Raw genomic sequence first — 72,089 nt, forward strand, 5'->3', positions numbered from 1 at the left:
ATTTCTACAACTCCAGACTGCTACAAAAAGAAAATATGGATAAAAAACCGACTATCCAATGGTAGAGTGTGTGCCATAAAATGCAGGCAAAATGAGGATTACTAGGATCCCAAATCTAAAGCCGACAACAAAGAAATAAGTGAATGAATCTCACTGACACAGTAGCAACTGATCAAGTGAAACATAAATATAAATTAGTAAGAATATATGCTTGGCTATTGACAAAAAACATCTTTAAAAAACCTTTGACACATTAGATGGCACCTTAAAATGTAATTGATTGTCGAAAGGATGAAAAATAAAGAGTTGTGAGATAGACAGTGGCGTATTCAGGAACAGATGGAGCCCAGGGCAAGTGTGAGTCTGCCCACCTTCTGACATAGACGATCCTTGAAATCATGCCCCTTACCAAGTTTGTCGCCGGATCAAGTGCTGATATTGCAACCTTTCCCACACTAGTGGGTTCTTCAGTTGCTTGTCAGATAAAAATTTTGAAGGGCCATTTTGTTTAAGTCTTTCCTCATTTCTTCAATTTACTTTTTGCACCCTCCATAAGTGGGGCTCAAGGCCCCCATTCCTAAATACACCACTGGGTAGAGAGACACACAAAAAAATTATTCAAAAGAATGCACTGATCATGATACTTGCAGCTTAAGAAAAGAAAAGTATTACACTTTAAACTTCAGCCTCTTTCACAAAACACAGGAGGCAGTCCAAAAATCTGAGAAATTGTGATTTTAAATATTACTTTAAGTGTTGGGTGAAATAGACAATATTATCAAGTATTGGATGGCCTTAAAATATTTGAGCTGAGAGATACTAACTTTAATTAAAAAGAGTTGATTTTTCAAACTCAATGAATTTGAATGCGTATATCACTGTCCTTTTTACAAGTTAAAATGGCATAGAATAATCTAGGTAATAATTTCATTTGATTTATTGAATTTCTATACAAAAAATTAATTGTCTATTCATTTCAAGATTCTACAAGCTAAAATTGACAACGTTCTGTGTTATTTTATTATGGACAATGGGTCTGTTTTGCACATTGAGATAAAAATACCATATCCTGACATACTATACAATCAAAATTTGTTACATTTTAAAATCATTATGCCAACATACAGCATTGGATTAAAAGCACACAATAGCTCAGTATAAATTGCAACTTTTCCAGTTCCCCTATCCACATTTTCCCTCAACTTACGTGTACATGTAAAATGTTCTCAGATAAAATATGAACGACACCTGAAAATTTTTGATTGACTTCACAATACGATGTAACGTTACTGAAAAAAAAATATATATCTTATGACGAGTTGTCCTTAACATGATAAAAGTCACTATGATAAAAATTCCTATCTCTAATATCATTCCTGTACTACTGATTGAAATTGACAGAGTTGAAACAAACAGAGATGAGTTGAAACACGAGTTGTAGCGTGTTCAGCGGGCACCGAGATATGAAGACGTCGATGGTACATATTAATAATAATCATCTCAATCAGTAACATATCAAAGATTTGGCAGCCGTACTTCAATGCATTTGACAAGAAAATCTGATTTGTCATTCAAACATGAACTTGAGGACAGAAGAAAAACAAAACATATTTATATTACTCTTGAGTGTTAACACAAAGACAAGGTATACACATTTACAGTAATAACTTAAGTTGGCAAAAATAAAATAATGTACATTGATTGATACAGAGGAAAGGGTGCTATATCACATTCAACAAGACAAGTGCGAGACTCATATTTTGGTTATGAATAAACCCGATTGTCAGAAAATGGCAAAAAATTACTTAACAATTGTCCATTTTTGTCTCAAAGCAAGATGGCTGGTATGAATTTGCACTTAATTTGAGCACAATGATAGAGAGCACAGATTTAATTGCTTTAGATAAATTCATTGTATTACTGTTCATATGAATCCCTTAAAAATAGTTTAAAATATCTGTAGATCATTTGGAAAATCCTTTTTAATGAATTATTTTATGATCTACTTATTTATTTCTTATTTATTTCATTAATCAATTTATTCATTTATTATTTTATCTTATACTTGTTCAATTATTTCTAACTGATAATTACCACTATTTTTATTCATTTATTTATTGGGGAAGGATTTCATTGATGACCTCAAACAGATTGATTGATCATCTAAAGTTTAGAGCATTGGTCTAACAACTATCCAATCAAAACATGTCTGCTACAGCTAAATTCATTATATTCAACAGTTGTGAGCCAAAATGAATGTGATTCAAAAATGATAAAAAATTTCTTTCATGAGAAATTCTTTACGTGTTTAGAAATTTACAAAATTTGGCAGTAAAGTTTGTCCAATTCCATGGCATATTCAAACCCAGAGAATGTTCACGACACTCTAGCAATCAATACATACTTAATAATTTCAATGCCTATTACACAATACTTTTCTCCTCGCCATTTTATCGATACATCACAATCAACGACAGAAATACATGGGTAAACATTGAGTAGCACACTAATTAGAGAAAGATAGACATCTACAAGGATGACCAAGAACGACAGTCATTTCTCAGAGAAAAAGAAGAAATAACAAAAGTTACAACTTATCATAAGACGCACTTTGCAAGAGAAACATTGCACCAAAATGCGAAAATCAAATATGAAGACAACCTACGATACATACAATAGATTGCTAGATCTCTTCTCATATGTCATGAACGGTATAATAATAATAAATATAAAGTTAAAAGATCACTATGTCCTTAGCTTTCTTGTTGACTCAAAGAATAAAATTTACAAAGAATTTCATCTTTTTTGCTCCCACTCTCTCTCTCTCACACGCACACATTCATTTAAACTCTCTCACTATATTTCCCAAAGTTTCTTTGTTCCATCTCAAATACTTGTTATCAACAATATCTGATTTATCCTTGATCACCATTATAAATCATTTAAAAAAGCTAAGGTAATGAATTTCAATCTAACTACATAACTCTGTACATTTTCAATCTAGTGCCAAGATAAATTAAGACAGAAACCAAACCTTCAGCAACGATGTCAATCAACATTTGGGCACCGAAACAGAACCGGTTGTAAAAACACAAACACAAAAACAGTTTAACATAAAAAGATCAAAATACTGAAAAAGTTTTGAACATAAGATAATTACTAATCCTGAAAACACAGAAATGACTCCCCTGTATTTCTGAGGCAAGGTTTAAGAGCAATCATATTTAAAATCTCCCAATCTATGAAACAATGTCTAATGATATCTAACAACTACAGATAAATATACAGTTTCCTTCTAGTAGCTAGAGATCACCAAAACACTAGGTGATATCCAACACACAACCACGTTAATTTGGTAGCACCATATGTTTCTCCCTTCTCTTAATTCATAGCATGAAAATCATCAAGGGGCCTTCTTTTTCTTTCAAATCTTATCCATCTCCGTCTGTCAGTTAACCCACCTATGAATAATGGAACATTCCATTTCAGATGCATCATGGATATCAATACCATTACTAGCGTTCCCCTTTTCAATGTTATGCCGGCTATGGGCCTATTCACACAGAATTGTATGGAAGGCTTATTAGTAAACTAACTAGCTTTAAGCAAAATTTCTGTTTGAAAACCAAACTATATGACATGCAATTTCAAGGAAGATTGGAGCATCCAACAATTACAGTTTTTATGTAGGAAGCATGGGATGTCGTGAATGAACTGATTTACATCTCTATCTGGGCTGACTGACTGGTTGGCTATGTTCATGCTAATTTTGAAAGCAAAAACATTCATCATAACTCATATTTGTGTTCTGCAAGAGAGCACTCATTAATTGCAATTTCTCATCAACAGTGTATCTTTTCCATTTCTTTTTTTTTTTGCTCCAGCACAACAAATAATGCACAGCAGGCATTGTGATGTCATATCTGATTGGGAATTCTATTGCATTCAAGCCATTTTCATAGATACCTTTTTAGTATGCATCTGTTTTTATGGTTCAGCGTTGTGTTTAACATTTATATGTAGGACTGTTAACAACATTACTTTACAGCAATTACAGCTCAATTGTGATCTTAACTGATAATATTTCAAAAAGTGTTTTGTGGCCAATAGGTGGTATCACTTGCATGCAAGCATTGATAATTCTGCACGCAAATTAAAGGGAGACCCCAAATATATATATATATATTTTTTGCACTTCATATCATGCACATTGATGTTTTGGTAACTTTTGTTCTACTTTGTGAATAAAAAGCCTTTCCACAACTGAAAGGAGACAATTGCTTTAGTGCACGATTAGGAAATCTTTCATGGGAGCAATTATTGCTCGATAGCATCATTGCAAAAAATGATTTCATACCCATGAAAATCTACTTGATACTTTTGGCAGAAATATTGAGGGATCTTTTAACGTCATGAGACATCCAATCCCTCTTTAGCACACATGAATTGAAATGAATTAAAGAGAGGGAGAGAGAATGAGCAAAAAAATGTTCAAGAAGTAGAATTTACACCCCCCCCCCCATTGCAAGACAAAGTATTCAAGACTTGACCTGCAATGGTCATTAACAAATTTCAGTACATTACCAAATACATTTTGGTATAACCAATCATCAATAAAAGCTTTAAATCTGAATAGAGTTGTCTTCTACAATCTCCCGAAGAAAAAAAGACAAGATTGTAGAGGTATCATACATTGTAGACATACAATACAAAATGAAAAATAAAGTCAGAACAAATTGGAAGTAGTTATCAAGTTGAAATATAATCCTATCATTATATTTTCCGGATAGGATGAGCGTTAAAAGCCGTTTGATTTCTTCCAAACGTTTGAGCCGGTGGAGATGACCGTAGTTGAGACTGAGTTGGGCTCCTCATATCGCTAACCCTCTAGGAAAGGCAAGAATCATTCCGTAATGATCTCTGATGTCATTGTGCCCATCAAATGGTCATCTACCTTGGTACACTCCATATAAACCATAGGATACATCTCCAAATTTCCCTTTGGATTCTCCGGAGCTCAATACATGATATTCCACTTTTTGCTCTCTCTTTGTTCTTGTTTTCTTGAATCAAAATGTTCAGTATGCAGTTAACATCGTTCTGAGATAATGCGATGACCGTCTGCATTAAAGAATACCGTTGGTTGGCTGATCTTAATAAGGCGTGTACCTTGCGTATGCACCCCTATACAGACTGGCCTGTAACATTAGGTGAGAAAGAAAGAAAGAATCAAGAAAATTAATTAGAATAAAGTATGGTATCCCCAACTTACTTGTTCCTATGAATATTGACTTAATGCATGTGAAACTTAATAAACATGTTTCTGATTTCCAGAAAACTTTTCATTCTTAAAAAGGAAACTCTAATTGATGTACTGAATACATTTCATTAGCAACAATCGTCAGATGATATGCATCAAGTATACCTTAAAATTTCATAATACTATTAAACTCATTACACTCAATTAATGCACCTTTATAGCCAAAGTACCTTTTCTTTAATAAGAATAAGAAAAATAATAATAGATAATGGTAATGAATAATATTTTTAGCTCTATCTTCTACTAATAATCCATTATCCATCCAAGGTGCAATATCATTATTATCCCAGCTTTAGCTCAAGCTGATGTTTCTTCCAGTGCTAAGTACATCCCAATGACCAAAAAAATGATTACCAATTCATTTATTAAGATGTAATTACTTTGTAGGAGTTTATGATTTTATGGGCCGTGTGACATAAAATATACAATCAATACAATTAAGAATAACTCTAATAAGTCCAAGTCAAACCATGAACACAAAGTTACAATAAATCGGTAAAGTATTGATTGTATCTTTAATGTTGCAGGACCCTGACATTTGCATCAGAAACATAAATTTTAAAAGTGAAAATATTGAAAATTTCATAGATATATCTAAACAATTTTAAAAATCTACAAAAATACAAAGGAAAGACATAAAAGTGAACAATTACAGCAAAAGCATCATGCAAATTGCTGACATTTAGCAAAATAAAATTCACATAAATAGTTAACAAATGTAAACCTCGACTTACGGTTGATTTCTTCTCAACAGACAGTGGTGTGTGTGTGATTCTACTCAAATCAATGATGTAAACATTTACCTTCCTTTGTTTTTATGAAAATGATTGAAGTTGTCGTGCAGTGAACAATAAGATTTTACATGATGACATTCATAAATTTAATTTCATGAATTAGAGAGAGTGCAACATCTTGCCAAAGTCTGACTGAATATACCGATATAACACATCGAAAAGAGTATATCACGATCAATATTCTATGGCTTCATACTAATAGAGGAATTAGTAGCAAGCTTCAGGAGCCCCTTAACACAAAGCTTAGTGATCAATCGTATGATAAATCTGTTAAAAATGTTAAATGCAATCAATTATAAAACACATTCTTACAATCAATTGCTAAGCATTGTGTCATAGGGGCCCTTGTCATCCATTTGTTATTCTCTCTATAAAGATCAATATCATGATACTTTAGATTGGAGCAAGACTATTTTAATCAAGGTCATTATAATTCTCCTTAACTACATTTAAGTAAAACAGAATGTAAAATATTAAACAACGACTTTGTGAATGCTTAAACAGTTGGGGAAATCAATGAGCAATGGGATTGGCTTAATACATTCATTAAAAATGTCAATATTTTCATCATGAATTAAGGTCACAAACAAAGGAGAGGAACTAATGGCTTCAGCTCAATGAGCAATATGAAAAATCTTTGCCTCTGGTAAAAACGAAAATGTCAGCATTTTAAAATGGGAAACATTTCTAAAGAGGGGATGCAGGAAAAAATGGTTGGACTGCTCTTTAAGCAATACCGCCTCGGACCATTAAGCATGTTTTTAGAACCTTGCAAACCATGGGTGCCCTTTCCAGAAATCCATTACTGCTTGAAAAATACGATAAACGCATTAAGAGAATAGATGGGGCGCATGATTTGTGTAGACAGATCAAATCAATGCAAAAGGACAATCATATATGAACATTATTATGTTGCCTTTTTATTCAGTAGTTATAAGTAAACCTAATACTGTGTATATGCAGGTAAATGAACTTTGATGCATGCATTACTCGTCAGTTATTTCTACATGCCTAATTCAAATTCAATTTGGCCTTTTAAAGATTTACCGGTATCCAATTTGTTTCTTTTTGGGGGATTGCTCCTTCATAACCTATTGCCAACTGGAACCACATGCCCCGACCCCAGCCCTCATCAAATCCTTTAGGAAAAACAGAATTCAGTATTTACACATGATCATGTTAGATGGAATGCTTCTAGAAATAGATGCTCAAGTAATTAAGCTAATCAATTACTTTGCTTGGAGTAAGATCAACTTGCTGTTGATGGGAGACAAGACCTTGAGCCTTTAACTTTGGGGAAAATCCTTTTTTTTTTCATGTGACCAGATAATACCCCCAACATCTTGTAAAAAAAAATCCACTATATAGGTCAAGTAGAAGCTTGTCCCATCCACTGAAAATTATTTATTTTGGAGTGTTGCTTTAAGGACTCATTCACAAGCATGAATTATTTTCATAAAGGTCTTGGGTCATTATTTCGTACATCCTTTATGATTGTAAATGATTTTCATGTAGATTTTTAATATTACCACACAAAGTCAAATTAAAAAAAATTCAATTAAATGTGATTCAATTCAAAATAACACCCCAGTGATGTGTAAACTAGACGACCAAGTATTCCCAGAGGACCACACTAAGAATTTACACCATGCAGTGTTAAATTCATGGTGTTGGACCATCACCCATTTGCATTGCATTCTGTCTGTTATTGGTGTTATATATTTATACTCTATGGTGTATTTGTAACACCAGAGGATGTGGCCGTCTCTCTGTACACTGACTAACTTTGTTCTTAACACCATACTTTCTTCAGTGAGGATACAGTGTAATGGCAACTATGCTTTTATCTTCCCCACAATCAAAGTTTTAATAAAGGATTTGTCTCCCTAACGATATTATGCAATGAAATGGTTTCTAGAACATTCATTTCCTCACAAAACAGAACTATTTATCTTAAAAGGCAATACATTAACTAAAAGACAATATAAACAAGCTAATATATATCTGATAAAACAGAGAACACCATTCAAAATACACAGGAGGGTGCTTCAAACAATCTGACATGCTAGACATCAATCAACATTTGAACAATGCATTGAAACTGAAGATATATGGATTACACCAAGTAATCTTGATTGATTTGAACATACAGGAATACCAGAAGGTGAATCACTAACATTTTGAATTTCATTTTGAGATGAGATTAACCAATCAGACCTTATGAAATTGCTTTTATCTCACTAAAGTTTGATTTGTTTCTTGTGAATCATTTCCTTAGAAAGTATGGAGACGATTTTTAGGGCTGATTTAAGAGAATTGACTTCACATTCAAAATATCTGTACTAAAATTAAAAAAGCCTCTTTATTTTAGCAGTAAAATCTCAAGTGATAAATCAAAATGAATAAAATAATAGTCTAAGCTAATTCTTCCTCAGAAATCACTTGAATTGATGTGGTGGAAAAATCTTCAGGGATGACTTTCTGAGGTATACAAAATTATTGAATTGTGGTTTGTTTTCAGGTAGGTTGAAATTTAATCATGTTGGTTTGGGAGATGGGGAAAAATAAAAGTGAGAGGAAAATCATCAAAACTCAAATGTAGAGCATATCAATAAATTTAAAGGAAAAGATGGATTTAAAGGAAGAAATTAAAGATAAAACGGAAAAGAAGTAAAAAAAAAAATTGAAGAAAATTGAAAGTAAATACTATTTTGGTATAGATATCTTCCTCAATGCAGAGTCAAATGGTATGAAATACTGACATCATAGAAACAATTAATGACATTAAAATATGTTCATATAAATAATGATATACACAAAGGCATGAACCATTACACAACTTGCAACGTAAAAGGATATCAAAAGCCAGGCATACACATTACATTCTATACAGCTAATAACTTATATGTAACTATATAGTACAGTACGTAAAATACTATTTACTTGAACATTCACATAACACTATATTCACTGCACTGCACGACCAATATCTCAAATTTTGCAACTGAAAATACGGGGTGGGGTGGGTGATTGAACACGAAAACCAAAAGTGTGAGTATATAAATAATCTCAAAAACTAAATAATGTCACAACCACTGGTAGCGAGAGAAAGAGATCAGTTTGACAGTCGAAGATTTACCCTGGTAAGAGAGGGATATCTTACTCCGTATGCTGTGGCAGGTCCTATGGCATGGTGGTAAGGATCCGCTGCGTATTCCCTACCGTAGGGGATCGCGTAGGCTGTCGGCGTGGCGTAGCGGCTGATGTAGCCTCCGTATGTAGCGGCCGTTGCGGCGGCGGTCTGCAAAAGAAGATCAGTCTGGGTTGTGGAAATAGTTGTTTTGATATCAGGGTGTAGTGGGGAGCGAGAGGGGGGGGGGATAGTCAGGGTAATGGTGGTTGGAACGAGGGGGGAGGGGAGATGAATGTTGTGGGAGGCGTGTGGTGCAGATTGATATTCGTGATGTGGAAATGTTTGGCACGGAGAGTGAGCATTAAAGCACATTTGCCAATTTTCATTTGCAAAAAAATGACATAAAAATGCATGTTTGTGTAAAATAAAATGATTTTGAACAGTTGCATATTGATTGATATTTGGTGTTATGTGTATCATGAGAGAAAAATGCATTTAAATATTTGTTGTCCATTGCGGTGTTCAGTGTGGAGAATCAATTTTGAAATAATAGGTTTGGTGTGTTGGGAGGAGATGGAGAGGGGTGGGGGGGGGGGCAAAGAGGACAGGTAAGGGCGGGGCAGAAAGATGCAGAAGGAAGAAAGGGTGCAAACAAATGCCTTGTTAGTAAATCATAAACAAGATGCCCAACAGCACAGCAAACACATGCAAAGTCTAAGATATGTTACTCATTATTTTACAGGTAGTAATTTTTTAATTAAACATAATGAATACCAAACATATCAAGTTTAAACATGGAAGATTCTTAGTAGAAAAGTTAGTTGTAAAACCAAACTCATATGTGCTCTCAAATTTGGTGTTCAGCAATTATCCTTCAATTATTTCTTTTTTTTTCAAAGCTATTTGGCTCACATTTTAATCACTTGGAATTTCTTCATGATAAAGAGTTTTTTTACATGGAAAAAAGCAATATCAGATAAATTCATGTATGATAGGCCATGCTTATTTTTTTTTCATAGGAGCTATATTGAATGTGCATAAATGTATATGAAACATACTATACAGTAAGTGATACAAAAATACTTCAGACTACCTTACACAAGCCCTCTTAGGTTTATCAATATTCAAATAATACAGAAAATAAGAACACTGCCCCCAAATATAATATCATTTTGACATGAAGTACCTAAGTAGAGTACTGAAGAGCCCCCCCCCCCCCTTACAATTGTGAGGTAGTCTGGTAGGTAGTCAAATTGTGAATATCTTAACTTATGTATCAGAAGAAATTAATCCAGAAAATTTTTCGACCTAGAATTATAACACCAAATAAAAACAACATGCAGTTGTAAAGAGATATCGAACTTTGTGTTAAATAGGACTACCCCTTTAAAAGGTTAACTATAATTGACAGAAAAAGAATTTTATTTACTGAAAGTCAAGTGAAACTAACTTAATTTACAAATGAAAAATAAGCAATTAAAGAAAAAATCTAAACTAGTTCAAAGTTGAGAGAATGAAACTGTTCCTTGAAAAAAAAATTGAGGCCTTTTAGAATAAAAGAAATGTTCTAAGAAGGGATATTCAATGAGATAAAGAAAGAAATGAGGGAAATTTGAAGATTCACTTGTTTTAAGACTCAAGAGACGAACGTAACCTCATGCGTAAACAAGCACCTGAGTTAGGGAAATTCCCTTCTATAGATGTATTTAAACCAATAACGTTTCAATCATGCATAAAAACGTAATGCGTGCAGTGATGTGAACTCAACATGCATACCAATAAAGAGAAGAGGAGAAAGAGATAAAATGCGGGTATCATATACCTTATTACTTTCCTTCTACACAGTCAGATGCAAAGAGGAGTAATATGCAGATAAATAAAGGAGCCCAAGCTTATTATTTAATATAAAAATCACAAACAAGTCAATTTTTATTCAGATTTAACTCTAATCACTGCAAGCATTTGTACTATTATAAGAAAAGTGAAAACTTGTGGTAAATCAAGAAATATTCATTGTTAGGTACTTGTATCAAACCCTCTTCATCTTAACCTACATAGAGAAGCAAAGAAATTTGATTGCTTTACTAGTAAAACTTTCCTTACAAATAAATGGACCAACCAATGATAATATCCAAAAAGATGGGAAGATTAAAAAATCATATTTAATTCATCCATTCTGCAGTTAGAATGAACCAAACATTTTAAAGTTTAGAACAATTTTCTTTACTTCAGAAAAAGCTTCAGCATTCTCAAACAACGCTAAAGAGGGATGGGGTGGTCTTTTTATCATATTTCTCTGAATATAAATCAAAACATTTTAGAAAAGAGCTCCCTTTTACCTATTTCAGTCAAAAAGCAGAAACAAGAAATATATTGGTGAATACCTAATTGCTGTTTTCCATGCCACTAGGGTACATTTCAATCATATCTTGGCAAAAAATTGTGGTGATAATCATGAAACTAACGATTCATCTTTCACATTCGTCAACCTAATTCTACTAATCTTCCTACAGGGGATTCTCGGTAATCAAATCGTCAGCCGACCGTCTTGGTGTTTTTATGACTGATAGAGAGTCCAAAGAAAAGATTTTGACTTTTTAGATAGATGTTTTTTAAAGACTATTTTTAGCATATACTCGACATTAAGCAAACACTGAAATATCACTACAAGTATATTTTTTTCCATGTCAGACTTTCTGGTGATAATAATAAGTGCAAATTTGTGTTTGGTTTCAGTACTGGGTGCTCATCAGTTCTTAAAAATATCATCAATTTTCTTTTTGCTGGTGACATCTCCCCGACATTTAAGAAAATTGCTTTAATGCATTAAGTGGCATTAAAACTTTAATAGAATTAAAGCTATCTGAACTCCAAACAATACATCAAAGTATTTCTCTTGCCTTGACAAGATGACTTGTGCATCAGTGCCAATATTGAATAAAACTTTAGAAAACTCTTCATTATCATGCAATAAAACAGTGCAACACTCAGATCTAAAAAACAGAGGTAATATTCATGCTTTAACCACACATAAAGTAACACAAGAGTGCTGGTAAGAATATAAGAAAGACAGATATAGATAGAGAGAGAGATAGAGAGATAGAGAGAGGCGGGGGTAGAGGACTCTGTACGTGGGATCAAAATGCATTAGATGAAGCTTATCATGCCTGGCCCCATAGGCTAACTGTAACACTATACCTAGATATAAGAAATCTCTAAAATGTCACTAGTAAAAAGAAGGGCCTATCAAATCTTTCTTGGTGGGGATGCTATACAGAGGTTAGTTAAGTGTATGTTTCAAAGGCGTTCCATTTTCTTTTTTGAAGTAAAATCTTGGGTATACCTTTGAAAGTGTATTTTTAACTAAAGACTACACCAGATTCAGTGTAAAACAAGGGCTAAACCGAGCTGCAATGGCATCTCTTATACTCACAAGTTACGTATTGTAACCGATATGCAATTTTAATTCTCCAATGCTTGAAAACATCCTACCCCCTTCCCCCCAAAACCCACTATGATCAAGACTCAATAGCCTTCATTTAATAAAACAATATATTTTTACCCTTTTTATCAAAACCGAATGCTGGATTTATCAAAAGTACTCTCATAGGGGTATTTTTTTTAAAGAAAAAAAAGGAGGTTAATAAGAGAACTGATGGTTCTCGTTCGTAACAATTACTGAAATAAAGTTTAAAAACGAACAAGATGTCAAGCAATGGTAGTGTTACTTACCGGGTACCTGTCGGCTGGGTATAGGGCAGCAGCCGCTGGTTCGGCAGGGTAGAGGGCTGCGGCGGCGGTTGCGTAGCCTGGTACCGGAGGTGGGGCTGCTATACGGTATGCTGCGTATGCCCCTCTTGCGGCACGCCCCCTGCCTATGACCTGCGACCTTAGTGCACTGGTAGTCAGGAGTTCTAGACCTGTAATAATCAAAGTACAGAGAGAAAGAGTAGGGGTTGGGATGGGGGAGAAAGGAAAAGACAAAAATTGGTTACTGGCAATGATTGGCATTTAATATAAAAGAAATGAACATCTCTTTAAAATAAACCTTAACATTTCAACTGCGCTTTTACTTTCATCAATTTACCTTGCAAAATTATAAACTTCCATATAATGTAAACTTTGCCATACATGAAAACAAATCCACAAATAAAACAAATCATGAATTTTCATGCTTGACACATTTGAGTGAAAAATATCTGGAGAAAACTTAGTGATGAAAAGTCTGCATGAAAGAATAATGGTGTTTTTACATAATTTTCCCTTTTGTTATCTTCGAACTGGTATCCTTGTATATTTTGTCCTCTCTAACACCCAAATTCTGTTTCATTCTTGTTGTCCTTCGTGTCTTGCTTTCATCTACCCTTTACTTCTCTCTCACTCTGTCTCCATCTGTTTGTATGTCATATCTGTCTCCTCTTCTCTCACATTCTCTCGTTCTCTCTCTCTTTCTTTGTATCATTCTTTTCCTTTACGCTTATCAACTAGGGACATTAGCAGAAGACAATTGACTTAATTGAAAATGCAAAGGGGTCATAGTTCTAGTTCTTTGGAATACGAGCAGCATGGCGTTGCCTGAGTGGTACAACAGGTCTGAACACTCATATTCCCCCGATGCCCTTCCATTCCCCATTTCTTCATTTTGGCTGACGCAAAGAAAGTGTCTGAACTGAGGCTATATTGATAATGTATTTTGCGGTATCCCCCATAGGATCTGTCATTTCGGTAATGCTTGCCATAGTCCAAGACAGAAAGTATAAGGCTCCTTTCAAGACACTATATATTTATGTTAATGTTTAACAGCATATTCCCAATCTCTCCTGATATTCTAAGAAACTTATTGGTCATCAAATAATAGAGAATATTTTTCATAATTGAAGTCCCCTTTAAAAATTTCCTTTAAATTTGAATTCACCCCCATTAACTCAAATAACAGTTCAAACTGATGGCTATAGTTGTGCATGACAAATTAGCACTTGCTTATTGTTACAGACTTTCTTTCTCTGAACAAACTGTAATCTAATAAGCTAATTGCATGAAGAATTGTCCCTGAAATTAGAATAACCAATTAATTAATCACACTGACTGGGTATTGTAATGAATGCAAGGTCTCATTTCTATCACAAATTGACTTCTGTGGGATAGAGAGAACAAGATTCTTTAAAATTAAAATCTTATGCGTTAAAATCATGGCATTAAGCTGAAATAATTTCTTATACATTGAAGAAAATTGATGTAGAGAGAGAAAGAGGGTGACAGACAGATTAGAATGTGTGGCAAGGTGGGAGCAAAGGAGAAAAATTGGTATGAACGAGCAATATAGAGAGAAGAGGAAGGAAAAGGAAGATTGCAAAAGGAAAGAAGAGGTGGGAAACAGGATATGAAATTTCTTCTAAGCCTCAAATTTAATTTAACTGTCATGCAATATACAATGCATGGATTTTTCTATTATTAAACATGCAGTCTGCCATAAAGAAGTGGAGTCGCATGAGGGAGAAAGAAGGCAAACCAAGCCAAGTTGGAGGGGAGGTTTCCTTGGGTTAGGTCTGAAGATGATCAAGTGAAAAGGGTGTTTACAAAACTCAGTAAAGGAAGATGAGATCCCAATGGAATAGATGGACAAATAGAAATACTGTATGTCTGGAAGACAGGGTAAAGGATGAGAGAGGCATGACAGAGAGAGGGGGGAGGGTTGTCTGATGGAAGAGAGAGGTACACAGAAAAGGTGGTATTGGTGGAAGAAAATGATGAAAGGAGGAGAGGGGTGAAGGAAGAGAAGGATGAAAGTGGTTAGGGATGAAGGAGACAATGTCAGAGAAAAGAGAAGCAGAAAGGGAAAGAGAAAATCTATAAGCATGTGACTTATCCCAATAACAGGGGAATAGGATGAAGAAGGTCCCAATCATAGTAAATACATTTCTTAAGGGCATTTTTATTAGAGGCAAACATCACTATATATCCCCATTGAATTAATGATCATGGAATATGTTTAACTATTTCCCAATTACTTTCTCCCGCTCTCTCACACTGAGACCGCGCCTTTAGGACAGCAGAGATCGTGTTCTATTCATCGTGCCATACTTGTTTGTCTTATTTTCATTCTAAACAGCGCATGCTGGATTACAAGTTGCCCCGGGGCTGACTAGCCTCAGACTGTTTTCTCTTCATCTCGCATCCTCCTCATCTATTTCATCTTAGACAGTATAGTTTAGAGAAAAGATGCACTCTGGCTCCAGAGAGAAGACTCTGAATTGAATTCTGAATTGAATTATGGTATCTTTACCCCATCTAAACCCGTTATCCAAAATACTTCCTACACCCCATAAAGTTTGTTCCCCTTTTTTTATCAAAAATAATCCCAAGTTCATTAATAGATTTTGTCACTGAAAATTCATGTTTTTTTTTCACGTTAAGTAATAAAAAGGAGGATCCTTCCCACGTATCGGTAAGGATTACAATGTCTCCTACTATTAGAAAGATATCACTAGATGACATGGTTTTTTTCCCCTTATAACAGATGCTTTCAAAATAAGTTCATATCTTCACAAGAAAGCTGTACATTCTTTTATGGGAATTATCACATCAAAGTCCAGAAATCAATTCTTGCCAAGTTATTTATCTTGACAAAAAAACAAGCAGGTGTTGATTCCTGTAATAATATAATCATCTGTAGGAGATATTTCCATTTGGAATGGACCTGAGAATAACGAAACCTCTCAAATGAAAAAAAGGTAATCATCCTAATTTCATTTGGTAAAAGTATTATTATCATCCACCTGTCTGAAGATGACCCAACTGCATAGATAAGATATACACTTTAATTGATTGGTTTTTGTCTCAGGGGTGCCCACATCAATTCGTTTTGTTGGGATATACTAGGTATTCACCACCCACATTTCAAGCTGGTGGTGATCGTGTCCGAGATAAAACCAACTCCAGCTATTGAAATCTTTCTTAGTAGATTAGGATCTACTGACCCTTTTCTATACATACAATCACAAGGGATGCAATAAAAGATGCACAAGCCCCGTAGGTGCATGAGACAAAGCGATTAAAAGCTGGGTGAACAAGACCGGCTGACACTGGAAGGCCCATTAAGCGGCCATTTTATCGTCTCCATCCGAGATTGGCTTGGGCTTAATGACTGATGCCTGAGAACGCTCTTAGAGAGGCTCACAGCAGCAGCCGGAGATCGTGAGCTTACTATGATTTTTGTTGTCTTATGTCTTGGGAGTGAGGGTCAAAACAGGGTAGTGATATTTACTAGTAAACCCCCTTCTTGAGGCTTTCTTGTATTTAATATTAGAAAACCCTAGTGGGTTACGTGCTACTCTGCCAACTGCCATACAACCAGTAGTTGACACACAGTAATGAAATGCGCATTTCAGATTACAGTTAAATTGGTTTATCTTTATCTAATCATTTACAGTGTATATGTAGACAGTATTACATACTGCATAAGTAATAATATTGAGAGGTAGCTTTTAACAAGCCTCTGTATCATACATTTAAAACCCTTTTTTTTAATCAAAACCCTTTATTTATTAAAAGAATGACTTTTCTTTACTCAGAAGACTATCCAAAAATCTGCCTAAATCCACCATATGGTTGCCTCTCTGTACAGAATTACAAGTCTAGAATTTACCCTGGATAACCAATTTTCTGCACATTGACAAATTATCCTCACGAGGATGCGAGGTTCCAAAATGAATTGGCCCTCGTCGGGGAGATAGCTTTCAAAGATGTTTTGAATTATGCAGCAAAATGAGTTTCATATTGGCGGATCCCCGAGCTTGTCCTAGGATAGAAATATGAGTCATTAGAATAACAATTTTCTTTAGAGATAAGCGCCAAGGCAAAATAAAAAAGAATACCAAGAACAAATGAGTGATGGATGGGAAAGTCATTTGTATTCAGCTGGTTTCCAGAATAAGGTCCTTGTGTGGCGGTACGTTGCAGCCGGAGTCGCAAGCTTTTGCCAATCAATTTCAATTTTTACTCCAGCCGGGATGAATCTTAATGTTGGCATTCTGGGAATAGTTTTGGTGACGGATCCTATTGACTGTTGGCTTTATGATGGTAGCCATGTTGATGAAAGGGATAAAGTACAGATATCAGCGAGGATTGGAAACGTAACTTCTGAAAAGACCCCGAATGTGCCATTTTTTTCACATTACACAGCAGAAGCTATTAGCCACATTTAACTACTATAGCATGAAGTCTGGTATTAACCAAATCCTATGAGGGAGACTATTATTCTTTGTTTAAAATTACTAATAGATGAGAGTAGATGGTGGAGAATATCACTACTTCACATAATCATTGGGGTTTGCTCCTCTTTCTATCTCACTCTGTCCCCGACCCTCTTTCCCATTTGCTTCACTCCTCTTTTTACCGTTCTCCCTCCCTTCTCCTCTTCATCAAACTGCTTAAAACATTTCCACATTCAAATCAAAATGACCAAATAAAGAACCTTAAGACTACAAAATAGTTAGAAAAGTTTTGTTTGTATTTACCTGCTGGATACTCACCGTTGGCAGTAGATGTTTTGACTTTGTTAGTCATGACCCGAGCTGTGGCATTGTTAACCTGTACGTTACAAAAGAAACCAACCCCAAAAAACAGTTATGATGCTGTTGATGAGAATAGGGTTAAGAAACAAGAACTCATTTTGTTCTTCCAGGTGAACGATGAAGGGGGGATGGGGAGGTTGCATGGGGGTGGGGACCAATAATTTTGCAATGACGATGACCAGAAACCTGTCAAATGCACAGTAAATGGTAGAAAATCTTCATTTTCAAAACCAAAATACTGTAGGATATCAAATTTACTTGGCGATAAAGCATCAATCCTTTTGATATGAAAAGACTTGAAGCCTTTATGGCTCTCTGCACACAAATGGTTCTATGCCTGCGGTGAGGAATCTAAACGGTGTGATATTTGAGACGGCATATCATTTGCATCATGTTTCAGAGATGATGGATGCTTTCCATTTTTCTGCTTGGATTGGTGAGGTGGTAGGGCGGGGGGGGGGGGGCTTATCAAGTATGAGCTCTTATTCTTAACCACTGAGGTGTCAAAAAAAACCTTTTAAAAACAATCAAACATTTCATAATCTCTAAGTACTAATAATTATAGAAAAATATAGATTACTTAGCAAAGTCTTCATAATGGAATCACTGAGTGTTGGATAAGTACTTCTTAATTCTTTTCTGGTGACGTATAAAATGTATTTAATATGTCTATTTTCATGTCTCATTTTCTTTAGAATTTTCCTTTTTATGAGAAAATATCAAATCTGGCTTAAGATCTAACCAATGAAAGTATTAAGAGAGAAAATTGGAGCAACAAAGCATTATATGGTCAAGCTAACAATCTCTAGTTGTGTAATGATGAAACTTTTCTTTCACCTGGTGGCATTTACTGCATTGGTTTCTTTCAATATGGAATCCGTGCAGTCTTTCTAATTGTGCTCCCAATTTGCTTGATATCTCAGATAATACTTCAGAGAAAGATCACACCACAGCTCGCTCCTTTAAAGCCACAATTGGTGTCGGCACGAGACCATAGCTGCTGAATAAATCATGATGAAAACCCCCGCCGGCATGAATAATTGTTGGCCGACTAATTTCCCGGATGGGGTCCCATATCTCTCGCTTTGGTGCCAGTCAGGGGAAACACTATTACAATCGGCAGACTGGTGCATCTTGTGCGCAGCCGCATATCTGCCCGCTTGTGTTTATATCTTATGGTTTAACGTGCCATAATTCTATGAGTGTTTTTTTCTCCTATCTACTTCGGTTAGCCTAATTTCAATTTCTAACTATCCCCTGAATTGACAAGTGAGAATCATGTCTCCTCTTGGATCAAGATATATTGATACTTTAGACTTTTTCCACATCACGATGGAAAAGATTAAGTCTACTGCTCCTATTTTGTAACTCTCGTTTGCATAATGGTTTAACAAACAGGCTAGTACGTCAAGGGACGAACAAAATCAAATTTTACCATAGAATTTTACCAAAATGGCGAAGGCCGACACCTTATTTCTGAAACACTAGCTTTCCCATTTGAGTTTAATGTACAATAGAGATTGTCAGCTTTCCTTGAATACCCTTTTTCCCAACCAACAAAATGCCCATGTCCATTTGAACATACTTATTCTATCCAACAACACTCAGTGTTACCATACAGACTTAACACTGTATCTATCAATAACTATACAAATTATGCTTTAAAAAATACTACTGCTTAAGAAATACAGAGTTCTTAACTTCTTAGAAAAACATCATTGAATCATCTTGTTTATTTCTCTTACTTCTAGCCTGTCCACCATACCCAAATGCAATTACTTCGCAGTGAAGAATAAAAGATTTTTTTTCCCCTTTCCATTTCGTCAATGTCTGACAGTTTGATTTACAGCCTTTGGGCTTTAATTTCCTGTTCTTTTACACGTTTGCAGGACAATTTGTACATGTCCTGCTTTTATTACAACTCAAATCAGGAAACAGACAAAGAGCAAATGCAAAAACAATCTCGTCTGCAAATTGAATTAGGAGTAATGCAATGCATTCCGAGATTTCCTATAAAATGGGTAAAAATATTTTCCCCTGCTTCACTTTTTTTTTTGGGGGGGGGGGGGGGTATACTAGGCAATTCTTCAGGCTGTAGGCAGTTTGGAAAATTTTCAATATTCCTTCATGGTCAACTATGAAGGGCTTACTCAAATTGTATTACACAATCATTCTGATTCCAGCTGTATTCTTTTTCTTTTATTCTCTAATTAAATTCACTGCCAATGCATTTTAGAAGAGGTGGACAAACTAAATTAACAATTACATATATATTATGTTTAAATGGAATACTTAACATGCTTAATGGACAAAATATCTGCAAGGTTTGGCATTTTTCAACCGACTCCAATCTTCATGCTGTTTTTTTATTATGCTTCTAAATTTCTGTTCAATTTTTCATCAGAAAAATGATTGAAGACTGGTCGTAGAGTCTCTCCAAAAAAAAAAAAAAAAAAAAATCAATTTGTGATCTTGACTTCAAAATTTGGAAAAACAAAATCAAGTTATTCAATTAAAATGATACATATGCTGATGTATGCAATAAATGCAACAGACATATTTATAAAAATCTGATTATCTTTAAGGTCTAATTGACCCAAAAAAATCTTTTATGCCAAAACATGCAGATAATTTTTCCTTTACAAAAATTGAGACTTATACCCAAATAAAATCTTGCTTTATAAGACAATCTAACCAAACTCAGGAAGTTCAATTTTCTGATTTGAGCAGAAAAAAAAAGAACTTCAAGCCTTTAGCAAGAGTGATCAATCATTGCCGAGAAAACCAATCGATACATTGTAACCTATCCATTGTCTAAATATAAAAAGACCCCAATTCCCTTGGCAGAATAACTACTTTATCTGACAAATAAAAGTGTTAAATTTCAGTTGAGAAAAAACAGAGCTCTATATTTAAAAACCTATCAAAATCTAATATATTCACTGATGAATGCAAAAGGAACTAAAATATACTTAACCTTTTTTGTGTTTATGGACTCAATTTGGAATATAAATTATGATATTTTTTTAGGATAATGCCAAGTTGTTGACGAGAATCACATCTGGATGATGTTTTGTCGTTGAAAAGATAATGTATGATTGGTTTTCAATTGGCTAATGATACAGCTCTAACATTACGTGTTGACATTTTAGCTTCATGACTAGGCATGTGACATTCATTCTAGGAAATTCAATTTAAAAAAAAGAATGCTATGTGTGCAATGGTATGGGGTGACCTTGAAGAGGCGCCTCTTACACTACATGTCCTGGAAACCGTTTACTCGCCAAAAAAAAAAAAAAATGTTGCACAACATACAATGTCAAAAAAAAGTTCCCATTCATTATGATATTTGAGATACCTACTCTTCTTAAACAAGCTGTTATATTTTGGGAAAAGCTCATCTTCTTCAGCTAGCATAACAAATGTGTTCTACAACATCTACTACTGTTGTACTTTTGGGAGGTCCTACGATTTCAGGTTGAACTGTCAAAAGTATCTGTATAGTCATATCCCAAGTACCTAATCTCTGACAGGTGATACCAAGTTGGGAACACTTTCATATCTTCTTTAGATAGCATGTAAAAAGAATTCCACTGAGGCTTATGGTTGTTCATTAAAGTTGGTATAGGATTTCAAGTTGGTCTGTCGATATCCTTGAGATTCATATCCTAGATACATTATCTCTGGTAGGCAGTTCAAAGTTTGAAAACATGTTCATATCTTCCCTAGATAGTCTAGATAGTACTCAGCTCTCCAGAACATAATGTAATTGTACTTTGTGAAGCAGAGGATCTAACGGGGATACACGGTGTTTAATTGAATGTTTTCTCAATGATGTATCAACTCTTATGATTTTGCACTTTTCTTCTATAGATGTCTCTTTTCAAACACCTACATCTACAACAAACATGTGACTAATTCATGAATGTGATATTTTAAACAGGCTTTCATTTCCAATATTTATATGATTGGAAATGAAACTTCAACTAAAGATAAGAATGGGATTTGAATCTGCCATAATTCTCTCGACTGGAAAGATGAAGCAATGGAGAGCATGACTTCTACCTCATCAGAATCTTGATAAATTTTATACAGAATCCAGAACATGTAAATATAAAAAGGTTCTGATATTACATTTGGAAAAACTTGTTTGCAAGGGAGGAGTTAAACTTTGCCAGTTTCTGCAAGGAATATGATTAAAGTGAGGAATCTCTCAGCCTATCAGTCACAGGAATTGAAGGGGAAAACACTATAGTTGGGTGACGCATCAAAACTTTGAGGACATGGTGGCTTTTGATTTCTCCCAGGTATTGATTTATTGCTGCAGGATTGCATACTCTAGAACTGAAGCCTCTGGCGGTTTCCCCTGACATTTCTTCATGAATCTTCTGACAAGATTTGCGATCAATGCGATCTCTATGGATCTATGTATTAACCTAGGAAGAGCTATTTCCTTGGAGGGTCCACTTGGGACTGCGGGGTGCAATTAGGAGATTCACATTTGTAATGACAGAGAAATTTGATAAAACACAAATTGCAAGGTAAACCGATGGGACTGCAAAGAAGTATCCCATCACAGTTGATACAAAAATGTGAACATTCATACCCTGTATTTTACTGAAGGGGAGAGATCTATGAAAAAAATCAGCAGATCAATTGGCGACAGAGTGCGAGCAGTTGTCAGCACCTGTTGTAATAATTAACCATTCCAATCTATGCTGCTGCGATCCAGGCTCCTGTTCAGGCAATCCCTACAATGCTAGGCTCCGATTACAGTCCATTTCAAGTTAGTGGTAGAGTGAAAACTTCCTCAAGAGCGAGATACAATTCCACAAGAGACCCAAAGATAAACAGCAACCGCACACATCCTGAGAGGTTAACAGACAAGATAGAATAACCCGATATAAGCAGAGACTTGACAAGAATTGCATGCCAGGCGGTCAAAACCACAAGAAGGGGGCCAAAAGCTCCTGTATGTTTTTGTTTCATTAGAACTAGAAGCCAAGTGCCAGGGAGAAAACAACAACATTCCAGCCATCAATCCATCAAGCATTGGGCAAGACCAAAGAGAGGGTCAAAATTGACTGCGATCAGGAAAATGCACTTCAAGACACAACGAACCTGGCCAAGCTGTGCATTCCACGTATAAAACAGGCAAGTCAGATCCATATGAAGCATCTCACAAGGAACAGTAGTACATCAGGTTATGGATGTTATGGGTTCTTTGCACAAGCTGCACCGAACAAGCGGCAAGGTAGCACGTTAATCACGATCACCAATCATCATCATATCCATCACAACCACCTCCCATGATGCTTTGCAATGATAACTAAGGCATGCTGGGTAGCAAGTTATTAATTAAGAAATAAGAGTCAATCAAGCAGCATCTCAGAATGGCGTTCTCTCTCAAGTCACCAGCATTGGACACCTATGCCTTGCATTTCTCTCAGAGTCAAATAGTCATTCTCACGGGTAGTTTTATAAGGAATGGAAAATGAGTGCTACTTGTGTGTGTGGGCACGGCACAATTACACATCTGCTACAACCTTGGTAATCAAATGCATGATGCAAAGAGCTAAAGAATGAAAAATATAAGATTAGGCTAGGTCTCATTCTCACATCAAGCACTATGATGTCAACGATATCTCCAACCATTGCATCGCATCAAGCTTTGAGGTTACCCGAGGAGATGAGTCCTTCGGAGTCTTCTGGAAGCTTGTTAAGGTATCTGCAAGAATCCAAGGTGCCTTTCTGGTGAGGTATAAACCTAGACAAGCATGCAAAGAGAAAGAGGGGGCGGTGCGCAAGACTTTCAGCAGGTGTACGGTGATAATCGATCCTGAAGGGGATAGAGAGGTGGTGCCGGGATTGTCCAGATTTTGGTGATGAAAATATTGTTTAAAAAGATTCAGACGCCGTTGGTTGCAGCCGCATACATAAGGGTGATAACATCTATAGAGTGAGGGTGTACAGTCCAGACACAAGGTACAGCAGCCAAAACGGGGGTTCTTTTTTTATTTGGTTCCTTGCAAATTTACCTTTTATTACTGCTATCCATCAATTCCAGTTCAAACGGAGGGTGCTAACATTCAACAAGACTTCTTTTTTTTTCTCAAAAAATTTCAGCCAGGCAAATAACGTATCACTGGATCACCATCAAAACAGGCAAATATTTCAGTCTACTTTCTTTCCATGTTTTACGATTGATTTCATTAATATGATGTTCAAAAGGTGCACCAGAAATCAAATACATTCGTCACAATAAAAATAAAATCATATATACAAAAATATATATATGTAAGGAGACATACACAAGGCCATATGTTGAATGTATAGCATCAAGCTGTTGTCATGGAGACCAGGCAAACCTAAATGTACTAGCAATCACTTCACTAAAAGGCATCAATCCTAAGAAAAGGCTCAAAACAAAAAAAGGGGATGGAATTTTAAATCAGCAATTTACTCTACCTCAGATAACTTAATTAAAGTATTCCCTTTATAGGGTTATATTATCGAAAACAATTTTTTGTCGCCCCAAGGAATAATCAAATAAAAATATTCTTGTGGAAACTGGCAAAGTTCTACTGAGATGTGTATGTTTATAGGGATCTTAATTAAGATGATAAAGTTTTAGATTCCCAGCAGGTAAATCTTATTGACCTAATATCGCAATCTAATCTACAAATCTTAGACCATCTGATCTACAAAAAAAAGTGACACTTAGTAAATGAATACCTCATAAAAAAAACAGGGACAAATGAATTCCATGAATCTTCATTTCCACTGATTTCTTTGTATTTGATGCCAATTTGACAAACAACTAACTTACCCCTCACCTATTCCGATACACTGCTTCGGGGCAGGCATACACTTGGCATATGTTCATTCAACAACCCATATGTGACGTTAGCCTTCGACTAGATTCATGGTCTGACCGAAAGAAAATGACGTTGTGGTGGTTTTGGGTTTGTTTGTTTGTTTTGTGAAAGAGAAAGAAAACTCACCAATCATTGGGCCAAACCATGGTCCTATTAAGGGATTTTTAATAAACAAAAATTTGGGGGCACTTTTGAAATTTGGAACAATCTCAAATTTGAAAAGGATTAAAAACCTTGAACAATTTAAAATAATTTCCTCAATATTGTAATATTTCTTTTTTAAATCCAAAGTTTATCCAGCATATTCCATTTGTCATAATAAAAAAAAAAATCAAAATATGGAATTTGACATTTGGTATGATTTCGTTTTTTCTACCCTTTATCAATCAAGTTAATGAATTTAGGTCTATGGAAAATGCAAATATTTCTGAGAGCTTGTTATATTTTTGATAAATTTTCTTAGTCAAATTTCACAGAGAGTTCAAATAGGAAAAGAGGGCAGTTTCAAAGATAGGCTGGTAATTTCTGTATCCTTTTCTTTAAGTTTCAAATTTTTCTTTAACCTTTATTCTCCAATCAGAAAGGCAATTTTCAAGTCTTGGGCTATTTGGCAAAGGGTTGAGTTTGGAAAAAGTTTGACTTGGCTTGGTCAAATGATATGAAGATGAATATCTAAGAAGGAGTTTTCTATGGTTAGCATGATAGCATTAATATTATGATTATTCCAGTAAATACTCATCAAGAAGTATAAAAAAAAAAACTGTCTCAACAAGAGGCACTTCCAGCGTAGATCATGCAGGGTGTGTGAATAAAAAAATGACATCACCCCAACCATAAACAAACATACACTGGCCAAAAATATTCAGGTCACATATCCAGTACCCATCCGCGTCCTCTGTTTAAAGCCAACAACAAAATAAAACAGAGAACTTGGACGGATGCAGGATTATAATAATAAAATCAACAAATTAAACCAAAAAATATGTAGAGAAATAAATAATGAGTGGTGGTTACTATAAAGAAGTAATAAATCTTACGACGGAACAACATGCACCTCAATTTTTCGCCCCTCAACAATAGTGCCGTTCAATTTCTCGCGTGCCCTGTCGGCGTCCGAACTACTTTGAAACGTAACAAAACCGAAACCCTGCATGCATGGGAAGATAAACCAGACAGATACATGCAACACGTTATATAGTTTGCTCATGCAAAGAACTTTCTGGTTGTTGGTAGTAGTAGTTGTTGTTTTTTAAATGGTTTTTCTTTCTTAAATGGAGAGAGAAAGAGAGAAAACACAAGTTTGGTTATTATTATTTAAGATTTCATGGTCATTTTGAAGTGATTCTTTGGAATGATCGTGACCTGTATGGGAGTGAAACCTGGCTGATTTCTTGGTGGGAGGGGGTATGGGCAGGGCGGTGCATGAGCAGAGGGGTTATTTGTGTGCTCCTCATGCACTCAATGAAGGGGGGAGGGGCAGGGGGATTCTTAGCAGGCATCACAAGTGAAGAATGGGTGAAAAGGGTGATTGCTACCTTTTAAGGCTGGCTGTGATAGTATGAGAAGTAAGAAACACAGCAAGGGTGGATGATGATGGTGGGGGGGGGGGGGGGTCTTGTGAAGAAGAAAATCATTAAAGGAAAGGTCTTGTGGAAGAAAAATAAAAGAAAACATGTTAGTAGATTGAAAAGCAAAGCTAAGGACTACATTTAACATTTATTAATAAGAAAATCTGAATAAAAAATAAAATAGCTGTTCCAACTGCATGGAAAATTGTTGCAAAATACTTGTAACTGTAAGAATAAAAATTTAAAAAAGTATGTCATTTTTCAGATTTGAAAAAAAAAATACAATTGATATGAACATAATACATGACACCAATAAATCTAATATTTTACGAAATATTTAAATGATTGCAACTACTTTGCTAGAAGCTGTTTTCCCCCACTTTATATGCAAGGATCATATGGCTAATTCAATATTTTTTCAATTCAAATATTCTTTTTATAGATTATCAATGATTTTATTTTTCTAATGCGAACAACTTTTCCCAAAATTTTCACAATAATGCAAAAAGAATTTCATCAATATGACAGGGACAAAAGGAATAAAATTTTAAAAATTAACGACAGATCATTATGAAAAATGTTGATCAATAGTCTATTTGAAAAGAACTGTGAAGACAAAGGGAAGTAAAGAGTGCAGATGAAGATGTAATATGTGTGCAGAAAGATTATCAAATTATTAAAAAGACAAAGGGATGACATTAGCAAAAATTCAAATTCTTTATATAAGCTGAAATATTCAATAGCTACATTTTTATTGTTTAAAAGCATATGTCAAAAAACTGATTAACAATGGCATCAGAACATTGTTTTAGAAGAAATTTAGCAAACATTTTTTTTTATTGTGTCCTTCCTTTTTAAATATGAAATAAAAACAGATGGTTTTTTTTTTCATTGCAGATCCAAAATAACAAGTCGAAACTACATAGGAAGTCAATGGCTGAGACACGCGTGAAACGGCTTTCCTGTTTTTAGAAGCGTTTATTTAACCATTAGATGATAATCAAATCATCTTAAGAGTGTATATTTTTATCCTCTTCATCATTTTCTTGCGCTGTGTGTACAAAATTAAAATTTGTGAGATGTCATGAAGAATGAAGCAGTGCGAAAGGGTGTGTAGCAGGACAGACGTGTCTTAGGAGAGGCATCGGAGAAATAGAAGCAAGGAAAGCAAGATAAGTGTGCGAGGGTAAGAGATGAGAGGTAACATGGATGACAGGGTGAGAAAGGATTTGAAGAGGTTTAGGGGGTACATGGGGGGAAGCATAAAACCTGCTTCTCTCTCAATATGTGGGACTGTTGTCTTATCAACCTTATTTTAAATAGATGTTTTTTTACTTTCACAATGAAATTTGTCCCCCTGGTCTTAAATCTCAGGGATATTCAAATAATTATTTAAAGGGTGAAGGGGTGATATATTTAGCCAGAGTGGAAAATATGAACTACGATTCTATAGTGTGACACAATCATAAACATTTCAAGGGTTTGTAATGGTATTTGAAAACATGTGTCCCCAAAGCATAAATGGAATGATCTAAATGACCAAAAATAATCACGTTCAAACTAAGAAATGGTAAATTTTTCATATGAGATGTAACAATGACTAGATTGACTAACAAAACAATTATAAACATATACAGGTTAACATTGGCATTTAATGGAGGGAAAAAGCATCAAATACAATCTGGTGGAGGAATTACAAATTGCAGGATTATGTTACAAATTTGTGCATCACTATCTGATTATGCACAAATACATCAAAAATATATACTGGCAAAATATCAAAATCAAAATTTCATTGGTAATTTCAATTAAAAAAATACTTTCAGTACTTTCCTATGCATCTCTGAAGCAACATAATGCTTGGGTATCACAAAACTTATAAACTTTGAAAAAGGGAGGAGGAGTTTAACAGGGTTGGGGGGCATTCTTTCACAGAATGCATCGTGCAGGGGTCAGAGTTCAAGTGAAAGGTCAAGAAGGAGGTCAGATGAGATCTAAAATGCAAAGTGCAGATGAATCAAAAGAAAAAGGATGCATTATAAAGAATATCACAAACATTCATTGAAAGATAGCTAGCAATGTCATTAAAAATAAATTTCTTTTAGTATAATTCATAATATAATTCAAATGTGATTTAAAGCTAATAAAAATCAAATGCCAAAAAAATATTTGAATTTGAAGAATTTAAATACATCAAGTATTTTCATTTTATAGCTATTAAACACAATAACTTACAATATATTTTTTTTCTACTGTCTGCTAGTTTTATCACTAATTTCATGAAGATTTTAAATCATAATTTCATTTTTATATTTCTTAAAAATCTTACTGATATAATCGATAAATATATATGTATATTTCACATACTGTATATTCATCATCACAAATATTATTAAATTTGAAATGCATTCTGTCACATTCAATATGATATACATTAAATATTTAAACTATTTGATATTCACATAATTCGTTATTTTATTTCACAGATAATATTGATGAGTACACGTGAATCATTTCTCACAAACATTCAGAATCATCGTTGACAATAAAACTTTCTTTCATCAGAACAAAATGATAACATTCAGGTATGCATGATGCATCAACATGTAGTACAGGTATGAGGTTTTTTTTAGAATAACATAAAAACTAATAATTTCACATGGATTGTATCAAAATGCATCAGTAAGGCAAACTGGACTGAAAACTCCTACTCCGGAAGCTGACCTCTTAACAGGCATGCACTGAATTAATCTCACTCAAAAAACACTTAATGAATATTAAATTGGCAAACGTTTGAATACAGTATGAATATACTCATATGAAGACACAAAACTATCATTTATCCTCCATTAAGCTGGTTCTTTTTACCATTTAATGCCATATCTTACAACTTGATATTATCCAACACTTTATCAATAGTCAATTTCATTTATAAAAGTAATTCTCAAACAAGAAGTTATAATAAATACCTTCATACATGTATCTTTACTAAATTGCTTTTCGCAAGAACATCCCTAACAGCAATAAATTTTACCCAAATAACTAAGAAATTTTTTGTAGTACAATTCAACACGCCTGATCTTCTATGCTTTTCCAAATAGCTAATTTGTCCCCCTAAGTTGGTAAAAGGAAAGGATGATGAAAATTTGTGAACATTCTATTACTTTCTTCCAGAAACTATTCTAAAAATTGGGAAACTGTGACATTTTGGATTTATAATACTTATTGTAATTACACTTTTTTAAATAAATGTTTACACAACTCCTAATTACAATAGGACTTCTTATACATGACTGTATGTAATCTAACTAAGAATTTATCTTGGTTTTGGTTTTATGCTAATATTTCAACCAACAATCATGCTTACTTGTTATTACTTCTTACACGTCAATCCAATGGATTAACAACAAATGAATCAACAAAAACCACATTAAAAATCTTGACAATTCCTATAACAAAATTCATGGAGACAAAAATTAATTCTAATTCACACTTTCCTTCCTTTTTTTTCTTCAAATACACCTTATACGTTTTTGTAGAAAAGGCAGCTATTGTGTAAAGGTGGGACAATCTACTGTATTGTATTCATTAAAAAGAGTTTTGAAATAAGGATATCCCCAAAGAGAACACATTGGATTTTAAATACTTTGCCTCTTAACAGTTTGTTTTATTTTTGTCATTGATTTAGCTAATCTTGACATCATTTTATTTGTTCAATGATGCTTTCACAAACTATGCAAACCAAATTAGAGATTTTGAAGACAAGTGTACTTAAAATCTATTGTTCCATTTTGTTGGGGACATAAAAGTATAAACTTAACAAGTTTCCTATTTTCTGTAATGTCTTAATAATCAAGTATTAACATATGCTTTGTGTAAGCCACCGAGTCAAAGCAAAAAAAAATGAATATTTGCAATATTTACAAGGAAAAGTGATTTTGCAATGCGGAAGGATTTGGGGTGAGCAAATGCGATGAAAAAGGTGATTTTATTCACAGAGAAAGAGTGATTTGGTGTGAGAAGAAGCAAAAAGTCTGCCTTCTAGACTAATATTAAAAGTTTATGAGGAATATATGTGAGGCCACTTAGATAAATCAGCAGTTCAGGTTTTAAAATATTTTCTGTTTGATGGACTTGAATGTGTTTTCTCTATTCAGAACAAATTACTGAAAAATAGGGACTTTTTGAATCATGGGCTATGATTGGGGCTGGTAAAGAGGCTAAAACATAAATATAAATAGAATACAGACACTCCATGCGACAAATGTATATTGTTAGTGTTAACGTGTTAGTCTTAGTATCCATGGTAATATAGAAACACCTCAAGAAAACAGGTGTGTTCTTATAAAACACAAATATGGTAAATTATCATTTGTCAGACTACAATGAACGCCTATCCAACCCCCTTCCCCTCCCTCCCTCACTAGCAAAATGTTGATTGAGATATTCAAAATCTGGGACTTTTTTTTTTTTCTGGTAAGATCAGGCATGCGTTTTTGTGATAGAAAACAAAAGAGGTCAGCTTCAGTTATGAGAGGAGCATTCATTCATTCAGTGTTATACTAAAACAATCTTCATGCAATTTCACAGTTAGCAAAAGTTCTCCTCAAATCTAAGTGGCTGATTACAAAATGCATTAGGGAAGTACAATCTATAAATAACTGAGACCCCCCCCCCACCCCTCTCTAGAAAGCACTTTTCTATCTAACTCTTTATACAAATTCTAATTTTTTAAGAACTAAAAGTGATATAGACCCCCATGTTTTAATGAACTAATTGCTTACCCCCCAAAATGAAGTCAAATTGCCAGCTTTTTTTTGTAAATCTAGTAAGCTAAATCGTACCTATGATCAGGCTTTCATCACGTACATGTAAATTGCACAACATTAAGTGAAAAGTAAAACTTTAATAACCTGTAAATATTCAAGTATTTCTAACTTCAATATCAGCCCTTTGATTCAACATCTTATATTCAAACTATTTTCAAAGAGTAAATCTAATTCAAACATAATGGAATCAAATAACACACAATTTCATTTTACCCAAAAACTCTTCTTTAAGCTTATTACTGTAAAAATAGCACTATCTGGGTCACCTTCCCTTATACAAAATTATTGTGATAAGAAATTATTGATTTGTCCCATATTATTGTTTTCTTTCAAAAAGCTATATCTATCTATATAATTTTAATGGTGCAGATGACTGATCGTAATTTAATATTTTCAGCCTGTAATTGGAACAAGTACAATTATTAAGCCTGATATAATGGGGAAAGTGTTTTTAACAGCCACGGTAATGAGGAGAACCCTGTTAACGTCAAGATGCATCTGTTTTTGGTCAAAACATGCTTCCAGGCAAATAAGAAAAAAAAACACAATCACACGCCTTCTATCGTTTGATATTTTGTTGTCATTTTGGTTTATATAACTTTCTGTCCAAGTCAAAGACTGAAAAATATTTGAATTGGCTCTCTCGGACGGAAGACGGGTACAACATTAAAAAGACGCCATATAAGTGCCTCCTGTAACAGTTGACTTGAAGAAAAAACGAGTCTGAACGCATGCACACATACATACACTCGTACGTACAAACAGACAGACATACATACAGATGAGAAATTAGACAAAGAAAGAGTTTGTAGCATTCCCAATTTCAGGCACATTCACAATCATCCAATCAGTTCTCAAAAATTATTTTCTTGAGAAAATAAAATATCTTCCCAAGATTTGTATCCTACAATAAATTCAAGTGGCACACGAACAAGGAAACAATCCTGTAATATGGCAGTTTTAGTTTATTTGATTCAATTTAACGTCATATGACTGAGAAAACGATTGACGTGTTTCCCCTACTTAATTTTCAAATGAGAATCAAGAAATAACGCTTTATATTCTCTTTCTAATCTCAATTATAATTACTACACCTACACGATTTCTGTCTCATCTTTCATGGAAATATAACTTCTCATAAAGCTGACGCCAAAATGAGAACAAGCTTTTCTGCCAGTTCCGAGTCACTGAATTTTTAAATGCATCTGCACCATGCCTCAGGCGACATTATGCGCAATTAAAATCCCCATCGAACAATTTATTTTTCACCCTTAAGCGATCACAGAGCCATAAACGGCCAGGTTCCTTGCTGTGTGTACCACTTCCATTCTTAATTTCATTATTTTGCTGAAAGGTTGTTATATTTTGCACAGTGCTGCGATATTAAATTGTCTTTTCGACATTATCTTTATATCACATAATGATGGAAATGTACTTAGCCAAGAAATGTTTTGTTTTAGTGATGTTATTGGAAAGCTTTATCTTGATAAAACAGTCAAGAATTTGATTCAACTGAAGCAATTGGTTTGAATTGTATATAGAGCATAAAATATCAACAACCTTTCAGCTTTACATATATATTTTAATAATCTATCATATGAATGATCATCACTAAGCATATCCATTCTTTCAAAATATTCAAATTCTCAGCAACGTCGATTTTGCCATGAATAAGATGATTTAACTCATAAACCAATGTAAAAAAAAAAAATTTTTAAATAAACTGAAATATTGATAATGTATTTTAATTATAAAATAACAAAGAATATGATAAAGTCATTCTTGTAATTTGAATGAATACTGACTCAAGGGGCAAAGTTTTTTATGTGATGATCATTCAGAGTATATCTGCTGGAAGCCAGAGAGTTATAAATCTGAAGAGATACAACCTTCTAGCACCAAGCAGATGGTTAGATTAAACAGGATATATATACATTTCATGAGTTAACTTGCATGTGGAGCTAAATCTAATTTTGATGAAAGTTGAGTTATTGACATTTAACTTTCTGAGTTGCAGAAATAGATTTAGCTCCTTCAGGCATTTAACTCTTCATTCAAATTCTGAATTATCATAAAGACTGGATGACAGAATACATACCTTGCTTCCCCGTTCATTGAAAATGATTTCAACATCTAATATGGTGCCAAAGGCCTTTGTAAGAGAAAGAGGGGGGGGGGGAATGGATGGACACATACAGAATTTAGAATAATGAATTCATATCAAATAGGAATAAATGCTTATCTATCTTAATGAACTTTGATTAACAATAATAAACAAACATTATGTATAACAACATAGAACAAGTGAAATTGTACCTAAATATGTCATTGACTTTTTATTGCCAGCAATTGGCTTATCAATATCTAACAGAGGGATAAGCTTTAATAATTGCTAACAATTAATCAATTAGTTAAGTAGAATTCATTAAGTTTGAAAAATACACTTATTTTTTAACTACATATCCCACACCAGCATTTACTTTTGATTTTACATTGAGCATGCACATTATATTATATTACATTCAAAGGGATTGTACAAAATTATAATACTGTACCAATTCTTTTATTTTGAAAATGAATTTTTTATTGAATAATTTTTGTGTATATTTTCCTTTTTTTAAGTCCATGCATTAACACATTCATATCTTGGGAAGATAGTAAAATGAATAAAGGGTATTGATATAATATACACAATCATCATTTGACATACAGAAGAGTAGGAGAGAAGGTGAGAGGAAATGTGCTCTTGAGGGGGGAAATGAGAGGGAAAGGCTGGAAGAGTGAGAGGGAAAAGTGAAGAAAGAGAAAGAAAGAGAGAGAGTGGGAGGGGATCCAGAGGGGGAGAGAGAATTCAGAGAAATGATGAGAAAGATGGAGAGAGGGTGTGAGAGGAAGATGATTACAGAGAAGTAGAGGGGGAGAGAGAAAAAAGGAAATTGTACAGGAGAGAAAGAGACAGGTAGATACAGAGAAATTTAACAGAAAAGGAAGAGACAGAAAGATATCTGCAGGAAGAGACAGGTAAAAAGGGGACCACAAGAGACTGAAACAGAGAGATCAAGATGCTTTTTGCTTACCCCAAATAATTGCCTGAGGTCTGGATCCCTAAATCTGAATGGGATATTTGAAACATGAAGCCTTTTGGGTGTTTCACCAGGCTTGCCGGCTGCTACTGCTACTGCTTGGCCGACCACTTCGGAAGGCTGGGGTTGACTCGTTGATGCTTGCGCATCGCCCTGGTGAAATCAAACAAAGCAAAGAAACAAAATTTGGTTAAATTAAATTACTCACCAAGAGGTACAAAGTAGAATAAGAGGGTCAATATTTAAACCCTCTGAAAATAGATATGGAAAAATTGGAAATGTGTTGTTTTTCTAAGACAAAAACTAATCTGAATGAAACCTTGATCAGAAAGAACCAAAAATGCAAATATATATCAAAACATAATACATTCAATACAAATAAATAGATATCTAGGTCCAATAAACATGTAAATTGTTTTACTTTTACTACCAATTTTAGTAGGTTTCTATTTTCTTCTTTTCTTTATTGCACCATGAGCATCTTTTTATGATGGTTACCGCCGCATTGCAAAAGTTCACATTATCATTATCAATATTATTATTTCAAAAAATTATGGTCTTTGGATAGGTGTAAATAGATAGAGACAGGTCACCGGAGGAACATTTTTATATCTGTTCTCCTTCTTTCTGTTAAGGAATTACAGAGGCTTACATCTACATCCCCTCAGACAGAGTCAGAAAGTTGAAATCTCTAGATTTAAGTAGGTGTCCAAATGGACCTGAATGCAATCCTACTCCTTAGAAGATAAGCATCTAGCTGTCACTGGAAAGGGAATCTCTGCATAGATCTCTACATATGATACCCAAAGGATCACATGTCCCTTCATTACCATAGAGTATAGCCACTAGCAACGACAGTTCCTTAATGCATTTTTCTCATCTTCGCTTCCCCTTCTTTACATGAGGCGACAGCGTCGATTAATTTGGCCTTTTCGTCAGTCGAGGAGAAAAACAGAGATGTTAACTTGTCAAGGATAGCAGAGATATAGATTTGAACTCCTTTGAACTCATGTGGGAACCACCAAACCCCGATACATAGCCAACAGTTCAACCTGCCTAGAAAGACTTCTCCAAGGATACAAGGGTTGATATATAAACCTGCTAACTATGACAAACTGGCTCCAGTAAAATATTCTTTCAAACTGAAGATGAATATCATTAAATATGAGTGAAATGGTCAAGGAAATATCCTTTTTAATGGGTCTACATTACATTAATGTATCGCTGACTGACTTGGGTCAATAATAGTTTACCAAAGCCCTAATTTCAATGCATTTTATGAATAGATGTTATAAAATCATTTTTTTTAATAATCCTAAGCAGTTCAAGGTAAGTTCAATGAAGTTCATGCAGTCAATTCAACCACCCACATGACTATTATTCCTACAGGTTTAATTGTTAACTGTTATTTGATATCTATTTTCGAGATAAACATGGCATACTAAGGGTCTAGAGGCACAAGACAGTACCAATGAATGCTAAGCTACTAGCAGAAGTAGCAAGCTACCCTTGACCTGAATAGTCCTACCCCTATCTTTAACAGGATATGATAGCTCCATAATATTTTACACTCAAAATGTGTAAAGAATTACTGACAGCAACATTGAAAGACTCTTGACAAACATTGATTACTTTTTACAAATCATTGTCGGTGCAGGAAGGCCCTTAGCACCACACTTCTGCACACCTCACCGGTGCAGAAACGCCCTTACGCAAAGCCCTACTGCGTGCTACTAAGGGCATCTCTGCATGCATGCAATACGCAAAGGCATTCCTGTACCGACACAACGAAATGTGATTTTAGTTAATAATGGTAGTAAATATCAATAACATAGAGTCCTGGAATGGATGCTGTAAGTCAGAAAATTAAACTTTCCTCTTTGCAAACAATCGAAGAAGAGATTTCTTGGCAAAGATCTGCAGCCAAACAAAGCTCAAAGAATGATCTGCCATCCCACTTGGTATCACCAGGCAGTGACAGTGACAAATGTATTACAAGCTTGATAACATCTTATTGCTGGAAGAAGGCCTTAACTCCTGTTATGAATTCCTAGCAATAAAGACCTTCTTGCAGTGAGGTGACTAAGATGTATCTAGCAGCCGATAGAGCCATATTGGCTCAATACCAGTATAGGGTCAAGGGATATTGTGAAAATTACTCTACACCTGTGGGTCTGTTTATTAATAGTCCCATCTAGGGGAAAGGATGTCATGCTTCTTCACATTCGTTAATGCATACCCACCATATTTGGATATCATCTTTATAGTTGACAATCTATGTTGTTTTCTCTATTTTCAACGTTACTTGCTCACAAGGAATAGATAGGAAAGGTGCTAAGAAGACAAGCTATGTTTGCAGACACGTTTTCCAACTTCATTTCTACAAACATTCTTTTTTTTTTATCTCCTGTTAAAATGAGATACTATTTGTGAATTGATCTGAAACAAAGAAAAATATTAATAATGCACATATAGTACATATGCATATAAAATCAATTAAAAACACAAACTTGTGGCTTTTAATTTATAAATAAGTCATGAACTTGTATAAAAAGGATGATTAATGGAGCATATATTTAGAGAAAAACTTCTTACTCGACACATACATGTACTCCACAATTGACACAAACCTGCAATTTTCAAAGCACAGACAACTCACACTATTATCCCAAACAGATGCTCCATTCTAACCATGCACAGACCAGGGTCTTGATCAAATAATTCCCCAAATTCCATATCATGATTCGATTTCGTTCTGCCGCTCTGTTTGCACAACTTTTCCTCTCGTTTAGTAGCATGTCTTGCCCATTTGCGCCCCATCAATTTGCGCAAATAGCTCCCGAAAATTCAAACGGTACATGCGGCATTCCTACTCCTTCAATCATTCAAACGAGAAGGGCACATTGGAGTCTTCTGTTTGGCGGACGATGGCCGATAATGGAAGCGAATTAGTTACATTTCCTGCCCCTGCACTTGTGGGCAGATATGCAATGGACCGATATGTCAATCTTTCCACCCACGGCAAAAAGGAGTTTATTTATAGAAGAATTTGTATATAAGAACGCAGATGAAATTTAATTCATGTTTAAAAGCAAGTCTAGATTATTTGCTTTTGATTTGAATGGTATAGGGTCTCTGATTGAGCCAGGTGCATCTTCTTAAATCCTGTTTAATAGGAACACCTTAGCACCATAAAACTACAATGTTTAAACAATACTAGTCATTGATCTGATACGACTAAGCCCTCAGGTGTTAAAGGCAGTTTGAATGTAACACCAAAAGGTGTTGAGCTAACACCATGAACTGAACACTGGTGTAATACGGTTTATGTGGCCCTCTTAGAATGCATACATGTACATGTGTAATTTTAACACTACTCTTTTTTACTGCATAGGAATCCTCACATATAACATATCCAAAACAAACGCACAAATCACCCAGTAATCCATATATCATGCCTATCGGAAACTGGAGAATTTTCAATAGTAAGTGGGTCAAGTATAACATATCTTAGAAATTGAAAGAGCAGCTAGAATATAGAGTTAGTAAAAGCATACATGTATGTAAAGTACCCCAAACTATGTACATGTAATAAGATGATCAGACTTAAAAGACTACCCCAAAAAGTAATAATTTTCCTTTAATTATAACTTCTCATTTGGCCTTAAATACAAACATATGGTAGAGTACATTCTACAGTTGTATAATATGTAGTTTAGAGGATTTTTTTCTACTTTTGTAAAATAGGTTATAGCCTTGGATTTGAAGTGGGCATTCCATCTTCTTGACAGTGTAGAGCACATTATCCCTCACAATCCTCTTCCTGTCCTCAAAATCCCAAGCTATTATCTGATATCTGATGCTTCTTCCGATCCTCCCTGCTTTGAATACCTAATGAGCCCCTCTCAGCATTGCAGGGGCTGTGGGAGACACCAAAATATACCCGTTTGGAATCGCATCCTCACAAAGTAATTGCTTGCCATGTGTACATACGTAATATGGCATGCAGCTCTCGTGTAATACATTAACATCTTCATAAGATTTAGAACCAAGTGGCAGTCTCTTGTGTGGGAGACATTCTGGATTTGGAAAGTGCCCCAGGACGCGATATTCCATAACCAAATCTACCCCTATTTTCTGGACGAATTTGCATTCCATTCACGCGCCACGGTTCTGGTAAGAGCAGACGCAAGATATCGACCTCGAGGCGCATCCAGCGTATATGTTTACAAGTTCGTTCACCGGCATACACACACAAACACAGACGCATACACAGCCGCCTCTTAACGAAGATCGGGTAAGGAAAAAATGGGGAGCTGAATGGAATTATTGCAGTTCTAGATTTGTGTTTGTGGAAGAACAAAAAAATTGATGAGAATTACCACAATGCTTAGCTGGTACATCTTGGTTGGATCAGGGGAGAATTCTAGCTCCTGACAGACTCTAGAGGTCCACTGTTTACAAATTCTGGCAGATCTTGTGGCTGGAGGTGGTCAATAATCTTGTGGAGTGCTATTATCTGTCCTGTTTTAATCAATAATGCTCTTCTCTCTCGTGTAGAAAGATCCGAAGAATGTAAATGTATTCAAGGGGTTCCAACTAATAATATCAAGATATGCTTTTGCAATATGTTTGCGAAGTTAGATTGACCGATATACGTGTATGAGGGTAGAATGTCAAAGGTCAATAAAGCGACTGACTTAATGAATTCAGGAAGGGTACCACCATCAGACATAGGATCACAGAGTACAACATTGATCAAACCAACACAGCAGTGAAGAAGTTGTGACATCTGTTAGCAAGCTACGACGTCCATTTACACAATCCCTGAGATTCATTCAGTCAAAAGATTTCATGGGACACCCTGCAGTTCAAAGGTTTGGATCAAGCAGTTCAGTTGAACCAAGCTTCCATGATTCAAAGTGTCCTTCCAGTAAGAGCTCAAGGAACTGGTGCAACCAGTGTGGCAAGGTGGATCCCAAGTGACAGTATTTTGAAAGCAACAGCGGTTTACCAGTAGACAAGAGATGATAGAGGGATGAGATATGAGTTTGATAAAGTCAAGTATTGAAATAAAGGCAGATTGGTCTGGCATGTGCATTGGTTCCTCCCCGTTGAATTCTTTAATATCTCGTCCTAAACTTCATTTGAAGTGCAGCCATGTGCAACACAAACCCAATATGTCTAGCAAGATAGAGATAGAAAGAGAGAGAGAGATAGAATGAGAGAGAGAGAGGGGGGGTTGTTCTCCAAACCAACAAACATGTACACGGACTGAAGGGATTCCTTTGGCACTGGTATGCCTTGCCTATATACTGGTGAGGCAAAATTGAGTTATTATTAAAAAAAACTGGGATCCAAATTTCACCCTCCGTTTCTGCTTCCCTCTCCACTATGTCCGCTTCCCTCCTTTCTCTGTCCCTCAGCGTCCCTAAATGATAATCGTGCAAGTAATTCCGGCCCTAATGAGAAAACAGTCTGTCGAAGAAGACGCAGAGATGGAGAGAGATGTTCTTCATGCAGAGTGGTTGTTCTAGCTGGTTTAAAATGAGCCTTTGGTTGGCTTGATATGATGAAATACACTGCATAGCCCTGAGATTCATACCATGGTTAACCATGTTTGCCACATTTTAATTCACTTTTGGTGGTTTTGATTCATTATAAAAGATCAGATGGTCTAAAGGCAAATCTATCATGTGTTATATTTTCAATTTGATTCTTGACAATTTATGCATAAACAGCTTAGTTGTATCAAGGTATAAGTATGAAGCACTGGTATAAGAGACTCTCCTGTTCGACAATATGACACAGAAGTGCAGTTGCTGTACTCTGCACAAAGCATAAATAATGCACCACTTTACCATATGGTAAACTGATCAACAGATGCAAGACTTGTACTATCCTAGCAATTTATTTGTTAGCATGCAAAGAAAACTTTGAGGCGATATTTGAAATAGAAAGCTTTATCATTTTGGTTTTCCTTTATGTAGCTTGCTACAATACCAAGAAAAAATATAAGTATACAAAATACATGAATAAAAAGAAAAGTTATACAACTTGTAATCTGTGTAAAATTACATCTTCTTCAACAATTATATTTGAAACACATAGGATTTGATATACCTACGTTTCAAATATTTATTCTATTAGATTATGGCTGGCAAAGGATGAATGCATTGCTACATACTGTGAAGGCTCACAGAATATTCTAATAGAGTATCTAGAAAACACTTTGTATCCTACACATTCTTTTGTGTAACTTTAATCATTGGGTGGTTTCAGACAGCCTCGAAGTTCGTCAGTTCCAGGTATTCTCCGATCAAAAAATACCAGGTATTTTGGTAATGTGAAAGCAAACTACGCGTAATTTCCCCGAAAGAAAATATCCGCTAAATAGTAGGTACTTGGCGAAATTACGAGAACTTTCGCGGGGATTTTTCCAAGGTCGCAGGTATTTTGGCAATGTGAAAGCAATTTACGGGAACTTTTAGCCTGGGCTAGTGATTTTGAATCTCGCGCCTTGCCTGCTTAAACAGACCATACTGCGCATGCTCATAACTTCAGGAACTTATCCCGAAGGGTATGTCATGGGGCGGTGTGAATGCAGGAATAATTAATATGTATTTTTTAGCCTAAAAAAGTTCTCGTTATATAACAGGGATTCTTATGATCGAGGCAGTTTGAAACCACCTATTGGTGTTTTTTTTTAATGGTTCAGGATGACGTATCTACATGTAGGATTCATGAAAAGATCATTGACAAAAAGATCATGGTGGTTATAAAACAGAATTCTGTGAATTTGATATAAAGCATCCCTCCTGCAATAAATTACAGAATAAAATGACAATTATCATTGTATCTCTTTAGGAACAAACATTAACACCAGAATTACAGATTCATGTAGCAATATAAAAGCAAAAGGAAAGGAAATAGATGAAAATAGTCTGACCAGCATACATTAACTTAGGAGACACAAAAAGGGAGTCCAGATATTGAGAAAATGATATTGTATCAAGTGAAAGAAAATAATTCAAAAAGTGAAAAGAAGAATTGGAAGGGCAATTATTTGATCAGATAAGAAAAGCAAATTAAGCTTTACAATTACAGATGGAATTCATTAAAAGAAGAGAGAAAACTCAAATGATGGCGAGAGAAATCAACAAGTTCAAGTGAATCTAGTATATATCTCATGTACATTAGACATACATGTAGTAAGCGCTACAGCTGTGAAGCCAGAGAAAACAACGTCAGTGGACATTTGGCATGATTACAGAGCATCGGAGCTGAAGAATTTTGCATCTAATGAATCAGAAAGTATCTTCTGAACAGGAACTTGTGGGTAATTAGGGCCATACTACATGATTGATGATGGCGCACTCCAACCCGACACTCAAGCCTTCGTCCAGATGTCTACTGCCACAGAACGGGAGAAACTTCGCGACAAGCAACGCATCTGAACCTGCTTATGAGAAAAGACGAGCTATATTCAGCTTCATGTAAGTGCATTAGGGGAGCATAAGGGAAGAAAGATGCTTCCAGGTTGGGAAAAGGTAGTTTAGTAATGTCGCGTCACCTGTAAAAATGTCACAAGGCGTTAATCAGACCATTATGTGTGATTCCTAAGTATGGGTACATGCTGAAAGGCGACTATTTTCCTTTTAAAAAAGAGTCTGGCTTCTGCGTCTTTCAGGGTGAATATTAATAGGATATCTCCCTGTAAACAATAGGTGTGACTTGTTATTGACCATATGGTACAAACAATACTTTATCTCTGTTAACTCTTTGTCTATGTACACATATAGATTTACAGTAGGATAAGCTCTACTAGTAAGCTTTATATGCTCATAAAAACTTCAATACAAAACAAACTGGTCCTGCCATCAGCGCACAAACAAAATATATGTTATTTCTACAGATCAAATTATGCCTGCATGAACAAAGAAGCAAATGTTTCTTACATCAATAAGCAAAACATCCTTTTACTTTTTATGGATAATGGAGAGAGAAAATCCTGCTTGTATATAACTTAATATTTTTTCATCTGCAATTTATTGTGCAAACTGAATATATGAGAAAAGATCAACTGGATTCTTGCACCGTTTTTATGGTAAATTCAATAAATCTACAAATATAAAGAATGATAACTTATACACTGACATTGCAACAGATCTTACTCATTGCAAAATCCATTAAATTTTTTGTTGGATTGGAAACAGACCCCCCCCCCCACCACCTCCGCAATGGCAGATGTGAGCACTTTGAAATCAAATGAAAAGGGCATTGAAAATATAGAACTTGAGATATATGATTTTATCAAATATCTGGTGGCTTTAACTTTTAAAAGAAATGAAAAGTCAATAAAAGTACTAAAGATGCTTAGTCAGGTACATTTAAAACAACAGCCAGACCTTCATCATGTCATACCAATAAAAATAGGAAATCATAATAACCAAAACAAAATGATGAGTGCCTTAAAAACGATAAAGAACAGTAATAAGTGAAAGTGACCCAAAGTGAGAAATACAAGATACACTGAATGTAAAAATGCATTATGATGTGTATGTACTCTGCTGTCTTAAACATACGTATATGCACCAGAATGTAAAATAATTGGAATCTCTTATTAACGATTAACACAATTCACATTCAAGCAATGAATGGTACCATCAAGTAAATCACTGGGAATTCAAACTTGGGCAAGTTGTGAGCAGAATATTTTTATTTTTCACTAAAAACCCTTTTCTCCATTCCAGCACTTGTGTATGTCTTGCGATTGACGAGGGTGAGATGAGAAAGGTTTGTGACTAACCTCAAATGGATGTAGATGAAACCAAGGAGCATGCAGCCAAGCCATCCTATATCTAATCCAAACATCAAGATAGATCACCTACGATACATCAAGCACTGTCCCTCAAAATCATGTGATTTATCCTTCTCAGTTTACAGCATCATCGACGAAAAAACAGCATGCTTTCAAGTCTTTTACCCGGCCCTTCTCTTCTTCCTACTCAAAAGACCCCTATTCTGCTTTTGTTTTTTCTTTTTCGATCTCTGGTGGTTTGGAGATGGATGGAGAGCATTTATCAGGGAGCTTCCTCTCACATCAGGCACACCACTTGTTGTGGCCGATCGTGGAGCGCTGCAAACCCTTATGGGGCTTACTTTTCCCCAAGACAACCACACGTCGTCTTGGAAAGAGAAAGAAGAAAGGAACCAGCAAGCAACGGCTCGAATTTCGTCCCTCCTTGCGCGAGCCTCCGCACAACCACGCAAAATGCGACATCAATTTTCGTTGCCCGGGGTGAATTTTAGTCGAGTCTTGCAGCAGGTTCTTTTACCGTCTTTATATCCCCTCTTCCTTTAAGTATTGGTCTTGCTGACTTACTTAGCCTTGCTCTTTTTCATATCCCAAGGTGTAATTCATCTCCATGAAATGAGCAGTTTAGTTTCAGCTTCCATCAAGATGCTTTGGTGCCTATTCCGTTCTGAACCTTGCTTGGCCGCTCGTATTTGTCAAGTACCAACATGCAACAAGTGAGGCATATTACAGGGCATAATGATGGCTCTCACACATTGTCTACACCTTTCATTGTCGCGCCTTGCCCGAGCTCTCCCCCTATCTCACACCAATCAGAGTAATAATCATGAGATTCTAGGTGCTAACTAATAACAAGCAGCAGCAATACTAATAACGAAAATAACAACACACGAAGCTTGGTTTTCGATTAAACCAAGTTCAACATTTTACATCAAGAGCTCCGATGCGCCCGTGAGCACTTCTGTATACAAAATCAATTGCTTGATTGGTGCGTGCCCCTGGTACTTGTCATAGAGTGGGGCGCATGCGGGGGCGATGGTTTGTCTCTACTTTCCCTCTCCCTTTTTCTTATCGATGTCGGTGCTTCTCGAATGCTAATGCCTTGTCTTCTTGTTGTTAATCTCTAATATTCTTCTAGAGCACCTCGAGGTTGTTGGAGCCCCTCTAGCCGACAGCTGAATGTACAGAAATCTATGTCAATGGAAGCCAAGAATACTGACGGCCTTTCGAAGACACCACTGATATCCATGCTAATTGTCTTCTAGATATACGCAATAAAATCCTTGTTATCAAGCAACACAGCTGAGAATCAATACCTAATAACACTAGTTCTTTAAAATCAACCCCAAAGGAGCAGTTCTGATGAAAGACCACTAAAGTTCCCATGTATGCAGACAAACAATGCTCTATATCACAATCAAATTACAAAGTAAAGGGGGGGTTCTGGAAATTTGCAATATTATATCAAAACATTTCTACAAAATGCTTATTCATTATTCCCAAGGTGATACTCATGAACGACAAAGTTAAAATTCAGTTCTACATGTATTTCCTTATCAGAGCTAATGACAGATAATGCTAATGCAAAGGAGATATTCATAATGCAATATTTAAAGTTTTCACTTTAAAGAAATGAGACAGTGAATACATGGTAGATCTTGCAACCATCAGTTAAATTTAGACAAGCTAGCAGTCTTATTCAAAGCCACAGTAAACAGAGAAAGAAATAAGATGAAAAGTAGAAATATCACGACTGAAGTGGAAGGACACGAGGAAGACAGAGAGACAGAAAGAGAGGGAGAGAAAAAGAATCAGGGAGAATGATAGAGGGATGGGCGAAAGGAGGAGAAGAGAAGAAACAGAAAAAAGAAAGTCAAGATACTGTATATCTATAAAGACATAGAAATGGCCAAAAGATATAGGAATGGATGTAGAGAGACGGATAAGCAAAGAATAGAAAATTAATGAATAGTGAGTGGATTGGGCTCAGCTGAACCGCCACAGAGCCAAAATTGAACTGTGACTGATTGGCGGGGACAGAATCAATGATTAGACTTCACACCTAAACGGTGGCGTATGGTGGCATCAAGGTTTGAATAGTAATCAAGAGATCTGCATGGAAATTACACTGAGTGATCAGGGAAAGGAATGACAATCTTGAGATGGAATGAGGAAAGGAGATAGGTTGTGCGGTAAAACATGAGAAATTACAAAAACCGTGATACAAACATGTAGTTTTTTTTAGGAGGGGGGGGGGGGGGTAGAGAGGGTATGGATACCCAATCCTGTGTATGATATTCTTAGTACATTTTTTGGGGGGGGCCGAAGTAAAACAAATCAAATTCGACAAGGAAGGGCATGGGATGAGTTGAGTGTAATTACAGCTAAATGTAAAGAACTATCTATATTTTATTAACTGCTAATGTACATGATAAATTGATAGTGATTTTACGCAAAGGAAACTTTCTCAGCAACAACCATTGTTTTCTTCTTTTTCTTCTTCTTAAAAAGCTATTCTCCAATAGAGTCCAATGCTCTCTTATTGATTCCCTTATCCAAGAATGGGGGGTGGTGTGATCTCAGATGTGATGCCATCCTACGACTAATTAGTGGAAAGCATCTCTTAGTTCATAGCCAGAGGAGGTTTACAAAGATAAGATGGCAACAAATATATCAACTGGGTCATCCAGCTTCCATAACACACCTGTCATGAAAAGCTCTTTAGATTAACCCTTCCAAGGCCAGTAGCCATGCATGTTCCCAATGGTAGGAGTTTAGTGGTTAATATCACATCTTGCTCGAGGTGTCCTATCTCTTTAATGCAAGCTCTTTGCAGAAAAGGATAACAATCTCTAGGGGTTTGGCTCTAAATTCTAACAGTCCCACTGCGAGGAGTATGAGTTCTAGAATACGACTCAAATCAGAGAAGGAGAACAAAACACAAAGGTAGAAAACTAACATGTTTTGGGCAGTGGGAACAAATGTCTATTTGAGGAGTGGAAGAAGGCTTTCTACTCAAGAAAATATGAAAAAGCAGCCAGAACCCGATAGGAATTATGAAAGAAAGGAAGATAATAGTTGTAGAGAAGGGTAATGGGGGCTTTGCCCTCAGGGAATGACCCCAAAACCATCTTGAAAGGTTTTTTCAATTGTCTTGACAATGCTCAGATAGATGTCTTGACTTACCATGAAATGTTAATGTTTCTTTTATTTATTTTCTATTCCTTTCCCCCTATGTCTTTCTCAATGTTTTCTAAGAAAGTATAATATCTGTGCCTTTGACATCAATTCCCAAAGTAAAGTCTATATAAGTTTGTACAAATTTAGTCTTATTCACTTTATAATTTCAATAAAATAGCCAATCTATACTGAAATCAAACTTCTTTTACACCTAAAGGCCTACCGCACACCTTACGACTGTTCGCGATCCGATTTTGGAACAATTCGCATTTTGCTAATTTTCTGAAAATGTGAATGGAACTTATCATTTTATTTGAGGTTAAAATTTATTGAAAGAATACTAATATAACCATTTTGAAAGATTGCAAGCCTTTAGTTTGGAGTAAAGGCCAAATTAGTTTCAAATCGTAGCCAATCGTACAACTGCTACGACTAGATATTAAATTTGCTTTTATTCTAAGAAGGATGATGGCATAGTCACGGATTTGAACATAGGTATTCGCACGATGATTTAGAACATTACACAGTAAGATATTCAATGTCTCAATATTAGCATCAAATTCTACTACGTTTTATTCTAAAATCGGATCGCGAACAGTCGTAAGGTGTGCGGTGGCCTTAATATAAAGGAAAACTGACAATGAAAAGAAAAACTTGGCCATGGACAGTGTCAAACAATTTTTAACTTTAAGCTAGATAACAAAACTACTACATTCAACAAATTTTGGATCACAATATTATCATTCTCCATAAAATTATGCAGCGTCCTTCCAAATGTATAAAGTAAAAAGATGCTACAGTTTATTATACCAGTTAGATATGAATTCTGAAAAAGCACTTAATAAAATTGCTTTTGTGTAGTCAATTGGATGGTAGTGCTAGCTGTGCTATATAATTATAGACAAACCTGTACCAGCATAATTCTAAAAAGCATCTCATATGCCAGCATCGTTTTCTAATACTTACAATTGACAAAGAAAATAACCTATCCAATTGGATTTCCACAGAAAACGCATTCAAGATAGATAGGGAGAGAGATTTATTCCTGACATATCCATGTGTGTATAGATCTACATTAGATTGCAATAATTCATTATTATTATGGAATATGACCCCCAAATGAAGTGTAGGTTTCCAAACAGATATAACTAAATTATACATTTCCATTTTATTGACAGCATGCACACTGTTATCAATGATATGCATAAACTCTTGTTATTAATTATGCTTACAATGTTTGGTAAGATAAGATTAAACTCATAATGAATTTAATTGATGATTTCACTGGATGGCTGCAACTACATCTACATGTAAGTTCATGTTAGGAATTCAGGACTAAGAGCAAGTTGATGCAATTCTACATGTTACACAAAGAATTCTGGAGATAAGGCATAATATGCCAAACATATTGCTGAAAATTATCAACAAGATATTATAACTGCCAGATGGATGGATTCAAAGGATTCAACCAGAATTTATTATTTTTCACAAGATCTACAGTCGACGTTTACCTTGTGGCTTGCCGCAAGGAGCTGGATATTATGGGGAAGCATGAATGTTGTCCTTCTCTCTGGAATACTCGTTGGGGCAGTTCCAGCCAATGCTGTTGCGGCTGCTACGGGGGGCAAGTACCCGTAGCCTAAGTCCTGGAGGGCCAGTCTGGGGGCGGGTGGTGCCAGACGTTCCCGTGCCAATGACGATTGGGGAGTGGGTGCCAACACAATGGCTGCGGAAGTCAAAGTCATTGAATCGCAAGAGTTCGATAACCGAAATGAGAGTTTACTCAGGGAAATGGATAATGATTAGAAGTATGTGATGATCAACAGGAGTTAATGATGGCTTGAGGCATATCATCAAGTCACAATTCGTTCTAGATTAAGAAATTGGGGAAAATGTAGCTCTCCTGAATAGCACAGATCAAAAGAACACTCTCCAGCTACACTGATGGATAAGTTAACATGAGCATAATGACTAGGATAGGATACATTAAAGTTGACTGATGTATGTATCTTGAAAATTTCTCGCACACTTGTCAAGATCCTGCTTGTCCTTACCAATTGTCCCATTCAAATCCTTTATCTCAATCCTCATTCCTGCATTCATACGAGTGGTAGATACGCTGCATTCAAACAGACTACCTGCATGATTACATCGATGAGGCGTATCAGGGCAGCTAAATGCAAGAGGGGGGAGGGTCCACTTGTAATCTGGTACAATGAAGTCAGTCTGAAGTGTGAATGGTTAGCTGATTGGCATGCCCATGGTGTGTTTATGTAAAATATGCAACGGTCCAGGGTGACTGACTGATGAAAACGATGGATGGGGTTACGATGGCTACAAGTCGAGAAGCAGCTACAAGTCAACAGCTCTATGTCACCACCCATTCAATCGACCAGCAAGCAAGTCAACCGCTAACTCTCTTCTCTTTTCCTCAGCTGGTTGTCATCCGAGTGTTGCACCATGTACACGCATAAGTGCTATTCGTCCTGGCTGTGTGTACACATCAACAGCGTATGCTTACATACCTCACAATAAACTCTTGGTACACACAAACACTGGCATAACTTTCCCCTCTGACGATCAGCTGGGCAGGATGGGCAAGGACCCATACATATCCCATCATGCAATGGTTTTTACGATACTCTTTGACCCCATCTGTCATCTGATTTGCATATTGTGCTCTAATAGTTGTATATCTTACAGCGAGTGCAGGTCACAGGGCATAAGCTGTAACTGATATAGCACTTCTATTGTAGATGGTAATTTTAAGAAGCTTTCAAGTGGGTAAAACATTTGGGGCACACTGGAAAAGTGATATGAAAGGTGATATAATACCCAGCTGCTCTAAAAAAGAAGATGATCATACTCATCGATCAGGATAGCTATGTCAAGAAAATGCAAATGAGAAAGAAGAGAAAAAGAGAGATGGACAGGCAGAGGGAAAGGATTAGAAACAGGCTGTAAGACAGCACAGATGAGAGAAAGAAACAGAGAGAAATAGATATAGATAGATAGACCAGACATACATTTACATACAAACAGACAAACTGTCAGACAGAGAGAGAGAAAGAAAGGAGCAAGAGGGGGTAAAAGAAAAGCAATTCGGAAGGTCTACATTATTTTTTCTTTGTCATCTAAAGATTGCTTGGCATTCAATATCACATGTAAAAAAAATATAATGGAAAGTCATCTTGTTTGAGAGCAAGAAAGACGTATTATAAAACATATTCAAATGGTGAAGACTTTTTGGGGGGCTTTTTCAGAGATCAAAGGGGCTGAAAATAAGACCAGATTGAGCAATATTTGCATCATTTCACATAAATCGTAATTGCACTTCTTGTCTCCATCAAATATACTTTAAGCGAGTGAAGTGTGACTTCTAGATTGCTTGTGCTTTATATGTTCAGCAATAATTACCGATATCAAATTTCATGAGCAATAAAACATATTCTGTGAAATTTGCTCAAATGATACTGCTCACACATAATTCACTCTGAGAAAACTAAAAAATGAGAAAGAAGATCGGTACCATATGCTCCTAATTGTATCGCCTATCACCACCTTATCTTTCTGGCAAAAAAATAGATGAAATTTCAGAGGAAGAAGTGATAATGATGCGACGCCAGATGGGAATTATAGCTTTCGTGAGATACATGTACACAGTACTCATCCACTGTGCATTCACAGCTGAAGTTGTATCTATGCTTATATTAAAGCATGTATACCCACCCTCCCCATGTTAGGCATGTGAAGGACCATGCGGAACGAAAGCTGACAGGCACTGGTCACGCCCCAACGGCCAGGCCCTGATCAATTTTTAATCTTGATGGGACGTGCTCCCGACAGGCTGGCTAGCTTTGGAGCAACCAACATTGCCTTCACGCAAGAATTTTTAACCATTCAATTGCAGTTTTCAAAGACGTACAGTACAGGAGCATAAAACAAATGAATGGAAAAGTGTTAATTACATAACTTTTATGACAGAGCATTGGAAAAACAGACCATGGATGTTCTAGCATTGAGTAAGAAATTTTTAAAGCTAGACATCATTTGTATATGTATGTTAGGCTTTTGAAATGGCAATGAAGGAAAAGAAAGCAGTTGGAGATGATCCGCTCCAGAAATCGAATTTCCGGGTATTAATTAGATGTACTCAATTCTCCATCACATACCCAGAGAGTGTGACAACTAATACCAGGCCGTTGAAAGACTCCTGCAGGCAAGGCATCTGCTTGTATAATTCTCCCACTTTATTTCATTAAACAGAAAAGAGTCTGGTTTTACTCTATGACAAAACATGCTAATCCCAAGCAACCCCCCATGCACAAATACAAAATAATAATGAAAAACATATCCATTCTTCTTAATTTATTTTCTTATTCATATGTTTTACTCCCAAAAGCAATGCTAAAAATACTTATCTTCAAAGTTCAAAGTATAGGCCCTAAAGACTATCTCTTTTACAAATAAATAACAAATCAAAAGTTCAACACTAATATTGACTTTGTTTTTGTAATAAAAAATCAGTTAAACATCTTTACAACTGGCTTCACTTTTATAAAAATTACAAAGACTGTTTAGTCTATAATATACTAAAGAAAGAAGAAATATTTGTGTTTAGCAAATTTATATGAAAGTACTAACAAATCAGCATAACAATTTTTTTCAAATAAAATTGCATACATGAAAAAGGAGCCAAATCCTTCATGTTTGGATAGCTGTTGTTGTGAGCAATGCTTAGACAGCCACATCAAAGTGGGTATCAACAGTCTTCAATCAATACCATTTTGGCGTGTTTGGTTGCATTTTATGAACTCTCTTCACAAGAAAAGAGAAAGCAGTTTTAGGGCTGTAAAGTAAAGCGGCCGCGGCGATTAAGTGTCGACTTAATTGGCTCTTGACATCTCTGAGCCACGCAGCCGAACCCTCGCTCCAAGCCAATGTTTCCAAACTTACTCCCTTGGAGGAGATGGAACTTGAAGCGCCTGACCTCACGGACACCAGAATGTCCATCATGCTCATGCTGGAAAATATTCTGTCAATTATTGCTATTGAAGACAGAAAAATATGGACAAGAGCTATGGATTCAGATAATTCTGTCTTCTTCCCTTCTTCAAAATTAAGCCTTGAATTATATATATATATATATGTATATATATATATATATATATATATCTTTTTACATCTGCGTTTTATGCGAATTTCTTTGTCTGTTTTTAATGTTCGAAATGCGCCTTAACGCCCTCTACCTTCGACTTAACGTGTAAATGTGTATTATAACGGAACAAACCCATTCAAAAACTCGCCCTTACGTAGGATGTATGCATATATAAATATATATATTCAGAGCAAGGAAATGCCCAAATGACTTGATCCTTTAAAAGCATCTTCAATAGAAGCAACTTTCCAAATTACATGTATATCATATTTTCCATAATATTTTGAATTTTCAAATTTTCTCTATATCTTGACTAGAGGTCCCAAAATCAAAAAGATTTGCAATCAATCACAAACTTGCAATGCCCAATCAGAATGGTACTGCAATACCCAGTAACCAATCAAAATTGCTATGTTTGCTATTGATCACAAACCTTTTTATTCTGGTGAGGTTTGTTACTTACAGGCTGAGGACTAAGAAGGTTTGGTTGTGACGTTGCGCCGGCCTGTTCCGCTCCGGCCTGTGCTGCTGCGGCTGCTGCCTGTGCTTGTGAGAACTGTTCTGCTGTCTGCGTGTATCCCGGTGGCACTTCGCCCGGTTGTGAGTATGCTGCTTGTATCGCTACTGGTTGCTCTCCTGGCTGGGTCTGAGGTACTGGGGCTGGTGCAGGTGGATAGGCAGCTGGAGGTTGGCCACCAGGAGGGGCCTGTTGGTATGGTTCCAGACCATTCTGAGGGGCAAACTGAGGTTGGTAGATGGACCCTGGTGGAAGCTGGGGCTGCCCTGCCATCATGTGTGGGTGCTGCTGTAAAGATAAAATAAAATAAGAAATCAACATCATTTTTCATCATTACAATCACGTTTTACACAACCTCCCTTTTTTTCTTTTTTTGGACATTCTACTAGAGAGAGGTCCAAACATCAAAGGCATTTGTAGGTGCCACTTTCCATCAATCTTATAGTAAGTACATGTACCTGTATAATGTTTTTTCTTTGTAAACTGAAATAAAGGATAACAAAGTAAAAAAACATTCATAATTTGTTGAGAGAGTTATCAAGTACAAAGGTTTCACGAATGCTTCAGCTTGAAGCTGAACTGTTATTCTCTGTGACTTCTGTTTGATGCTCAGTGATGACCAAAAAAAATGGGTAATTACGCAGTTCAAGTCAAAAGCTATTTCAAAGTTTGATAACAAACAAGAAGAGGCATGAAGCAGAAATGAAGAAAGAAATATGAAATATGCAATTTTAAAAGGGGAAATCCGGAAATGTAACAATTTCCACTTTAGATAAGTTACTTCCTATAACCTTGAACATAATTTACATACAATGCTTGACCTGGTATGATCCATGGCCCCAAAATAAAATTAATTATGAGAAAAGGAAATGACCCGATGTCTCTTGGTATGGAGGCAATGACACCTCAGCGATCTAAGAATTGTCTTTAATCACTAAGGAAGAATGGGTAAAGTACTACATGTAGGATAGACCGATCTTCTAAATTAGGAACAGCTAATGAATGCATATCAAACAGTGATATTAAAAATGTACATGCTTAACTTCACTATTAATGTTCCTTCTTACAACCTCTTCATCATAGCAATTAGCACAAGGTAATTAATATCCTCTCTGCCTGGTAAACAAGTTGTTAATGACATCCACAGGTCCTAATATTGCATATCCTCTCAACACCTTCTGCAAATGTTAACCTTTACCCTCTTCCCCACAATTCTCATGAAGTCAATTGACTACTAGCAACAAATTTTTGGGAAAAAATCGAAGAGCAAAAAACGTAGTGACATAACAAGAAATGGTAGTGAATTGTTTTACATCTGCCAGATAATGAATAGGCCTATCTATCATAGTTTATCTGCTAACATATGTGGTATCATTTCCATCCAGGAGGGTGATAGTTACACCGATGCGAACAAACCACAGAATCAACCAGAAAGCAGCATTTGTAAAATCACAATGCTTTCTATTTCTAACAAACTGATGAGACATGGTCGTGTTTATGGTCACAGCACTGGAATAAGTATATGCTGCCCTCTATTGGGCAATACACTACAGTGACTGTGGTACTCCAGAGACGATGATACTGCCAGACGGCTACGTAGGTGGTGTTTAATGCAAAAGCAATGAACATGACACCAGGGCTGCTTTAGAACTGTCTATTTTTAAGACAGTTGGTATGTTGGTAGTCGCCATTCTCTATTCTTGTGTCTAAATCTTGTGATGAGGAATGCCTTTTGATTGGGGATAAACGACACACATAGCTGACATTACGCCAATCATGGCTGGAATGCTTGCATGTTGAATTCATAAAGGGGGCATGATGAATGAAATAGAATCTGAATATATAAGGCATAACTATAATCAAGATGAAAAATATAAATTTCAACATGATCCTTGTCATGTTTTATCATACATGTATTCCTAATCTAGAGAAGATATTAACACATTGGGTGACTTCAAATTCAGTGTTGACTTCCTGGTGTTGGTGTGATGTTAAATTTTCCATCGCCATTGCACCTCACTTTGAATGACATTGGTCTGGAGACAAATCTCACAAGATGTCAATGATGTAATATATAAACTCATAGTTGTTTTTGTGGCTACAAGGTCGGCAGGGAAGGCAAACTGAGTTGTACCATCAACACCAGCACCAACACTTGATTTGAAATCATATATTGCAAGAGTACCACATGAATTGAAAGTTGAAAAGAGGGAGGGGAAGGGAGGGGGTGACAAAATTGGGGAGGGTATAGTAAACAAGAACAAGAATAAGACAATTGGTAAATAAAACATAGAAGAAACAAGATATATACATGTACATACATACATAACAATAACAAAGAGAGAGGGAAAGAAAAAACAATGATCGCAAGATAGCGAGAGAGTGAGAGTAAGAGCAAGAGAGAGGGGGTGGACATATTGTATATTATACACACATACATATCATACAAATAAGTAGACATCTTTAAATTAAAATATTACTGAGATGAACAAAAATCAAATATATGTCCTCAATTGAAGCACATTTACAATGTACATGCAAGTCGATGGAAAACAACTCCAAAATAAAAATGGAAGCACTTTCTAAAATATGATGGTACAAATAAATATCAGGACTTCCCTTCTTCCTTTAACAAAGTCTACGCATACCTCAAAAATTTGTATAAATGCTTCATGGCCTCATCAGTGTTTACCTACTCTCCGCATATATTATCCCAGTTTATTCAAAATACATTGAATACATACTAGTACATAAGGGGGTAGAGTATCTAGGTTTGATATCCCTTGAAACAAATAAAACTAGAAAAAATTACTCCAGAATTTTAATCATCATGGCGACTTCTTTCATTACCAAATATTTGGAAAAAGAAAATTTTAAAAGACCCTCATAAACGATTACATTAGAGAAAAAAAAAACGATGCAAGCCTGTACATGTATGTTCTCAGCTTGCTTCAGTAATATCGCAAGAGGTTGTGTATTTACAGATGAGCCTAATGTAATTTGGATGGATGAGAGTTGCACTAATTACTGAACAGAGCGAGCAAATGAGATGGTTTTGGGCACAAAGGTGGATGTCAGGTATACTGTATGAATGTTTGTCAACGTATCATATCATTGATAGATAATGGAATACACTTCAATACATCCACCTGGATGGATTTCCTTACATGAATGGATGATCACAAAATGTGATGGATGAAATTAATAACATGACAAGATCAAGGCAAAGGCAATCACTAGAGATAAGCGGAGACCAGCTAGAGATCTTTGACAACATTCATCGCAATTTATGATTGATGCGTGCCGCATGGTTTTTAATCTATTCCTGCACTTGCGGTGATAGCAAGCATTAATCAGATGATCATTTACTTGATTGGTGATGACTCTACCGCGAGCAAAGGCATAGAGACTAGGGTGACTTCATGTCACACACTCATGTTGAATATCTTCATGACATAGCATCCTCATCAAAAATATATTTCAAATAGTTAAAACATCATAACTAAGGAGCCGTGTCTGACATATGGCACAAATGGTCAAAAATAGGAACAAGAAATTCCAGAGATCGTTCACGGGGCAAATACATTCAGATGGAAAAGCCATTACCTTCTCCGTACGCTAATGAAAAGACGACGCCCGTTGCCACGCTTGCCAGACGACACTATGACCAATCACCAACGGGTGATGTTATCGTTAAACGGGAATATTAAAATGAAATCTCAACAGAAGGGCAGCAGATGACGACCTCGTGGAAGGACAACTGCGATTAACGCCAGCATCCGCTTTAAAAGACCAACACCAACTTGACGATCAATGTAAGAATACCATCTTGAGATACCACCATCATCTTAAGAATAGTGGTCGTAGTAGGAGGATGATGATGATGGTAGGGAGATGCAACTAAAATGATGGTTACGGATTAAGGTTAGGATGTCAAAAGAAGCTGGAGAGAGGCCTCAATGACAGATTTACAGACTTAGGAAGCGAGTATAAGAGTACGAAGGTGTCACAGTCATCGAACACGCTCCGCTAAGGTTTGGACGAAGAACCACTGTGGTGTGACAGCCAACCCAACATGCTTCACTGCCCACTTTAATTTGCAAATGTTACCCATCCATAAGGAGTCTTTTCTCTCTCCCTATCTCATCCCGCCTGACCCTATCTTATTGGTATCCACATCACTTGCACACACGGCGAGTGAGAAAACTGAAATGATAAGATGAAAGACTAATTACCCTCTGCTCGGCAGGATGCATTTATATTAGATGTTTACAAGATGCATACTGAAATATAACCAAATTCCGGGCATATAACGCAGCTTTGACAGAAAATTTCCACATTATTTATTAAGAAATTATTAAAATTTTAATTCTTACTTTTACTTGAATCCTGGCACAAAACTATACCGGTAATATTCACACCGTTTTCATCAATCAATTAATTTCAAAATACGTGTTGGTAACATGTCTGTTGACTCATGTAGAGTACGGTACACAAATAACAGTGTATGCAGCACACCTGTGTCTTCTATTATAATCAAAAGTCATTTCCTAATTAATAACTCTGAAATCATATTATCCTGCTAATTCATTATCATCAATTTGTAATAGCTTAATATAACTTGATTCATAACAATGCTAATTCATATAATTACCCTGATATTATTGAATGAAGTGCATCTCCTGAAATTGATTTATGAAAATTTGATTACACTGTTATCAGGTGCAAACTTGCTAAGGGAAATCTACATCTGCAATCTACACCCGTAGAATCTATGACATGAATATCCAGGGTAGACTCTATATGGCATGGAAAGTTGGAAACCTTTATAATTTGATTTCATGGATATTTTTTCGTTAACAAATATGCAATTAATTTAATTTTGTTCTAGCATTGCTAATATACAATGCAGGCCCACTCTATTATCATTAGAGCTGAATTAGCTTTTAAAAATAGTTCAAACTTCAAAATTTACCCCTTATCAAAGTATGGACTTACTAATATTTTCTGTTATGTTATATCATATATTTTCCCCTGGCTATGAACCAGTGATCCCAACCCCCCATGAGAATTCAATAGCAACATCTGACCAATGTACTACCATAGGCTAAATATATACAAATTATCATGTAACCACTTTATCTACATGTACTGGTACATATACATCTTATGCCCCCTTCAAAGGCCTTTCCATTGTAATTACTATGCAAAACATGGAAGAGAAACATTCAATAATGCATAGTCAATTATATTACTCATGCATAAAGGCCATGTGAAGTGAGGATAAGATGTCACATTTTATATCTGCATTTATTCATTGAGACGTACAGTATTTAGTGCCATGTCTACTGCTTGACGAAACTGTGTTTTGCTACAGATTTTTTGGAGGTAATCCATTTCATGCCTATCAGATATCATTTTGTTACTTAGACATACAGTAGTGTATGTAATCATTGATCTACTCAATTTAAAAATTGCCTGATAACTACTTAAATGTTGTTAAGCCTCGAATACATTAATGCAGAAATATATGGTATTTCACTTTTTTAAATAAAAATCAGATGAAAGAAATGACAAAAAATACACTAAAAAAGTGCAATTAAGAGTTTGAAATTGGTTAAACTTTCTTCAAAGTCCTAAAAACAAAATGCAGACGATGTACAAATATGAATTGCTATGTGTCACTTCCTTGTTGCTATGGTAACCAGCAAAGTATTTGGCAAACTGAATATTTTTTAATGTTATTCCATTCAACAGACAGTCCTAAAAATATGAAGACATGACAATATCCTGAACTTACAATGTAGGAAATGACACAGAAGATAATTATTATCACTTCATTAAACATTTGATTCCATAAAACAGCTGTTTTGACATTTCGTTTTCAATTTATTTTTTCCCACAACACCTTACAATTTCAGAAACCTGGGTTAGGCTAGATGTACAATTGTACATTACTTCAGTTCTGCAAATACATGTAATGCGAAAATACTGGCTTATAAAGCTAAAAAGGCAGTTCTATCAGTGTTTTGAACATCTCAACTGGAACACTTAAAAAAATAAAAACAGTTGAAATTCTGGATCAGTCAAACTGCCCATCACTTCAACCCCGAGGGCTCCAACACTCAAATAAAGACTCAACAGAAAAAGTAAATACATTAGTCTATAGAAAGCTAAAGACAGGGCAGTGTACACAAATTTTTTTATTGTAGCCAGTTTATTTGGAGCTTCCATTTTCCTCCTGTTCATTTACAGTATCTTGTTCTGATGCATGAATGGGGCAGATAAACATGCATAGGAACACCAGAGTAGTCTGTGTTATAAACATACATAAATTTCTAAGAACTACAATAGCACATGTATTAGCCTTAATTCTTCTACACATATAGAGACTATTTATGGTATTATGATTTTCTAAGAACTGTTCATTATTATAATTATTATTATTATTACACAAATTTTATTCACATTTTCTTTCAGGTAATTATTGTCATTTTATTCTTCTGAAGTGGGGAAGTGTTGCATGAAATAAATTTTGTCCTACATGTATACTTAGTTTTAATGTGTACCCCATGGAAGAACAGTATTGTCATGTTGACAAAACTGAATATGAGCTATCCATCCGTTTTGCTTTTTTTCTATACGGAAAATAAATACTATATTATACTACTATACTATAATATCATGAAGCAAGCTAATAAAAGATGAACACCTGAAATCTAAATTTAAAATGTTTATTAAATAGGCCTACTCTAACAATATTCTCACATACATGTACATGTACATAGTGCAAATACTTAATCACAAAAAACAGAGCCATTATTTATGATCATTATCTCTTGCCCTGCAATCAGCAATCACATGACCATTCTTGTAGGGGAATGTATGGTAAAAAAAATGCTAATACATCTTTAGCGTAATATCTACGTATCTTTGTTATACCAAAAAACAACGAAGCTAATGATGATTTAACCTACAGGCGACAGAGGAAGAGGAAACACGGTATTAGCTTCAGTGTAATGACCCAAGAATTCAACAGGAAATAAGCAATATAAAGGCTCTACATTTTACTAATGCTTTACACCATAGCATTGAGTGGACCGACATTTGTATCAGTATGCTTAATAATGTACATAAATTACAGTGCACATACATTGTGTACATACTTTTATTACAGCAAAACAGGAAAGAAGTATGAAAGTTCAACTACATGTACATACTGTGCACTTGTAGGGCTTAAGTGTAATACTATGAGAAAGTATACTTACTATAAAGAGGACTAAAAGGAAAGGGGATAAAAAAGCACTCTTTTCACTTCTCATGGCCCATTGTATGCACAATTCCCGTCCCACAAATATGACTTTGTCTCCTATGCTCAGGCATTTTTTTGGGGGGGGGGGGGGTGTCTTCTCTAAAAACTTACAAAAATGAATCTAATAAAAAAAAAACAGGGATATGGATAGCAGGAAACTATTTCCTTTTATATGTCAATCGCAGAGAGGAGAAGTGAGAGATAGTGTTAACGATGTACTTCAAGTTTAAAATAAATCCTGTAAAATTTTTGAACATGGAAATGCAAGGAGATACTTCTGACTGCAGGCAGTGCATTAATGAAATGAAACTGTAGGGACATCGCAGAAATAAGAAACGGGTGGAGGATTATATAAACACTTTAGGGAAGTCTATGATATTTTGTCTCTCTCTATCTTTTATTGGTCCAGAAGAAATCAAATGCAGTATTCCTTACTGCTCTATGATGTGCAGAATAGCATCAAACTCGATATATTTTAATTTAAAAAAAATGATTTTAGACTAGAGTTGATAAAAGTTATAACCAGCAAATGTTTTGAGTAATTTGCAATACAGTAAATCAAGCACCCATAATATTATCAAAACTTCTAGTTCCAATGAAAGAAAGGATTTATTTCTTGAATGTTTTAGCAACACTACATGTACCAGTGGGTGATTTTAGAATATAAAATGCTAGAAAATAAAGTGAATATTTAAGGCTTAAACATAAAAACAAATGAAGATTTGAACATTACCATTGTTACATAATCCATTGCTTCATGCATCTCTGGCATATAGTCTAGACCGGCTGGTGGACACTGTGCATAGTATACCATTGGCATGGGCGAATTGGAGGCTGGGGTATGGGGATGCACTGCAGCATTCATGGTGGTAAATTTCAAAATAGGGGAAATCCCTACAAACAGGTGCAGTAGAGAGAAAGTTCAAAAGAGGACACGATGTCCCTTGGTTGCTTCGCCTGGGAAAATACTGATTGAGCTGGAAAAGATAAGTTACTTTCTTAAATCAAAAAGATGATGTTGATGCATAAAATCCAGAGTTCTAAGAAGTTGACATCATGTACGCAAAATGGCCACAAATGTAGGCACTGCTGGTTGGCATTCAAAAAATCAAATAAATCCTACAACATCCAGGAGTATATGGTCCACAGGTTTATCTGCAATATGCATCCATATCCAAAAACAAAGAGGAATATACATGTATCATAAGTGTAGAACCTCAAAATGATGTCTGGAGTTCAAGAAATACAATGCATCAAAATTGAAACACAGCTAAAATGTTTTAAACACAGGTGTGATTCCAAATCCAGAATGTAAATTAGATCAGATTTTTTGTAACAACTTGAGTAGCCTTTCCTTGGGGGGATCCAATGATGAGAATGACTAGTCCGAGATTGTTTGCCAAACTTATCTATCTCTGAAAAGAGGGGGCTGGGGAACCAGGACTGATCAAACAGGTCTAACTGTTATCCTTCTTTTGTCTAAAGAAAGGAGCTTTACTGAGGAAGGGCTGGTACTGAATAAGACAATAGAGAGGGGAAGGGGGGGGGGGAGACAATAGGCACACACAGACTCAGTGTGTATTGTGTGTTTGAGGAAGGGGGCAATGAATGTAGGGTCAGGGGCTCATTTGCATATCAACTCACTTCAAAAAGAGTATCCTAATAGGAGATTTATCAACACTTCCTGAGAAAGGTGCACTATTTGTTCTTTGTGTCTTTTTGCTTTGATCTACAGGTCCCTTTGTGAGGCAGGATGTTAACAGTTAATGGAAGAAAAAAGCTTGAGTGCTTTTAATAGCACTGGTTTTGTATAGAGGCTACTGTCTATGGAGAATGATACTATGTACCTGTTGTGTGTTGATAACAGCTTGGTATGGATATTAAAGTGAAGCAGGAAAAAAAATAAAAGTGGTCAAGTTTATCAGCTGAAAAATCTCTAATGCAGGAAGTTGTCAAATTGGCATCAGAAGGAAATGGGCAATGACAGATATGGATTTAAATATTCATGCACTCGTAGAGTTCAAAAGGTGATTCTAACCTCATGGGGAAACTTGTCCTGAAATATACACAGCTTTGAAATAATATACAGTATGTTTTTTTATTTGATGTAGTATGGAATATGAATATGTTTGCTTTTATCCCTTTGATCATTTTGTCTTAATTTCATTTGATTCAAAAGAGAGTACAATTTGATTTCTTCTGTAACTGCATTTTTTTGCAAGAATATTTTATACAAAGTGATATGATCAACTTTCAGTAAAGGGCACTTAAGTGAAATTAGCATAGAAATATAAGATCCAGAGGACATCATGGATAGAAGATGAGACAGAAAATGAAAATCATGGAGTGTAAGATTTTTAATGCAAACACGTGCACATTAATACATGTAGCTCTTCACTAAAAGCAGTATGTACTTTTATCATAACCAACCTGAAGCAAAATTTTATGTAAAACGAATGGAGATTTTAGTTTAACCATGGACCTATGTGTAACAATTGCAAAGCTTATAAATACTGTAACCAACCGACCAACAAATACCAAACTATAATAGGTATGCTGAAAAAATCCAGTGTATGATCTGGGTGACATACAAGTAACCTAAGCAAATCTTTAAGAATATACTTAATTTTGTTTGATTTATAGTTACTTGATATACAAGTAGGCATACATGAAGTTGTCACATTCTCATTCCCCCAAGGTCAGATGCTGGGAGACACCATCTCTTTACCATCAAATTCAATCATGAATGCTTTATCAATTATGATTTATATGTTTGCTATTCATAATCACTTCGATATTACCAGCACATCTTAGGCTGATTTATGGGAGATCTATAAGAGCCCCTGTAACAAATGAAAGCAACCTATTTTGGGGTGCGTTTATCCGCCACTTTTTTACCCTAGAATCATGATCTGAATCATGATTCAAATCATGATTCTGCAGAATCACAATTGCGTTTAGTCGAAATTGAATATAATCATGATTAGAATCACAAACATGAAACACGAAAAAAGGGGCGTTTGGAAAGACGTTTCTGCAGAATCACGTACGAAAATGTTCGAATAAACGATATCGTGATTTGAATCATGATTCTATGACCTCACTGTTGTGTCGGACTACTTTCGGTTTGACTCTTGCCTAGCTCAATGCGCTGTATGTACATGAATATGTACTACGCATGCATTTCTTGTCATGTTCAAGCTCTGTGTTGGTCATCGCATCGTCCACTACTTTTCATTTATTGGTCATGTCTTCAACTTCAAGTTCTATAGTAAATGAATTAACTGGACAGACAATTATCTCAGTTGTTGAGTATACAGTATCAATACTAAATTGGATCTACGCTGAAATTCACTTCCGAACACCATTTTGGATAAACTAACAAGATGAATAGAAGCATATGGACCATATATGATAGAGGTAAACAAAATTAGGTATAGACTGAATTCTGGAAGCAAAAGATTTTTCGAGAGCCGAAACACGTGCGAAAAACTTCCTCTGTCAAACTGCGCACTAGTGATGCGCACTGGATTGGCCCGAATCTGAGGAGAAACGGCATTGGAATGAAGGTCGTCTAAACGCTGATTCTGTGATATTGTGATTCATGTTTGTGTTTTGAATCATGATTCAAATCATGATTCAAATCATGATTCTGGCTTGAGGTCGCATAAACGCAGCCTTGGAAGACAAAGTTTGTTTGTTATACAGTAAAAACTATGAAAGCTATATCAAGACTTAAATGTGCACTTTTAAAAGTAAAATTACATTTCAATTATCATATTCATTACATATTTGAACAATGAACAGTATGAACATATTTTCATCAGGTCTATATAACTTCTTTAAGAGTTAAGCTACATCCATCAATAAGAGAACAGCCCAACATCTAAACGGATCCATATATTTTCCATCATCAATCTCACATACTTGACACAAATAAAATACAAAACATGTCAATTGTGCTAGTTTCAAGCATACCACATGCAATTGGAGCAGATTTTTGCAGTGTGCACATCATGGAAAAAAAATACAAGGAAATTTTTCTTAGAAATGAGACAGAAATCGAGGACTTCAAATTACATTATTATTCATCTGAGGTAGATTACAAACACCTCTAATTGCATCGGCAGTCTGTTCTGGAGAGGTCACACGGCTCTTAATTGAATTACAGCAGGCCTGGCGCACTCCAATTAGGTCTATCACCCTCGGCAGGCCCTTTGCCCGCAAGATGGGGTCCGCTAAACCTTTGAATGCCATTAGATAAATTAAATGTCTGCAAGGGATATAACACCGGTGTACTATCATCGTTTTATTTCTTCCTCTTACAAGGGGAGGAGGAAGGATTGTTTATTCCGAAGCATCCTCAATAAACTCGTTCTTTGTTGCAGCTATTAAGTAGTGTGCAGATGGTAGAACATGGTTAGCAAACAAATGAAAAAAATAATTTTACATCTAGATTATGGCAATCCTTCTTCATGTTGTTATTACTTGATCTTGAGAGATCTACTGAACACCTGAGCTCCAGACAAAGGTGAACATAGATGATTAAGAGGGGTGGGGGGGGGGGGTAGAGAGACATAGACAACAAAAGACAGACAGCCAGACAGAGGGGGGGGGGTCAAAAGAAGGAATGAATGAAATGAATGATTAAGCCAAGGTACAATAAAGTTATTACAATTATTATCTATGAATACATTAATCCGTTTTAATCTTAATGTAGAAATGATAAGCCATTATTGGTATTAGAGATGTATTTATACACAAGTCCTAAATGCCTAAGAATCTATGATCTCACTCAGTAGATAATGGCAATGTACCCATCACACTATCAACCTTACCGTGACGTAATCTTCACCCTTACCCTTTTATTAAATAAACCAGGCCTCATCACACCTCGTTCATAAAAGAGAAATAAAAATTATATTCGATACCAAATCAAAACTCTCATTATGCTAGCCTCGACAAGCAACCGGGATTGATCAGAGCCTGTTGAGCCAGAAGAAATCGAACCCCGATCGATACCATGCCCTTCAATATGTAGCTACTGAGGATGACATTGATCTGATGGTAACAATAGCCTATCTCCGTGGTTATGACGATTATTTCTATGGCGTGGAAATCACTATCAGCTTGGCCTGGTAATATCACAGATCGATACCGACTGTTGAAGAGGGCACACACAGCTGATCTAAGTTAGACCGGTCAAACGTAAGCAGGAGTGGAGGTTCTTTGGAGGTGATGTTAGCACACATAGTGAATTGATTGGCTTTAGAAAAATCATTTCAAGATCAAAGAACAGAATGGTCAATTATTGGCTATTGAGGTTATGATCTTGGATGGTTATACACTTCAGAAGGGGTGGGGAAAAGGGGAGGCGAAGGGACATGGGGGCAGGGATGGGTATCTTCTGTCCCTACTCATTTATTTCATTTGAGACATCCTAGTCTAAACGTTCTTCCCAAAATGATCTTGAGTTCTTGACACAGTTGAAAGAGTCTATGAAATGATGGTGGTCTATAAGCATTTCTTCCAAAATTGACCTTGAGTTCTTGATAGTTCTGAAAGACTTGATTAGGTGATAAGAGGTCAATTTACTGTTCTATAATGAAACTTGATAACCCTTACAAAGTTCACAATCCTCCTTTCACACACCCCTTTTAATACATCTTTTTGCACCATCCCCTGGTCTTCTTCAAACCTCAGAAACCATATCATTTCCAGTCAAACTTTTCGAATGGACAGCTGCAAAGATGGACCAATTTAAAGGTAAATGCTAGTTTGGTAACGATATCAAAATGAGTTCGTACAGAATCCAATGAAATGACCACCAAAGTGTCTGTTTGTATAAATAAAACGCATGTGCCAAAGGATTCTGGAAGAAATTGTGTAATTGCTGAGAAATCAGCAAATAAGCACAGGATTCGGGTAGAGCGTCGGGCGCGACGCTCAAAGCAATAATTATACACAGTCCCACGTGCGCTTATCTGTGTTGGGGAAGTTCAGTCTGAACATTTTTCAGCGTAGATTTCAAGATTTCACAAAGTTCAGTTTCCTCGATGATATACTGACAATTAAGCCTGGTTTTACAGACTTTCTCATGAAATCAGTGTTTACTACAACTACTGGAATTTCTCTTTAATAATAAACAGCTGCTTCTTCATAAACATGGAGGTAATTAATAATCAGTATGTAAGTATATCAAGATATTCAAATTACTCTAGAGGGGATACTAAACATTACAACCTCATCATTTGACATATATTACCTCATTTAAGTAAATACCACTTCCATACACTTATCTCCACATACAATATATGTTTTCTCTGCCTCCATCACTTAACATCCAAAGCTCAAACAGTACCTTATCATAAGGGAGGCTTCTGAATTTAGTTTTAGCACCTGAACTGTCACTAACTGTTTGGCAAATATTTAGTCCCAGTGTTTACATTTGAAATGTAACTAAATCGGCAGCAAATGTGTGATGTATCCTCTACTCCCTTCAGGTTGAATTCTCTATTTGGATTGGATGATTCAACAGAAACGGAGAGGGATGGAATACACTATCAAATATTGGACTATTGTCTATTGCCTTTCTTATCCTTGAGATAATATAATTAATAAAGCCATTACAAATATGATGAATTCTTGTCATCTGATACAAAAGAAAATAGACTTTTCTTCTACCACTATTGTCAGAAAATATTTGGTATGATTTAAATTGCGACATTCAATAATGTTTCAAAGATTATTTCAAAGATTTCTTTGAAACGTAAAATCTAAGTGTTTGAAATAATTGCTTTTAATGACATACTTGTAAATATCCTCTCTTCCCAGTAATTTTGATCTGTAGGCCTACTTTGCTGTTGACTGACGGAAAATGATGCTCTGTCTAATAATATTATCAAACAATAAATCAGGAATAATTATTGTTAGAAATGTTTTGTTACAAGCTTTGTTTTTATAATGTGTTATGTTAACACACAATTGTTGTTATGTCTGACTGTTTTTATCCTATCAATACAATACATATTGCATGATCTTTTACGATGGAGTGTTCAAACGACGAACATGGCACACACAAATTAAGTGATATTATTACAACCATTTCTGCGAAATAAATAAATCACGACCTTTGGCTTCACGTCCACAAACAATCGTCTTTTACACGACCGTCTCACGTACAACAGACACCACATCACACTTTCTTGTCTTCTTAGCCAAACCAAGATGGGTCTGTCACAACCATGCAGTGTTTGACTATGGCACAAGATATCCCTCAGTCTTTCCATTCCGCTGTGTTTGCAGCGCCACTTAACAGAAGGAGACTGCCTTATTTGACGATGAGGGAGAGAGCTTCTATTTGGATATTTTATGACTTTGGTGTGAACATTATTGCCTTTCACCCTCTTGGCCTCGCAGAGTCTTGGTCTTTCCGTCAGCTCTAAGCAAGATAGGCATTAGCTCATATACATGGAGTAAAGATTTAATGTCCTTTTAGCATTCAGAAATTGATTTGATATAACACATATAGGCTCATAGAGGATATGTTGCTATTTAGATTTAGAAGTTTACAAACTCACATACTTATATATTAAACTTAAGGGGAAATCCACATTGTGGCTGATCAGTAAATTTGCACTAAGTGAAGCACAATAAAAGTTTAGAAGGCTCTGACTTCATTCTTAAAATTGTGATTAATCGAATGAATGACTCACTGACAAATAAGTGAGATACCCTGCAGCTTTAGGTACATTAAATATTCAATTATTTTACTATCAAATCCTTCTGATTCAGTTTTTTCAATATCAGGGGCAACTCTCTATTTAAAGCCCTTACAATTCTCAGTAGATTATTCATGATGGAATATCACAGGTCCCAGTTAATATTTCATTATATTTCATTGGTGATGGAGATGTTAATGGAGTGTGCATGGCTTTTGGGGGGCATTAAGAGAAACTGTTTTCTGAAAATCACACCTTCAAAATGGATCCCAAGATAATATGATATTACTCCTTTTAGATAGTTGCCTATCACACTTTTACTCTTGAGCAATATAAAACTATTACATTACATTTACTGATTTTGTTCATGATACTGTAGGTTAATATCTATTTCTTTCATTGATATAAGTTGTGTGAAGGAAAACAAAACAGATAAAATCCTGTTCTGAATAATATACCCCTGTGTTTCTAATCAAATAATAATCTAACACCTTCAATTATTTTCTAAAGTGAATAAACCATATGATGGTATGCCACTTTTCCAAAAAACATTCTATTTACCATTGTTTAGAAGGCAAACATGTAAATTGCTCAAGACCAATGATCAAATATTTCTTGGTTATTTTTAGGCATTAAATGAATTATTCATTAAATACGCAGAAGCCACCTACCTAATCAGCCAACCTCTTCTTGAAATGTGCATCATTTATATGGGGGAAATCCCCTAAGACAAGATCTATCAGAAACATGATGGATGAGTTCATTACTAACAACACTGTCTAGCTGCATACCCATTCCCAAGTACAAACATCCTCGTTTTACAGGCTATCATTGACATAATTCCCTATTCTCTACTTCCTTCGTGATTCATACTTTTTCCACAACATATCCCCTTGTTATGTTTTGTATTTTTCATATTTTGTATAATTTTGTTACAATGTTAAAAAAATCTTTTGTTTATCCATGCCAATTTTGTTTCAAGATATGAAGAATAAATTAAATTGAATGTATTTTTTTTTCTCAAAAACATTTTTGTTTATCAGCCTTACCATGGGTACTTTCAGAAATAAATGCTTTTACTCTGCAACTTTGAATATACCCCATAGGTCTATTCTGCTTCTTCTCTATCATCCCCCCCCCCCCATTTTTTAAAAATTTGTTTACCTTTGCAGCTACCATTACAACTCATAAAACCTTATTTATTTTCTTCCCTGAGAGCTTCCCTTTTTTGCCATTCATAATAAATGAAGACTGAAATGTATACCAAGCATTAAATATTAAATCTCTCATTTTCTACTGCAAGCATGGCATGCCTTTCACAAGATTTTCAATCCCACAAAGGAATCTTGAATAATGCAGTTCTCCAGAGTGCCATCCCCAGCTGGATATTTCATCCATTCAAATTTCAAGTAAATATACATCCAATATAAAGCACATGGCATAAAAACCGGGCATATTGTGAAATCTAATATGATTAAACCAAGAAGTTTCTAAATATTAAAATAGAAATGGCTTATGAAGAGATGACAAGCATATTCATTAATTCACAAGGATATTTTTATTCTTCCACTCTCTGCTATCAGCAGCCATGATTCTTGCATCAGTGGATCATCGCCTCCCTTTTGCCATCCGTAACCATAATAAACACCATCGAGGGCAGACAGATACTATCTCCACTAAAACATTTCCAATGCTGTCAGCGGCCTTTTGCTACTAACAGCCTAATGGCTTTCGAGCATTACCTATTTATGTGTGTTTTGTATCAGTTTGCATTCGTTTCAGTCCCATGTGCATCCTTCCTGCGTAGTGTCATATGCAATCAGTCAACCAGCATCATTACTACCAGCTAATAATGGGAAACCCCCAAGGATTTAGCTCAGACTATGGTGGATGAATTCATTATGCTACTGATGAAGGATTTTCAGCGATAATATTCCATGTATCAAAGTCACATTTGATGGACTGGCATGAGATCTATGCAATTATCCTGTATAAAATACAATATTGGTGCTGATTGCGAGTTGGAATGACACATTTTCTTTTTATGTTTTAAACATATTATTCCCCTAATTCTTCTTTGTAAATGATACTAACTGAGATCCTTTCAGGGTCAAATACAGAAACTGAAAAGTTAAACATTTCCTTCTTTAGCATACATCCTTATTTTTGTTTGACCTATTTTGCCTTTTCAAATAAAATCTTAAAACATTGAAATAAAATAAAGTAAAACTTCTGCTACTTTTATCAGCCCATCTGGTTTCTAAATGGTATCATGTTATGGGAAAACAGTCTTCAAGGTCTTCGTCTACAAAATACAGCTTGTCCTCAAGTTGTTACTTGATGTCTCGCATCACCATGACAACAAGGTTTCACTTCCTGTGGGACCTGTTTTGACATAGTCAGCCATATGTGTTAATCTAAACCACCTATACTAAGTGTGTTTTCACACAAGTGTAAATCTAAAATTGCAATACTAAATTTTTCTCTGTTGTTATTAGAATTACTTCTCTGAATGAAAAGTATATAGAGTACATTATAATATTCAAAGCTATGGGAGGAATCTTTAAATCTTGCGTCACAAAATGTAAGCCAAAGCGAACAAAAAACAACAATATACATGTAGGCCCTACTGAAAGTAATAATGGAAATCCCATGCCTTTGACCCCAATCAGTATCAATATTCACAAAGTAATTTGAAATGAACTCTGAACAATCATAATTCCAAAATGAAATTAGCCATCACCATTTTCATCATGTTAAAAGCACAAGCCAAACATACAATAATCTTTAAAATCATTCATGATTAGAAGAATAATCATAATTCCACATTTCTTTTGTGTGAAAACACTCCAGTTTGATCAGTTTCATGAGCTCCAGACACTTTCCAACCTTGCTCCACAAAACGATACCAGTCTCCTAAACAAAACACTGTAGATGAACTTGAAAACAATTGCCCTCACAGGTTTTCACATCCTGTTTCAAGCTGTCATAATGCATACCACATACCTGTCTAAAGTATGGATCATTGAAAATACTATCTTAGTATGTGTTGAGGTAGCCCATCATTTTTTTTTATGATCATAGACAGACATATATTGCTTTATAGCTTTGGTGAAATGAATGAGTATCATTAGAGATCTGTAATAATCAAACAGAGATGATATAAAGTAGCAAAATATTAATTTCATATTAATTTAACCCCAATTAAATGATAAAATCCTCAGTATGATTATCATTACGCTCCAGAGGGTGGGCCGGGGTGGCAAACTTACGCCACAAACTATTATTACAGGTTGGAAAATAACTGTTTCATGAGAAATTCTCAAAGGCTTAACTTCGGTCAAGGATACCGTAATGCTTTGTGGGAAAGGGTGACAGGTTTCGGCACAACATTATTTAGGTATGTTCGGAAGTAAGATATCCATCTGTAGTAGGTATTAAGATTCATACATGTATGTCTTAATTTCCTGCAAAGGTGAAATGAGCACAGGCTTTGAGGACAGATAATGCATGGATTCAATCAACAGTGCATTTCCAATAATTTTTAATAATCAAATCAGACTTTGTAAAAAACAAACTACCCAATATTGATAATAAAAAGGCTGTAGGAATGGAGTCTACATCCTAAGCAGGTTACGAAAATTATCTGCAGACATTCTTAGAAAATTGTATGATTTGCTGTAGGCAGACGGGCATTGACTCCACTCCAATAGAAATATTAATTAATTGCCATCTTGTTCTTTAATGATAACTCCAGTTCTTGTAGAGCACTTATCTTAGAACGAAGGTGGAGATTTCTCAGGAAAGGAGTCATTTATTTTAAGATTCTGTCAATCATATTGATCTTTAAAGACAACTTAACCACTGCTTTCTTCCTAACACTGTTTTTTTTAAAACTATTGAAGACTTCGGACATAGCTTTCAAGTCTTCACGATGCCCAGTGTAGCCATTGTTAAGGAATAGGTGGGGGACTTATAAACTACAAACATCCCTGAATTATGCAAGGATCCAAATCAATTAAGGTGATTGATCATGAAAGACCGACTATCCAAGGGACCTTACTATTAAAATGATCCTACCTGATCAAAAAAATGCAGTTAAGAATTTCAATCAATGAGAGACAATTTTATTGCATGCACCTGCCCTAGTAGTGCTCATTCACATCACCCCCCCCCCCCCCCCACCCCAAGTAATTCTAAAACATCAGTTATATTTGGAAATTTTCAGTAAAATAATCCATGAATTTTTAACCACATATACCTACTTTTACTGGCCCGATTGTACAATTCATAGAGCCGGACATGGATCAAGTATGCTACCTGTATCTAGGGCCTATAGTGCTGCATGTAAGAGGGCTACTTACATGGTGCAACTGATAGGTTGTTATGAAACCATTTAATAGAGAATGCATTGGATATTCATCAATATTGGAGCTCATATCCCTGTTCCACTTTCTTTTTTTCTTCTTTTGATGCTCTTGTTAGCTACATTCCTTATTATTATGACATGGTTGAAGGATGGTGGGTTGACAGTTTGACCTGATTAATTTTAGCCATCTTCTTTTGCTACTTGGTAGGAGGTCTGAGATGCATATGGAGGTTGCATATATGTTGGGAGGAATCTAGGGAGTTTGTGCAGACCCTAATTCGACTTCAGGGTAGTTAATCTAGTTCAGTATATTTAGTTTGAACTTGAGAATACATCGTCATCTGGCGGGAAGTGACAAAAGAGGCATATTTTGTCTTGTAATTGTTAATTACTTAGCTATGATGATGATGGTGAATAATATTACTTATGGTGTTTTATACACCACCAGTCAGTGTTCAGAGACAATCACACACAGACGTATAAATACACCATAAAGTTTGAACATAGCAATGAAAAGTAATGTGCTAAAATAACACCAAACACCATTGATATTACACTGACGTAAAGTGCTTGGTGTGGTCCACTGAACACACTGGTGGTGTAATTATACACCAGTGTGTTTGCAGTGTACCAAGTGACATTGCAATACCATAGAAAGCAGATAACACCATGGGTGTGTCTCTCCTCCATGGCACCACCCACCCACCTCAAGATATTACCTGATACGCCTTCGATGGTCTCAAGCTTCCAGCTGAGAAATTCTTGGGATCTGCCCTTCGCTCTCCAGGGGAAGCCAATATCAACAACTTGTATCCACAGATGAGTCCTGTATTTTT

At 35.6% G+C, this 72,089-nt stretch overlaps 2 protein-coding genes across 16 annotated transcripts; both read right to left on the minus strand.

Moving 5' to 3' along the window:
• Positions 1 to 2,822: 2,822 nt before the first annotated feature.
• Positions 2,823 to 44,006, minus strand: LOC129269286 (RNA binding protein fox-1 homolog 1-like). 14 transcript variants are annotated; one of them, XM_054906767.2, is made up of 8 exons: positions 42,988 to 44,006; positions 34,173 to 34,331; positions 33,194 to 33,247; positions 25,753 to 25,845; positions 17,779 to 17,836; positions 12,980 to 13,167; positions 9,254 to 9,433; positions 2,823 to 5,198 (listed from the first exon to the last, which is right to left on the minus strand). In XM_054906767.2, exons 1-8 carry the CDS (start codon positions 43,030 to 43,032, stop codon positions 5,154 to 5,156), a joined length of 822 nt encoding a protein of 273 aa, XP_054762742.1. In that variant the 5' UTR covers positions 43,033 to 44,006; the 3' UTR covers positions 2,823 to 5,153. The 14 variants fall into 14 exon arrangements, with proteins under 14 accessions (XP_054762742.1, XP_063961628.1, XP_054762743.1 ...); XM_064105558.1 differs by having other exon boundaries at positions 9,278 to 9,433; positions 42,988 to 43,971; XM_054906768.2 differs by having other exon boundaries at positions 9,254 to 9,415; positions 17,764 to 17,836; positions 42,988 to 43,965.
• Positions 44,007 to 51,737: 7,731 nt separating this feature from the next.
• Positions 51,738 to 60,650, minus strand: LOC129269288 (calcium-binding protein P-like). Of its 2 annotated transcripts, none has more exons than XM_054906773.2 (2): positions 59,897 to 60,650; positions 51,738 to 52,136 (listed from the first exon to the last, which is right to left on the minus strand). In XM_054906773.2, the coding sequence occupies exons 1-2, from the start codon at positions 60,026 to 60,028 to the stop codon at positions 51,753 to 51,755; spliced, it is 516 nt and encodes a 171-aa protein (XP_054762748.1). In that variant the 5' UTR covers positions 60,029 to 60,650; the 3' UTR covers positions 51,738 to 51,752. The 2 variants fall into 2 exon arrangements, with proteins under 2 accessions (XP_054762748.1, XP_054762747.1); XM_054906772.2 differs by having other exon boundaries at positions 51,738 to 52,139; positions 59,897 to 60,647.
• Between the last annotated feature and the right edge of the window lie 11,439 nt (positions 60,651 to 72,089).

This window comes from Lytechinus pictus, chromosome 10, assembly GCF_037042905.1.
Source record: "Lytechinus pictus isolate F3 Inbred chromosome 10, Lp3.0, whole genome shotgun sequence".
In the NCBI taxonomy this organism is placed as follows: Eukaryota; Metazoa; Echinodermata; class Echinoidea; order Temnopleuroida; family Toxopneustidae; genus Lytechinus; species Lytechinus pictus.

Bases quoted from the DNA above. Each gene is read 5' to 3' on its own strand.
- LOC129269286 (XM_054906766.2), bottom strand. From the start codon at position 43,032: ATGGCTTGGCTGCATGCTCCTTGGTTTCATCTACATCCATTTGAG. The intron at 25,846-33,193 runs GTATGTATTCTG...CCATGCATGCAG, and splicing joins TCAATGAACGGGGAAGCAAG to GGTTTCGGTTTTGTTACGTT. The intron at 9,434-12,979 runs GTAAGTAACACT...TCCACAACCCAG, and splicing joins ACCCAGCCGACAGGTACCCG to ACTGATCTTCTTTTGCAGAC.
- LOC129269288 (XM_054906772.2), bottom strand. From the start codon at position 60,028: ATGAATGCTGCAGTGCATCCCCATACCCCAGCCTCCAATTCGCCCATG. The intron at 52,140-59,896 runs GTAATGTTCAAA...TTATCTTTACAG, and splicing joins CAATGGATTATGTAACAATG to CAGCACCCACACATGATGGC.